This window comes from Castanea sativa, chromosome 3, assembly GCF_040712315.1.
Source record: "Castanea sativa cultivar Marrone di Chiusa Pesio chromosome 3, ASM4071231v1".
In the NCBI taxonomy this organism is placed as follows: Eukaryota; Viridiplantae; Streptophyta; class Magnoliopsida; order Fagales; family Fagaceae; genus Castanea; species Castanea sativa.
In genome coordinates, this window is record NC_134015.1 from 14,935,332 (window position 1) to 15,007,420 (window position 72,089).

At 37.4% G+C, this 72,089-nt stretch overlaps 4 protein-coding genes and 4 pseudogenes across 8 annotated transcripts; 4 read left to right on the plus strand and 4 right to left on the minus strand.

The window, feature by feature from the left end:
* Window positions 1–5,951: 5,951 nt before the first annotated feature.
* Window positions 5,952–6,534, plus strand: LOC142627178 (large ribosomal subunit protein uL14mz-like; annotated as a pseudogene).
* Window positions 6,535–16,402: 9,868 nt separating this feature from the next.
* Window positions 16,403–17,224, plus strand: LOC142628562 (putative mitochondrial protein AtMg00310). The gene has a single exon (XM_075802635.1). The coding sequence runs from the start codon at window positions 16,403–16,405 to the stop codon at window positions 17,222–17,224; it is 822 nt and encodes a 273-aa protein (XP_075658750.1).
* Window positions 17,225–17,596: 372 nt separating this feature from the next.
* Window positions 17,597–18,259, plus strand: LOC142628563 (uncharacterized). The gene has a single exon (XM_075802636.1). The coding sequence runs from the start codon at window positions 17,597–17,599 to the stop codon at window positions 18,257–18,259; it is 663 nt and encodes a 220-aa protein (XP_075658751.1).
* Window positions 18,260–22,214: 3,955 nt separating this feature from the next.
* LOC142627795 (putative aldo-keto reductase 1) lies at window positions 22,215–35,080 on the minus strand. 5 transcript variants are annotated; one of them, XM_075801700.1, is made up of 8 exons: window positions 28,023–28,255; window positions 25,599–25,739; window positions 25,306–25,473; window positions 24,900–25,103; window positions 24,559–24,731; window positions 24,262–24,358; window positions 23,120–23,273; window positions 22,215–22,598 (listed from the first exon to the last, which is right to left on the minus strand). In XM_075801700.1, exons 3-8 carry the CDS (start codon window positions 25,447–25,449, stop codon window positions 22,420–22,422), a joined length of 951 nt encoding a protein of 316 aa, XP_075657815.1. In that variant the 5' UTR covers window positions 25,450–25,473; window positions 25,599–25,739; window positions 28,023–28,255; the 3' UTR covers window positions 22,215–22,419. The 5 variants fall into 5 exon arrangements, 3 of the variants coding, with proteins under 3 accessions (XP_075657815.1, XP_075657817.1, XP_075657814.1); XM_075801702.1 differs by having other exon boundaries at window positions 25,590–25,739; XM_075801699.1 differs by lacking the exon at window positions 25,599–25,739 and having other exon boundaries at window positions 28,023–28,254.
* Window positions 34,643–41,000, minus strand: LOC142627796 (UDP-D-xylose:L-fucose alpha-1,3-D-xylosyltransferase MGP4-like; annotated as a pseudogene).
* Window positions 41,001–54,253: 13,253 nt separating this feature from the next.
* Window positions 54,254–55,424, plus strand: LOC142628564 (uncharacterized; annotated as a pseudogene).
* Window positions 55,425–55,575: 151 nt separating this feature from the next.
* LOC142629466 (putative aldo-keto reductase 1) lies at window positions 55,576–60,112 on the minus strand. Its single transcript, XM_075803460.1, has 7 exons — window positions 60,022–60,112; window positions 58,462–58,629; window positions 58,049–58,252; window positions 57,750–57,922; window positions 57,310–57,406; window positions 56,617–56,770; window positions 55,576–55,927 (listed from the first exon to the last, which is right to left on the minus strand). Exons 2-5 carry the CDS (start codon window positions 58,603–58,605, stop codon window positions 57,355–57,357), a joined length of 573 nt encoding a protein of 190 aa, XP_075659575.1. The 5' UTR covers window positions 58,606–58,629; window positions 60,022–60,112; the 3' UTR covers window positions 55,576–55,927; window positions 56,617–56,770; window positions 57,310–57,354.
* Window positions 60,113–67,095: 6,983 nt separating this feature from the next.
* The window catches only part of LOC142628566 (TMV resistance protein N-like), a 12,344-nt pseudogene continuing 7,350 nt past the window's right edge, over window positions 67,096–72,089 (minus strand).

The following is a 72,089-nucleotide window of genomic DNA, read 5'->3' on the forward strand; positions in this document are numbered from 1 at the left end:
TTTTTTTTATATGAAATCAGTGAAGGCTGCATTAGATATATATTATTGCCATTTTCAGTCAAATATGCTTATAATTAAAAATAAATAAATAAAAAGAAGAAGAAGAAGAAGAAGAAGAAGAAGAAGAAGAAGAAGAAAGTTTATGTTAGTCTGTACCCGAGTTTCTTTAACTCGAGTATGGCTTAGGTTAATTACTTCCACAATGCAGACTCAAACTTACTCCCACTCAGTTTTACTCTCTCATCTATATCAAAAAAATTGTTAAAAGAAGAATACTCTATTATGAAATTTTTATTGCACTCAATATCTCCTTTCAATCCTGTTGTTTCCATGTTTATCCTGTGTTTGGGTTGGCTTCTAGGATGCATATTGTTGTATTTGATTGCTTTTAAGTACAATGGGCCATTAATCACCTTTAATTTATGCCAGATATGGACCCACATGGAGCGGGACCCTCTGTCCAATCTTTGTTGACGAGGCAGGCTGTGCATCGTTCAAGTTTGCTTTGGGATGCTCCTTTGGCAGGTGAGGTATGCACTTGTCCAAAATCGTAGTGTAGTAGAAAGATTTTTCTTACTATGCACTTGTCCCTAGCATTGGCATTTAAGTTTGAAGCATATTTATTGTGTGCTTAGTAAATGCTATTATTAATACAATGCTGTTCCGTTTGTAGGAAGCGCCAGGTGTACTAACTTGTCGTCACTGATTTATAAGTGTGCCACAAGGTGGATTAGATCCACGGATTGCCGCTTATATCGCAAATACGGGGTTAGAGGGGCTACTTCGGGTCCCAAATATAGACATGGACCATGCATTGATCATGGCATTGGTGGAGAGATGGCAGCTGGAGACGCACTCATTCCACTTGCCCCACATTGAGATGACCATCACGCTACAAGATATGGAGGTTATAATGGGGGTACCTGTAGATGGCTTGCTGGTGGTGGGATATACCCATATGCAAGATTGGGGTGACACTGGTCTGTGCCAAATTGCTAGGGCATATGCTGCCGAACAGACCAATCGGTGCTGGTAAGAACACTGGAGTGATGGAAGGGCCGAGGGTAAAAGCCAAATGGCTCGAGGAGCGGTTTAGCAACCCTCTCCCAGCTGACGCCACTGAGGTGCTTGTGCAGTAGTATGCTTGGTTTTACATACTGGGGATGTTGGGTGGTATGTTGTTTATGGACAAGTTTGGCGAACGGCTCTCAATTATGTATCTGCAATTTTGCAATCCAATCAGCAATGGAAAGAATTATAGTTGGGGTAGTGCAGCACTAAGTTGGCTATATAGACACCTTTGTAAGGCATCAAAGAAGACAGCCCAGTAGATTGGCGGTGCACTGCTATTGGTGCAGTTGTGGGCATGGGTAAGGTTTCCACACATATGTCCTATGATGAGGCATCCATACCAGGCACTACCCCCAGGTCCACTTGCTATTAGGTATGTAGGATCTTAGATAGTTACCGTTTTACATTTCTGCATTAACTTTTTCTCATGGGAATTATGTAAGTAACTAATATGAATGTTATGTTTGTGTTGTTTGTTAGATGGAAAAGGGTGAAGATAACAACTGAATTTCCAATGCACGTCCTATGTGCCTATCATGTGTCGCTTGCTTCGCTATGGCCAAATCAGGTATCGTGCCATACAAGTGGGAACTGCTTTGGCATTTAGTTGTTGTACTTACAATTTGCATTGGAATAAATAAACATTTTTTTATTTCAGAGTTAAACATTGTTGCCAAGTATTGTTCACATTCGTTATACATTTTTTCTAATTATATTGTTAATATGGTTGTTTGCATCTATTGGATCATTGCAGATTGTCTGGGAGCCATACATAAATTATTTGAGTTCCTTGCTCGCATATTGTACAGTCGGCCAACACATATGGAGGTCTATCGTGCCGCTTATACATTTTTGGGTGGTTGAAGGCCATCACCCCGAACGTGTTCTTCGACAGTTTGGGATGAAGCAAGGCATACCCGTCGATGTCGATACTTCAATTGAACTTCACAAGGCACTCTAAGGCAAGTAGGAAAAAAACTGGGCTGAAGAACAAGCCACGCATATTGCTAGATGGGCTGCGCACGTCACAATTGCCGAAGCACTACCCTTTCATGGGGAGATAAGCTACAATGACAAGTATATGGTGTGGTTTCCTCCCCGCACTCTTTGCCATATTACAAAAGAGACCTCATACTGGGACATTTTGGTAAGTTTACAAAGACTGTTCTATTATAAATGTACCTTGTTTCGCATAGTTTAGTTCAACCTACTAACACTACTCTTGTATACTTGTGACAGGTTGAATCATAGTTGAGGATTATGGCGAAGTGCGAACCAGGGTCTGAGATCTACACCAACTGTATTAATGCCTTGCAATCTGTTGAAGAGATCGGTCGGTTGACCTTGGACGATGCACGCATTGCGAGCAACACAGATGAACCGGCTGTAGGGCGTGGTTGGCAAGCAAGTGGACGTCAAGGACATGGAGGCCGTCAATCTAGTCAGCGTCATACAATTAGTCGGCGTCACACATGGTATTCGCGACTAAATTGGCGGTGTGACATGCATTGACCTGGTACGCAGTGCGAGAGAATTTTAGCTTCAAAACTAAGCATTCAGACTCAGAGAGGCTTATGGTGAGTTGCGAGGATGATTCCAGCCCATGGTCAGTCTGTGTGATTTATTGCGAGAGAGAAAATGTCTGGAAGATCGCAAAATGCAAGGGCCCCCACACGTGCGACAAAATTCAGAATGCTCATGATGGTCGGATGATTGATTCTGCGTTCTTAGCATACATACTTGAGCGCTATATATGAGAAGACCCTGCGTATAAGATAAAGAACTTACACCACGTTGCTTTGGCAGACATAAGACACGAAGTATCTCACTACAAGGTATTCTTTAACTTGCATTCTTTTTTCAATACAATGTAGAGACATCAGTCTTCATGGAAGTATAAACATGATATTTTTTCCCAAAACCCACGAATACCTGATGTTATGAAAAATGAAATTGAAAAAAAAAGACAAGAAAAAGGAATAAAGAGAAAGAAATATTATCTTCATCTTATAGCCTTACAAGTCTTGATTTCTTTTCTTTAACTATAATTATTTAACTTGTATTCATTTCTAACGTAATCATTATGGTTCACATACAAGGTATGAGATGCTAAACAAAAGGCCGTTGCAGCTATATACGAGGATTTTAAGGAGTCTTATGCAGAGTTGCCGCGTTTTTTGGCAGGACTTAAGGATGCAAGTTCGGGTACAAAGTATAAGTTAATAGTGGACAATAATTATGAATTGGGAACCTATACATTCAAGTCCGTATTTTAGGCATTTCGTCCATGTATTGTTGGGTTCAAGCATTGTAGGCCCGTGATTAGCATTGATACAACCCACCTCTATGGAAAATATAAAGGGAAATTGATGATTGCAATGGCGACAGATGCTAATAATAAGATTTATTCACTAGCCTTCGCCGTTGTCGAGAGCGAGAGCACAAAGACTTGGGGTTGGTTCTTGGCTTGTATAAGAAGGTATGTTACCGACCAGAGCAAGCCGTGTGTCATATTTGACAGACACCCTGGGATACAAGTTGTCTTCAGAAACACTAATCGAGACTTTTTACAGCATCCCATGACAAAACATCGTTACTGCCTTCGTCATATATGCAGGAACGTCAACACTAGATGGAACAATGAAACTTTAAAGAATCTAGTATGGAGGATAGCAAGTGCTACCCAAGAGCAAAAGTTCAATGCCACCTTCAATTTAATTGAGAATGTCAACCGGGATGCGCACCAATATCTGAAGGATGTACCCAAAGAGAAATGGGCTCTAACTTTTGACGAGGGTTATCATTATGGGGCGATAACTACAAACGTCTTCGAGTGCTTCAATGGTGTTCTAAAGGGTGCTCGTAGCCTGCCCATTACGGCAATGGTGAAATACATATGGTTCAAACTGAATGCTTACTTCGATGATCGTTGCAATAAGAGCATAGCGTAGTTGAATTCGGGGAAAAAATGGTGTAAATACGCCTTGGATATCTTCTTGAGAAATAAGGCGAAGGTGGAGCATCACAGGGTGACGAGATTGAGCGCGCAACAACAATCGTATCAAGTAGATACATCGCATAATCCAGGGACTGCTGGACATGGGGATCACACTCATGAAGTTAATCTGCTGCAAAGAACTTGCACATGTCAAAAATGGAAATTGTACAAGTTACCATGTTCACATGTCATTGCAGTTTGTATTAGGTATCGACATGATGTGTACATTGACCCATGCTATAGCATGAATGCACTGTTTTGGAGCTATGCTCTCGTTTTCCTTGCGTTGAAAGATAGATTATCATGGCCGGATCCTAAAGAAACTCGAAGGGTCGTTCCTAACCCCCGATTGATTTGAAAGAAAGGTCACCCTGTCTCAACATGAATCAGGAATGAGATGGACGAGGGCGGGAAACGGCTGAGAACCACACCATGGAAGGAGGGGGGGGGGAGGAAGGTGCAATGCGGGTTGTGTGACCAAGAGGGGCATAATTGAAGAACATGCCCTAAGCGGAATGAGGTACCGATGAGTGGTGGTCTTGTAGACTAGGTACGCTAAGTTTGAATCATGGCATCATTCTAAATGCAACTTGAAACAAAGTGCATGATATATGCCATTAGATCAAAATGCATGCTATATGCCATTCAATTATGTATTTTTAAAACTTAAGAAAAATTGGATAAAATTTGAAGGACCAAATATGACATTTATACTATAAGCTACTTTCCCTATAGGATGCATACAAAAAGTCATTAACATTGCCATTTGGTTTGTCGCAAAAATTGCATACTAATTGGTTAATGTAATGTAATGTGTAATTGCCCTATGTGTTATGTAGTGTTTTTCATTTTTTTTCTTTCTTTGAAGGGTGTTAGGTCATTTGTGGGTTGGCCATGATTTCACTTTTCCACTTTTAACTTATTGGATCTTAGAAGTTTTCTCTGATTGCATATTTTACAATTGTGAAGGCACTCTCCTTAGCATGATCATCTTTAAGTACCCTGGCATTGCGGCGGTGTCAACTTTGACTTGGCCTATGTTAACATGATCATCTTCAAGTACCCTACCATTCAAGTACATTGCTAATTAATGGTGTCAAATTTTTATGCTCACAACCAATTAGTCAGTTTACTACTTCTATTATAATGATTTCTTTGCTTGTGAAGGTTTGATGCCTGGCTGATTCAGTAATGATGATATTAAAAACTAGTTGCCTAGAATTTGATACTGTGGTTGATGTTCTTGCTGTTTAAACATTAATGTGTATTACTGAAATAGGTTGAAGATATATTATTTTTTCAATATATGCACACATCTGTTGTCTACAATTTGATGTCATGGTTGATGTTTTTGCTGTTTAATGTGTATTACTGAAATAGGTTGAAGATTTATTTTTTCAATACAAGCTACCTAAAATAACTTGTGGGCTACATGAATACATGTGCACGGATTTACACATTTTAGATTATCCATCTTTTTAACTAATATTTTTGGACTGCTGATCCAACAGTAGTTTAGTAGTGAGTGTTCTTTTCTCCAATTTAAGATTAGATTGTTTTATGTTCTGTTTCATTTTTGTGTGCGTGTGTGTGTGGATAAGGTGAACTTTTATAAATATAAAAGCCTATGCTAGACTTTTGTTCGTTTTAGGGCTACTTCTAGTAGTAGCTAGGTAATGTTGGGCCATATCTAAATGTCTGCTCTGTGTGTGTTTTTGTGTGTGCATGTTTCTTTTTTATTATACCTAATCTATTTACCATGTACAACTTAGTTTTAAGAGAATATAGAATATAGGTTGGTTATCAAGTTGACTTGTTTAGAGACCAATTAGCACCATTCTATGCGTTGAAAGGAAGAATTGCTTTAACTATCTCCCTTAAAATGCTGGAAGGAAGCTATTATACGTTCTATTTGAAAGAACAAAGGCTCATAACACCTTTTTGTGGAGCAGTTCATATGATTTTGGCAAAGGGTTAAGAAGTCCATTTTGCTAAGATCTATTGTTGGAGGTCCATTGTTCTTACCTTAATCAACTTAATCTTTCTCTTTGCAATTTTATAGCAATGAAGGACTTTCATTCAGATGAGGACTGTTCTCAAAGTTGTGGACAACTCAGGGGCAAAAAAGGTGATGTGCATACAAGCTTTGAAGGAGCTTTGAAGGGGAAGAAATGTGCAAGATTTGGAGATACAATAGTTGCATCAGTCAAGGAAGCCCATCCAAATGGAAAAGTCAAGAAAGAAAAGGTTGTGTATGGTGTGGTTGTGCGTGCTGCTATGTAACGTGGTCGTTGCGATGGCAGGGAGGTGAAGTTTGATGATAATGCTGTGGCACCAGAGTTTTTGGGCCTGTCCCTCATGAGCTGAGGAAGAAAAAGCATGTCAAGATTCTTACTTTGGCTGAGCATATTGCATGAAGAATGGAGTACACTAGACTCCCAAGTGCAGGATTGTTAACATAGGCATAATTTTGGATAAATCTAGCATATTCTTTTGGTTGGACTCTTGAAATTTGCCTAAACTTATCTGCAATTATTAATGAGGAGAAAGGCTGATTTTGCATCCCATCAACTTTGGAGTAGTGAGTAAATATCCAAGAGACATATTCTTGTGTAGTGTATCATAAACAATCAATAATGGCTGATTCTGCATCCCATCAAAATGTGATTTCCAACTACATTAGGCTATGACTCTCTCAACTGATGACTAATTGTCAATATTTCGGTTCATCAATGGGTACAAATACAATGCTGGAACACCATGAAAATCACTATTTTTTTCTCATTTTTTGTTTTGTTTTGTTTTATTTCCCTACCTCCTTTAAATACAAGGACAACTTGAAATTAAACAGCTGTGTTGCAGTAGAAACATTTGTTTTTGCCAAACTTGAAGATGTATAATCTTCCATTCCTCAATCTGGTTAATCTTCCATTTCTTGAAACTTTGGTATTACAGGCAACCGATGTCAATGAAGCCTTCAAAGACGTTTCAAACTCTACTCTAAGAGCCTACCTATTATTAATTGGATCAAGAAGTCCCATTGTTGCAAGGAACTGCTTAGATACCAATTTGTGTACATTTGTACTTTGAGGTGCCAAAATGTTATCCAAAGTACAAAACATAATCTCCATATGTTATACTATACTAGCTGATTGCTGCCATTAGCCAGTCCCCAGTAGAGAAATAGTGAGAGAGCAATAGAATAAAACAACTAGGTAAAACAAAATGAAGAAGGCTTGAATGGGGCCTCCCATACAGATTGATACTCGAGTTTCATGGACTCGAGTATCAATTGACATGATTTTTCCACTCAAGAAATCGGGTCCTCACATATAGATTGATACTTGAGTTTAATGGACTCGGGTACTGTTAACACAGTACTCGAGTTTCATGGACTCGAGTATCAATCGACATGATTTTTGCACTTAAGAAATTGGGGTCTCACATACAGATTGATACTCGGGTTTAATGGACCCGGGTACCACATTAATACATTACTCGAGTCCAATAAACTCGAGTACCAAGTGGCATTTTTTAATGCCCAAATGCCATGTCAGATGGTGCCACAGTGGCAGGACTCGGGTTTGTAGAGCTCGAGTACCAGAAAAGTGGTAGATCACTAATAAGTTCCAAAACAGTGTTTTTTTGCTACAAATTTTGCAAAATGGTGGTATTTGGCCATTTTCACCTAACCCCAATAGCAAGCAAACTTTATAAGGCCAATCTTTTGCAAGCCATGTTCAAAATGTATATGCCAAAGGCCAATCCTCAAACTTATGCTTTATATCTAATTTTTAATTTTCAGCTTGCATTACTTTTGTAAATTACAGGGTTTAAGGGTTTATATGATTAAAATTTTATTGAATTATCTCTGATTCTAGAGATTATGCATATTGTAACTATTTAGTCAAAACCCTTTCTAACCATTGAGATTATAATAAGATTTGCTTCAATCTAGCACTTTGTTTTGTGGGTTAGTCTTGCTGAGTGATAAAAGCTCACACTATTGAGAAAGAGAAGCCACCATCGATGTTATGACTTAATTCCAGAGATAGTAGCTGAAACACTGCTTATCTGGATGAGGCAATCTTTTTTGTTGGGGTTATAATTGCTTTTGAGAGATTGTTCAAAAATTGGGTGTGAAGTGGATCTCTACTCTAGGTGGACTTTGTTCTCTTTAAGCATTTATTTGTTTTTTAGGAATGTTTCTTTTTCCCCTGGGATTTGTTATTTTTGAAAGGATATTTATGTTGTATTTGTCTGGTTTTGTTACTTTCCTCGAAAACTAGCCTATTTTCCACTGAATTAAACAAAATTTGTACTAGTCTATTAATGAATTCATTTTGGATTGGTAGAGGAATTATAATTATGGGTTTTGGTGATAAAAAAAGATATTTGGATGACCAGTTTAAACAACTTCAGAAACTACTACAAAATGAGAACAATCCAGATTTTGTGGTTGATTTTCTATTTTCTTTGATGATTTTGAGAAGCTCTCAAACAATATTTCTAGAGCTCTGTGAGTATTTGTTATCTATGTGGTTGATTTTGGAAAAAAATTTGCTTAATGATTTATTTTTTGTTTATGGGTAAAATGAAATACTTCACTAATAAGTAATATGTTTAAGAAGATAAGTATATGTCTTATGCTACGTAATTGTTCATAAGTCATTGTCAAGAAAATTTTAGCTTCACAGTTATGACATTGATTTAAGGGCATCTTTGTAAGTATGTGTTTCCACGTTCTTACCATGACAAATATTTTACAAGGTTTTTCATTCTCTGCTCACTTGCATCATGATTTCCAGCACTACAATTATTGATTCGAAAACAGAATGTAGCATTGCTTTTTAGTTATGAGAGATAAAATTTTTGTTTATTATGTTGTATATATAGGTATACACATGGATTGGTTGTAATAATGATGTTTGAGTTTGGAGAATATTGTTTCATAAAGTTAAACTTCAAGTTCTGGAATTTTCTAAGTGAAAATTCGAAATACAGCATTTTCGATCAATCGAAGCTTTGGCTTGATCGATCGAAATAGTAAAGAAAAAATCTTGGAGTCTATGGATGTCTTGATCGCTGCTCGATACTTGTTCAACCGATTGAAAAGAGCACTCGATCGATTGAAAGTAACTTTTGATCGATTGAAAATCGTGAAACAGGATTTTTCTGCAGATTTTTCTGGTGACTGTTCAGAGAGTTTGAAGGGGTTTCAAGCCTTGTGAATGGTTTTATGAAACATTTTAACTCTCCATATATGCCTTTTGATGAAATATAACCCTATGAGTATAAATAGAGGCTTATGTTCACTTGAAAAATAGTAAGTTAGAGAGAAACACAAGAAATCCTGTGGTCATTCTCTAGAATTGCTATCTATAGAACCCAACATCTTGGTTGTATCCTGGGGAAAAATTTGCGATAACCCTTTAACAATAATAGTGTGGGGGGGGGGGGGGGGGCAAATATTGTCTAAGGAAAATGATATTATGTCTCCAAGTTATCTATTTTCTATTTTTCTTTTGTGTTAACCTGGTTCTTCCATTATTATTTTGTATAATATCCCTAACATATTATAATGTAATGAATTACTTGGTGGGTGGATTTGCTTGTGTGGCCCCCTACCCATGATTGGTTGCCTAAAAAAACAGTATGTATCATGGTAAGTTTCTTATGAACATAGGTGCACTAGAATTTTCTTAACAGTAATTTATGAACATTATGTGTGATGTCAAGTTTATGTTGCACGTTACTTTCTAAAATATGCAAATTGATGATTGTGGTCATGTTAGATATACTTATAATGTAAGATTGTTGAAGTACTGTGTTAAGTGATTTTGAAGCAAACATCATATTCAAAGAAAGTCACTATCCAATAGATAATTGCATCATTGTCTTTTTCAATGAATCTCATGCATCACACGGGTTAACGACTAGTGAAAATAAAACTGCACTAAAAGTTAGAAAAATTGGCAAAATGAAAAGTCAAGAAAGGCAACACGTTTGCATCTTGAACTTCTCTTCACCTAGCCTTAAACTATTGTCCCTATTCCTAATATGCAAACACAACACAACAAATGGAAATATACTTCTCTTCATCTAGACTAACCTATTGTCCCTAGAGGACAATAGAGTACTAAGTCTATTCTCTATAACCTTATGAATCTTTCTTTTCCGTGCTCTCTCCATAGCACCCTTAATTCTTATCCTTTTCCCGAAAACATACACTGACATCTAGCTGATTTGCCTATCAGTAGTTGTCCAATAGCACCCTAGTTTTTTTCCTCTTTCTGTTGCTACCCTTTGCTTACACTTTACTCTGTCTTGCTTCGTCCTAGATTAGCCTACCTACCCTGGGTTTTGCCTCCTCGTGCTACAATAGAGGTCTCAGACCTCATTGCTCGGACTGAGAACATCACATGGATAGACGCCTGCCTAGAGCTCCCTCCAAACCAAGATAACAATAACACATCCTCATGGGCTTTACTAGGAAAGCTCATTACATATAAACCTGTAGGTTTATCCATAGGAATTTTTTTTCATTTAACATTAAATTGCTAAGAATTTCGTTAGTTGCCCAGTTTCAGAACAAAATGGAAAAGTAGCATCTCGAGTTTTAAAAACTCGAGTTCCGAGTAGAAATTGAGTTTCTAATACTCGAGATCCTAAACTACAAGCATCTGACATGGACTTTTTTCCACGTGGAGCCACGTTGAAATCGAGTTTCTAATACTCAATTTGTGATCATATTAGCCGTCCAGACTCCAGAACATGAGAACTCTCCTTCACACACAAACATACAAACCCCAAACCTAAGACAAGCGCATCTCACTTTACCGGAGACAAGCGCATCTCATCAGCGGTAGAAACCCATCGACAGACGCTTAAGTGTTCTGGAATATGATCACCTTACTCAGCTCTCTCACTGCAGATCGGCTCACCCAGATCGGCCCACCCAGATTTGTTCTTCCTCTATTCGTTCTTCCTCTGTTCTGACCCAGATCGTGCATCTTCCTCTGTTCTGACCCCGATCGTGCATCTTCCTCTATTCTTCAGAGCTCCAAATCGTGGATTGTTCTTCTCCAAAATCGAGTCTTAGAGACTTGGTTTGATGATGTTTTTCTTCTCTGGGTTTGTTGATGAATTCGTTGTTTGATGATGTTTTTTCTTCTCTGGGTTCTGTGATGATGTTTTTTCTCTAAGTTCCTTGTCTGGAATTTGCTTTAAAACCTCATCATCCGAAAGCTGTGTCAAAAATGTTTTTGCCTAAGAAAATCGAGGCTTAGAGACTCGATTTTGATTTGGTAAAACTCGAGTCCTCCTGACTCGAGATCTATGTGGCATTTTCTATCTAAGTCATCAAGTAAAAATCGAGTCTTTGAGACTCGAGTTTTAAATAGAACTCGAGTTTTAGAAACTCAAGATGCTAGTTTGCTGAAACATTTCAAACATGTGTTAACTTACTATATTGCCCCCCTTTACTATGCTAGAAGCCAAATATCCCCTTATCCATAGTATCATATGTGGTAAACAGAGCATGGAGACCAGTTTTTAAGATCCGAGTGAGTTGGCTTGAGAACAATGTTTTTATATTCCATTTCCAACATGAAGTGGACATGGCCAATGCCTTTCGCAGAAGATCCTGGTCTATCGGAGGAGGATATCTAGTTCTAAAGCAGTGGAATCCTTCCCTGACGCGGCAAGAGATCTCATTCTCTTCTTCTATGTTTTGGGTTCAGGTACATGGGTTCCCTGACTTTGGAGATCACCAAACAACCTCCGCTTGCTGGGTAAAAGAGCTGGAAAGGTCATCGAGGTGGACTTAGCCGGAAAAGGAGGTGGTGGCTAGAAAAGGTTCATACGTATCCAAATAGAAATTGACATACGACGACCTCTCGTACCAGGTATTTTCTTGCCTAGAAACAACCTTCCTCATCTCTGGATTAGTTTAAGATACGAAAAATTAGCAGACGTGTGTTACCGTTATGTGTTGATTGGTCATGAGACTCATTTTTGCCAAGGTAAAATTTTCTTAATTCGTAACCCGTTTGGTCATGGGCTCATTGCCTCAGGGCCATGGCTGAGAGCAGAAAACAATACCACTTCATCGGAGTTATTCCACAAACCTGACCACCTTGCTCAACCAGTAACCCCTACTGAAAATTTTCAAATGCGGTTGAGATCCCCACGGTTCAGCCAACTCATCAAGCCACGTCAACAAACCAGGTTGAGGCACACATTCCCTACCATAACAGTGTACCTCAGGAGCATAGTACCATCAGGATAGAGCTATACCAAACCACAAACCAAGAGGAAGCTACACCCGAGGGGTTCACATCGCACCAGCTGGCTGTCTCATCCATACATGTAAAAAAATCCTCCCTTATCCCCTCTGATCCATATACGGACCCAAAAGACCAATTTTTACCACCTGTCACTACCCACAGAGATGATCCAAGCCCAACTTTCCCCCCTAGTTTCGGCCCACAAGTGAGCAACCCAGAACCTACCTTACCACCCAACAGTGAAACACATCCTGATAACGAAGCCAATCTAATCCAGCTCTCATTCCAATCAACCTTATCCCAACCCCCATCGCCACAATCTCAAAGAAAGAACCCTAACACCTCTCTAACATCCCAAGCCATACTACCACAAAACACCCAGGAAGAAACCTCTAACCCGATTCCCACCCACAAAAGAAAAGTCTTAAAGCAAGAGCTTGATAAATTCGCCAAAAGAATCAAATTCATTGTTCACGCTCCTGAAGCGGATTGCTACGATCCTAAGATAGTCACCTTCACCCCCAATGCTAGAGTGGATCAATTAAGTCTAGAGGAAAGGCTTAATTCATTAATTCTAAGCAACTCTGTACCCCGAGGTGAGCTCATTTCATCAATTCAGTGCAACTCAGCACGCCAAGGTGAACCTTTTGAATTTGATATATCCCCACCTGATACTAACACCATTGCTAAATTATGCTCTGTTACTATTGTTATGGCTGAGGAGGTGGGCCTTATCAAGCCTAGACATGGCAAAGGAATGGGTCGGGTCGGGCCAAATGGGTTGCAGGTAAAAAATGGGTCAATTTAAGCGGGTTAAAAACGAGTTCGGGTCAATCAGATTACGGGTCAGGTTGACCCGTATTTTTCACATGAATTTTTTTTTTTATAAAGAAAACAACATGTATTTGCCATTTGGAAAGTTATGCAACAAATTACTTGATGTAAATTGCATTACTTTGAATTAACCACTTATATCAAGAATGAACTCAGTTAAACTTATTAATACTTATTCAATAATTTTAAAATTATACAAATCCTAACATTGCTATCTAAAACAAAATAATACAAGGATAAGTAAAACAAATACACAAGTTTTATTTCTACACAATATTAACATTCCAAAATATAAAATAAAATTACAAATGACTTATTGGATAACTCATTTGATAAAGAATAAAAACATATAAGAAATTTACAATCTTGAAAATTAATTTTATAATCTATTATCAATTGTAGTTGGCACTCTATTTCAATTTGAGATATACATTAAAGTTTGATTGTTTACTTATTTATACATGGTTTCTTTTATGAATATCATATCATTGTTAAGCAATACACACTCTAGGAAATATCATAATTTATTTTGAAAAGTCGTTTATTTTGGACATAAATTGTTAAAAAATAGGTCTAAGCATTCAGTATTTATACTAATTTGACACTTTGGCTTCACTATTTTCATACTTGTGAATGTTTCTCATATATGTCTATAATTTTAAATTTATGTTTTTAACTCTATTGTAACCAGATTATCTTGGCATTTACTTTACTATTTCATATCTAAAAATCTTTACTCACTCCAGAATGCTCAATCATTCATCTTTTAATTAATTTGCATGCAGCTATGTAAATGTACCAATTGTTTCCTTCAAGCTCACAACAAACAATTAAACCAATATTGTCTTAATTTTACTATTTTTTTACCACAAAAAAAAGTTAAAAAAAAAGTTCGGGTTTAGGTTGGATTGACTCGCAAAAAACATGGGTTGGGTCACGGGTCAACCCATTTTTACTTCGGGTCAAAAAATCAGGCTCGAGTCAGGTTGGGTCAGAAAATTCTGACCCATTTTTCCATGTCTAATCAAGCCTCCAACCTCCCCATGAAAATCCTAGGCTGGAACTATTGTGGCATTTGTAACGTTGCGACAGTAAAAGCCCTTAAGGCTCAAATAAAAGGGAATAGCCCAGATATTATTTTTCTTAGTGAAACCAAAGCCTCTGTTTCTAGGATGAAGGATGTGTTGAAATCAATAAAGTTTTCTGATATGTGTGTTGTTGAGGCTAAAGGTTCTGCAAGGTGGTATTTGTGTCATGTGGAAATCTGGTTTATCGATCCACCAAGTGGAATAAAATAAAAATCTTATTGCAATCAAAGTGTCTGATGCCTTTTGTGATTGGATTATGGTGGGTTTCTACGACCCTCCCTACCCAGTCAAGAAACAAAAAGCTTGGGAGAATCTTATGGCGCTCCTCAATTCCTGTCAATGTCCTTGGGTCTGCATTGGTGACTTCAAATTCACCAAGAATGATAAAGAGACACTTGGAGGTAAAAGATGCGGAGGCTCCTCGGCCACCAATTATCTCAAAGAGCTAATCTTCGAGTTTAGAGCTATTGACCTGGGTTTTTCTAGTAATTCTTTTACATGGGCTAGAGGTAGATGGGGAAGCTCCACTATCAAAAGAAGGTTGGATAGAGGCATTGCTAGCATATCATGGCGCCTAGCATTCCCTAAAGCTGATGTGACTCACTTGGGAGCCTTAAAATCAGACCACACCCCAATACTGTTAAATACCAATCCAAAAGATAGCTTTGCCCACAGACCGTTCAGGTTTGAAGCTGCTTGGATCAGGGACAATGGATGCAACTCAATAGTGGAAAAGGCATGGAATGAGGAAGCTAGAGGTCTAGCTTTTACAAAGCTATATAAAAGCAGGCCAACACTAGAAAAGCACTTTAGAAGTGGAATAAAGAGGTGTTTGGGCACTGCCAAGTTAGGATAAACCTTCTTATGGAAAAGATCACCGAAGTTCAAAATAGGCCGCCCTTGGAGAACAATGGTAGAATTGAGGAAGAACTCCAAATAGAGTTGTCAGAATGGCTATTTAGAAGCGAAATCATGTGGAAGCAAAAATCACATGAGCTCTGGCTGAAAGAAGGAGATAGAAACACAAAATTCTTCCATCTTTCTACCATTATAAGGAGAAGGAGGAACAATATCGATGCCATCAAGTCAGAGGAAGGCCACTAGATTATGAGCTCAAATCAAATTAGGCATCTCTTTGTCTCATCCTTCAAAAGCCTGTTCTCTGAGGAGAATGTGTCCTTTCCAGAAAAACTCGACAACCTTATGACCAGCTGTATCTCCGAGGAGGAAAACTCATTGCTGAAGAAAATCCCATCTTGAGAAGAGATTAAAGAAACTCTTTTCCTGATGCAGGACTTAAAAGCTCTCGGTCCCAACGGGTTCCCTGCCTTGTTCTATAAGGAATTTTGGCCCACGGTCGTGGATGCAATCACGAACGCGGTCTTGTCATTCTTCACAGATGGTTGTTTGCATAGAGAAGCTAATAGCTCTCTCATTGTTCTCATCCCAAAAACGACCAACCCAACATCAATGAATAGCTTTCGGCATATAAGCCTCTACAATGTAGTTTACAAAGTCATCTCCAAACTTCTTGTTGCAAAGCTAAGACCTCTCCTCCACAAGACCATCTCTCCTTGTCAATCGGCCTTTATACCGGGCAGATGGATTGCTGAAAACCAGGTTATTGTGCATGAGCTTTTGCATAGTTTTAAAACTAGGAAGGTCAAATCTAGATTCATGGCCATCAAGCTTGGTCTCCTGAAAGCATACGACCGATTTAATTGGAAGTTCATCCATGCTATTCTTAAAAACTTGGGGTTCAACTTTGTCCTCTTTAGTTGGATTTTGACCCACTCTCACCGTGCCTGTTTATTCTAGGACAAGAAGTTTTATCAAGGATGTTGGATATAGAGCTAAGCACTAGCAATATTAGCGGAGCTAAACCTTGTGCTAGAGGACCTACCCTCAAGCACGTCATGTATGCGGATGATATAGTCCTTTTCTCTAAAGCAACAAGAAATGATGCTTAAAGGATTTCTGACTGCCTGGAAAAATATTGTAGTTGGTCTGGATAGAGTATAAATAGAGGAAAATCTGGAATTTTCTTTTCAAAGCACACTGGACCGTGCAGTATAAGAGCCATAAAGCAAATCTTCCATATGAAGAGTCTTAAAAAAGATGCAATGTACCTTGGAGCACCAATGTTCTTGTCCAGATCACCATCCGAAGATTTCAAGTTTTTGTTAGACAAAGTGGAAGCAAAACTCTCAGGATGGAGAAGTAGATGCCTCTCCTGGGCAGGTAGATGCACTTTTATAAACTCTTTAACTCAGACCATTCCCAACTACCCTTTGTCCTCCTTTAGCATCCTTGCCAAACTTTGTGACAAACTTGATGCTTTCTCTAGAAGGTTCTGGTGGAAACCTAAATCGAAAGAAGGAAGATTTTCTTCCTGGAAAAAGTGGGACAAGTTGTGTAAACCCAAATGTGCAGGAGGTCTCGGCTTCAAAAAAACTAGAGAAGTTAATGCTACACTTCTAGCTAAGTTATCATGGATGGTTGCCTCTGGTAATCAAAGCATCTATATGGAGGTTTTGAGAGCGAAGTATAAAGTCAAAGAAGATTGGCTTAGAGCAAATTCGAGAAAATCATCCTCCCCCACCTGGAAAGCAATTGAAAGAGCTAAGATTTTGATTGAAAAGGGAGCATGTTTCCTTTTGGAAGATGGCAAATTTATCGATGTATGGGCTAATCCTTGGGTGCCTTGGATCGAAGACTTTAAACCAACGCCGAGAATTGAAGACTACTATCAGCTCCCCATCAAAGCTCATCATCTATTAGATCATACCTCAAATGCATGGAATGAAGATATGGTAAAAGAAGTCTTTGAATCAGTGGCTGCTCAAGCCATCCTTACCATACCTATCCCACACTCCCCTAGGCAAGACAAGCTCATTTGGTTGCCTGATTCTAAAGGAGCCTTCTTTGTTAGATCAGTTCATTGAGTGGCGTTCACCCATTCAAGTAGCAGCAATCAAGACATTTCCCACTGGAAAAATTGGTGGAAAGCTAGGCTCCTAGAGCGTCTTAAAGTGCTGTTATGGAGGATTAGAGCCAATGCCATTCCCACAAGAGAGAACATTCAGCGAAGAATCCAACATATTGATCCATCTTGCATTCTTTGTAATGTGGAAGTTGAGAGAAGCAGTATCCTATTCTTTGAGTGTCACTTCACCAGAGCCATATGGGCAACTTTTGGTTGGGGTCTAAGGATCAATTCTGACTTGCTAAATTCAAGAGAGGACATTCTGAAGATGATCTTAAATCCTCCAAATGCCCCTGTTCCAACAAATGAGCGATGGACCATATCCCTAAATATGGCCCTTATTATTGAGGAGATCTGGAAGGCAAGAAACCTTAAGCTTGTTCAACATTATCAACCCATTTTGTCCAAGGCCAAGATGAATGTTAATGCGAAGTTTCACGAGTTATCAAAGGTATACTCCCTTCTCATCCATCCCAATCTAGCAACAACAGACCCTCCCACTTGGATTCCTCCCCCTACAGATCACATCAAAAGTAATGTGGTTGCTGCTCTTGACTCTTCCAAATCTGCCTTAGCTGTGGTAGCTTGGAATTACAAGGGAGATGTGTTATTCATTTGGGGCAAAGTCCACCATCTCTGTCCCCCATTGCAAGCAGAGGCATCAGCCTTACTGTGGGCAGTCCAACTCGTAACCCAACAACATTGGAGATCAGTCATTTTTGAGAGAGACGCAAAAACGCACTTCGATGCGTTGAACCATCCTGAGCGGGCCTCTAATTGGATTCTAGACACTCTCAACAGCAATATTCGTAACTTGTCTTCTTTTTTTCGTCTTGTACCTTTTGCTGGGTTAAGAAACAGCAATTCTGCAGCCCATGAAGCTGCAAGATTCGCTTTGAAATCATCCCACCCATTTTGTTTTTCTAATGGTAATCTCCCACCTTCCATTGAGTCAATTTGTAAGGGAGATGTCGCCTCTTGTTTTTCTCTTTAGTTTCTTTGAATGAATATGTCGTTTATCAAAAAAAAAAAAACCTATTGTCCCTAATATGCAAACACATAACACATGAAAAATATTTCACCGTCCAAACTAAAGTTGGTGATGATGAATTTGAAGAAATTTTCAATAACAAGACTGATTTAACAAATCAAGAAAACATTACTAGCAATGAAGGCAAGATTGTATTTGTTAGGTTCTATGTACTTAGGAACTAATGTATTAGAACTCTAATGTGTATTGTTGGCAAACCATGATCAAAACAGGTGTTTAGTCTTGTTTTAGACTTGTTCAAAGTATGTCATTCATGTAAAGTTGGAATCGAGTTAACTGCAGAAGTTACTGTGCATTTCTGCTTGGCTCGATCGATCGAGAATTAGACTCGACCGATCAAAAGTCGTGCATATTGTTTTTTCTACAGAATTTCCAACTCAGCCCTAAGCCTATATGATGTGTAGGGTTTTATGTTTTGCCCTAGATATAAAAGGCAAACTCTAGCCACGTTTTTGAGGTTGCTAATATTGCTGTTTATGTGAATCTCTTGTGAGATCTGAGAGGTGCTTGCCTTCACACAAGCTTAGGATTATCAAGAAGGAGATTTCTTCAAGAACTTGATGATCATTCAGTTTCTGCCATAAGAGCTTAACGATACACAAGCGGGAGTACTTATACTTGCTGGAGAATCCAAGAAAGAAGGAATCCGTAGTCTCGGAGCTTGCACGTGGTCGTGTCAGTAAGTTTTCTACTGGTGGGTAGCAATAGGATGTTAGTGGTCTAAGTCGCTATTGTACAAACTTTGATTCTTTCATAGTGGATTCGGTTTTACCTTGAGGATAGCTAGGTTAAATCCTCCCCAGGTTTTTACCGGTTTGGTTTTCCTGGGTCATCATATCTTTGTGTTTTTATATTCCGCACTTTACATTGATATGATTATATGATTGTGTTAACCTAGATCTGCATAATTTGAACTGGTAATAACTTGGCTTGTTAACTAGGTTAATCTAATTGTGTGTTTAAGGGGTCTAAATAACTCTACAGTATCTAAGAAACTTAAAGATAGAAAGTGTGAGAAAGTGATAGAAAGTAAGAGAAAAGAAAGGAAAGGAGAGAAACGAAGAGAGAAAGATTGAGAGAAAAAACTTGTACTAACTATCTGAAATTCTTCTCAAAATAACAATTGAGCTTGATGCTCTGTATTTATAGTATACAATAATCATAACTACTTAATTAATCTTCCACATTATACGGATCTAAGCCCATAAATCTAGGGAATTCTATTCAGTGGCTTTAACTGAATTTCGCGCCAACCACTTGCTCTTTGAATTGAGTAAAACGACCCGTTTCACTACTAACGCTCCTTTTAATGAAACGATGCGTTTATAGCAATACCTTTCCTTTTAATGAAACGATGTGTTTAGTGCAATACTAAACACTGTCGTTTTGATCCTCAGAAATCTTCAACCTCTATCGTGGCCTCTATACAAGTTTGTCTTCAACATCCCCCCTCAAACTGATGGGAGAGGAATCAACCAAAAGTTTGGCACGATGAAATTGAAAAAAAGAGGAGCAGGAAGAGACTTGGTGAAAATATTAGCAAAATTATCCTTGCAGAGATAAACCCAATTTTCAATTGCTTGAGTAGGACCTTCTCACAAGTGAAATGGTAATCAACCTTAAGATGTTTGGTGCGAGAGTGGAAAACAGGATTTGCAGACAAAGCATCTTGAGATTGATTACCATTTCACTCGTGAGAAGGTCCTGCGCAAGCAATTGAAAATTGTGTTTATCTCTAGCGAAGATAATTTTGTTGATATTTTCACCAAGTCTCTTCCTGCTCCTTTTTTTTTTTTTTTTTTCCAGTTTCATCATGCCAAACTTCTGGTTGATTCCTCTCCAATCAGTTTGAGGGGGAATGTTGAAGAAAGGCCTGTACAGAGGCCACGACAGAGGTTGAAGATGAAGCAAAGGTTGAAGATTGAAGCTGCCATTGTTGAAGTTTGAGCAACAGCAGTGGATGGCTCTAATACCATGAAGAAATTTTCAATAACAAGACCGATTTAACAAATCAAGAAAACGTTACTAGCAGAGAAGGCAGGATTGTATCTGAGAAACTTAAAGATAGAAAGTGAGAGAAAGTAAGAGAAAATAAAGGAAAGGAGAGAAACAAAGAGAGAAAGATTGAGAGAGAAAACTTGTACTAACTATTTGAAATTCTTCTCATAATAACAACTGAGCTTGATGCTCTGTATTTATAGTACACAATAATCATAACTACTTAATTAATCTTCCACATTATACAGATCTAAACCCATAAATCTAGGGAATTCTGTTCAGTGGCTTTAACTAAATTTCGCGCCAACCAACTGCTCTTTGAACTGAGTAAAATGACCTGTTTCACTACTAATGCTCCTTTTAATGAAACTGCGTTTAGCGCAATACCTTTCCTTTTAATGAGACGATGCATTAAGCACAATACTAAACACTTTCGTTTTGATTCTCAGAAATCTTCAACCTTTGCTTCATCTTCAACCTCTGTCATGGCCTCTTGATAGGTCTGTCTTCAACAGAATCCTACACTAAATTCATTAAAGTTTGTTCCTTGTCATTATTTTGTGATCACAAACTTGTCAGGTCTCACACATGGGATCTAATTGTTTTGTTTTATTTGGAAGCCTACTGTAAGATACAAGTAGGTGCATCACATCAAGATTCTCTTTGACGAATTTGTTATAGGGCCCAGCTTGTTACTAAACAGTTCTCAAGAGTATAACATTGACTATGAGGAGACCATTATTCTTGTTGCACACCTCTATTATGTGGCACACTCATCTCAATCATGCTTGGTAGCTAAGGTTTTGTTAGCTCTAGTCAATTCTAAATCATTTGATTGTATTTTATGTCAACAAGGAGAACAATTAAACGATTGATGAACAATGGCTTAGAGGCGCACATTGACGTTGTCCTTAAATAATATTTGCTCCTGCACAAATATTGCTACAAGGTTACTTTTCTCAAGATACAACTTGTAAGGGTCATATTTTTATGTAATTCGTATGTCCTATGACAAAACACACTATGCTTGCAGTGGGGTAATTTCTAACTGGTTTCAAGAAAAACATAACAAGTAGTATTGTTGAGGACATGAAGATTACTCAAGCTACAGTGCAAAAAAGAGAAAACAGAAAGACTCAATACCTATCTCGACACTTTTGACCTATGGAGATTTAATGAACCTTGACACCTTTGATCTATCAAGATTTAATAAACCTCGATACCTATCTCGATCTATTGTGTTGAGAGATTTCTAATATGGCATGCAACGTATTCTAATTGGCTATTTGTTTATGGGTTTGTGTAAACCTAATAGGAATAAGAGAGCCCATTTAAAATGTCAATTATGCACATATTTAAACAAGGCAGTAGAGAAAGAGAACACTAACCAAAATGCTTCATAAGGTTTTTTTTGTTGAAACCCTAGCCTCCACCTTTTGAACCTGTGAGTTCAGAAAACAGAAGAAAGAGATCTTGCTGCGACCATTGTGTGCCTTTACCACTCACTTTTACTTTTTTATCTCCTCACTACTCTATATCTTGACGTTACAATTCCATCAACCCCCTTCATCTTCCTTTTATTCTGAATCTTCTTCTCCCACACAAAATGGTCACAACTACCTTCCTAGTTCAATGATAAAAAAATGCCTCTAAGAAGTCCATGAAATTTTTTTGTAATGCTACTCCTTTTGAATTGCTAGCAGCACTCTTTGGGTTACTTACTACATGTTAAAATACACATCAATATCAATAATTGATATATATATATATATATATATATATATATATATATATATATATATATATATATATATAAGTAGAGATCTTACGTAGGAGAGGCATTAGGTTATGTAGCGCACTCATTGAAATTATATTTAAAATCTAAATAAATAAATAAAAGTGAGAAACAAACTGCCAACATATTTATTAGAGCACGACATAGAGCAACCACATCGGTGCCATTCTAAGAAAGATTACATAATACTGTTGTCTGAGTTTGCAGTGTGAATGAAATAGCAGGTTATTAGTATATATCTGGCCATTCATTTCACAAAACACTGAGCATTATTCAATTGACGTGGACATCATCCATGTGTAAAGGATAATTAATTTTTTGGAGGAGTGTTGCCATACTGCCATCGAAGATGATCCATGTTTTGAATGCTTATACCACCAGCTACCTCTTCTATTGGTACAGCATCAGATATCTCTTTGAGGTCTTCTTCTGTAAGTTTCACCTTCAAAGAGCCAATATTGTTATCCAGGTTCCTGATCTTAGTTGTCCCTATAAAAGTTCAACGCAAATGAATGAACGATATAAGAGATTTGACCCATTGGAAAATAAAATCTTGCAAAACAGTTCCAAAGTTATCTGAAATCAGACCCAACTGTATATGAGCATATTAGTGAACACTGATTCATGATTTTATTATTCCACGAAACCAAAATACCACTCTTTTAAGCATTTAGCAACTAGACAGATCTACAGCCAATGATGCCATAAGACGCAATCACAAACCTTAACCCATAAGAAAATCTTATTTAGTTATGACAGCAAGCTAACACATTGTTTATGAATATGTTGACATTAACTAAAATCTGAGTCAACTTAATTTCAATTTGCAGCACATAAGAGAAAATAGTATTAGTAGCATTAAATAGAACTTCAGCCACTTTTCTGACTCTCTTTTGTGAGGAAAACTTAAAAATATTTTTGAAAGATGAGGAAAAATGAATTATGTAGCACATTTACACTAATGCAATTAATCAGGACCAAAAAAAGAAAAGAAAAAGAAAGCCAATTACCAGGTATGGGTACAATATCATCTCCTTGTTGGAGAACCCATGCAAGTGAAAGTTGAGCAGGAGTGCATTGGTGCTTTCTAGCAAGTCCTTCTATTCGATTAAAAATGGCCTTGTTCTTGACCAAATTTTCTCCTTGAAACCGAGGGTGCATGTTCTTATAGAAGAAAGAGCAGGCAGTCAGTTTAGTTAAAGCATTTTCAACGTTATTATTACTAATATTAATAATATTAAAGAGAAAGGCCAAAATTCTTGAAATTCTTATATAAGATGGTTCTAAAGTATTTTTTTTAGAGCCTTATTCCCCAAAACTCTGGGGTCAGGTATGGACCCTCAACAAACTAATTAGGAATTTGGGATTGGCCAGGTGTATTTATCTTTGATATTCTTTCATATCCAAAATCATATTCTTTGTTGCGTTTTTAATTAATATGCCTTTTTTCTATTACTTCTACTAATGTTATTTTAGACCTCCTCCTTTTTTTTTTTTTCCCCTTGACCATAATCAAATTGCTCGTCCTCATCAATGCAATAATCACTCTCTTTTGCAATTGACTAAACCATCTCAAGCAACTCTCCCTTATCTTATTATCAGTAAGATCATTATATTTAAATGGGTTTCTTCACTTTGTACCCTATTTTTCCTTGTATAATAACTTAAAAAATGAGATAAATAATGCATCTGCATGAAAAATTGTTTAGGGAAGATTCTTTTAAGAAAACATTTTCAATAGTAGATGTTACAATGTAAAATTCTTTCAAATCTCCAACAAAATAAACATCAGCGAAGATCCAACCCTTTAAGAAATAAAGTGTGGAGTATTAACATAGTTCATCCAAGTCATGACATGTTAACTATTTCACATGAAATGTCATCTATGGTGTTAGTGAGGTTGATGAAAAAGTTTCATTACATATTTTCAAAATTTCAGGGACTTGGTTGCAAATTTTCAAATATTAGAGATGAAATTGAAACTTGAAAACTTGAAGGACTAATATAGTGTTTGCCCTTGTAGGAATTTTTCATTCAATGAACCTGAAGAATGCATTGTTCAAAGAAAAATATCATTTTTTGCCTGAAAAATCATTCAGGCGATTTAAGAGTCGAACAAATAAATGACACAAAGTATTGGTGAAATTGGTACCAAAAAGCTATTTGCAGCCAAACTTTCCACAACTCCTTTGCCAGCGAAAAAACCACGACCAAGAGGACTGTATGGAACTAGTCCAATGCCAAGCTCCCTACAGGCACAAATTATTAAGACTCAAGAGAGCATTCTCATGCTTCAGGATAAGATAAAAATTTCATTATTGTAGCAGTCATTCAAAAGAGATAATAGTATTGGAAACACAAGAAAGAATAGGAAAAAAAAGGAGAGATTTTTAGGATAGATGCAATCTGATCAGTTAATTAGAAAACATCATCCGTGAACAGAACAAACCTGCAAAGTGGAATTATTTCATCTTCAATATCACGAGTCCAGAGAGACCACTCCATTTGCAAAGCTGTGATGGGATGCACAGCATGTGCCCTCCTTATTGTATCTGGGCTGGGTTCAGATAGACCAATATACTTGATTTTTCCCTCTTCTACCAGTTTCTTAAGTTCACCGACCTACATTCAAATAAGATGTATCTAAAATTTGCCACCAAAATCCCACCATCACTACAATGAAATAATAAATTTGCAGAGAAATTGACAATTTTAAATTACAAACAAGAAATAATTCAAAAAGACCAACCATTACAGGCTTGCGATTGAAAGGGCATGAGAATCACTTACAGTTTCTTCAATGGGCACTTTTGTGTCTACCCGATGCTGATAATACAGATCAATGTATTCCACATCAAGACGCTTCAAGCTAGCCTCACAGCTTGAGCGAACATACTCAGGGCTACCATTTACTTTTACATTAGGATATTCCCGTGTTTGGATGCCAAATTTGGTGGCTATTTGAATTTTTTCTCTTGGCAACTGCTTCAAGGCCTAAAAGATATAAACTTCTTTCAGATAATTACACAGAATTTTAACCTGGTCCTCAATTATTAATCAATGCTCTAGCAGATGATATAGAAAATAGTATCACAAAGATATTTCTACATCAGTGACCATTTTTAGATTTACTACCAGATAGGAACTAAAACATTTAACTTCTTGAGCTAGTAGAATTAAAATTGGTGTTAATTACCTTCCCAAACAGAATTTCATTAATATGGGGTCCATAAATATCAGCTGAATCAAAGAAAGTGATCCCCTTACTGAAAGCATGCTTTATAACTGCAATTCCATCTTCCTCGGAGAGAGGAGAGGTGTAGGCTCCAGTCAGGCTCATACATCCAAACCCCAACTTTGAGACCTGAGAAAAAAGAGTCAAGATTTCAAAGAAATGAACAACAAAAATTGACAAATATGTTGTAGAATGAAAGTAAAGCACAATGAAATATTTTAGTAGAGAAAACTATTCCTTAAAACCTTTAGAACCTGTGCATCTTGAACAGTGGGAAAGATCAACTGCTAGTTTGAAAACAATTTGAAGACTTTATAGCTTTATTGCCCGTTTGGATCCAGCGTTTTGCTGGCAGTGTTTTCTTTTTTTTTTTCTTTTTTCGTTTCTGCTGCGGCCTGCAGAGACAAAATGCTCAGTGTGTGCACTGTGCGCGCACTGTTCACGCACTTTTTTAGCAATTTTTTATTTAAAATGGGTCTCACAATACTATTCACACATTTAAAAATTATTTTGTTACAGTGTTTTTAGTTTTCAATTTTCAGCAATAAGTTCTATCCAAACAGACCCTTAGTTAAATGCATTACTAAATTTTCATGGTTATAGGTTATCAATGCAGGTTCAACCTTATGTCGTGAGTCTTTGTAGAAGAAAGGAACAAGACTACATATGGTCTGAAGTCTCCATCATTTCTATCATTTTTAATTCCTCTGAAGCCTCCCACATGACAAGATATGAAGCACACAAGATTAAGGAGGATTTTGTTGATGATGAAGGAGGATTTTGTTGATTCCTTAATCTTGTTGTAGTCTCTATTATATAGTGTAGATGATTACCCAATATAAAAATATAAAAATGACATTAAAACTCAACTTCCCCCTATCTACAAAATCAAATTGGTGTATTTGTATCAATTATATGAAAATTTCTTAGTATACTAGGCAAGAGAATTCTAACTATTCTTTAAGTTTAACAGACAGCATCTGTCAGACTGTCACACTGCTGTCTTCAGAAAATTAAACAAATCTCTTTGGATTTAAACTTTACCTTAACAGTTTGCTAATCACCTTAATCTGTTCAGTTCATCATGTTGAGCTTGGTTTTTCGGTATACAGATGGGTGCATTGGTGTCATAAAACAGAGTTTCAAGGGCATCATAACATCAAAACACATTTCAATTATAAGAATCCAAAAACTCTTGTTTCAGCATTCCCATTTAAACTTGCTGCCAAGAATTGTTTCTCACTATGCCAATGCTTATAGATTGCCCATTATTAAATCATTCCTCTTTTTAGAGGTTGAACCAATTAAAACAATAACCTACAGAACCGCTGCCATTAACTGCTTATGCTTTGATTTAAGAATTGTGTTTCTTAGCAGTGACACAATTCCTGCTGCAGTAGGAAGTTCTTGTTGAAGAGTGCGAAATGAATATAGAAGATATAATAATTGCAGCCACATCTTAAGATTGGTAAAGTTAAGCACTTCTCTACAAACTCATTCTCAATCTAGCATGTGACTAACTAAATAGCTTCATACAAATTGTTTCAAATTTATGATGCACCGTTCCTGTTCCTTGTCTCTAACTAACATACTGAACTTGTCCCCATGATATTCTTACAAAATATACTGTACATACACGCTACCATGTGCAATAGGATTATTTTCATATAATTGCAGCTTAAAGCTTCTGATCCCACAAAAGGTTACTTGGCGACTCCCGAAATTGGTCTTAATTTTCTTCTAATCTTTCCTTTATTAAAACAAGTCTGTAACTTGCATTGCGGGTACATTCTTTTTATATATATATTTTTTAACAGTCTTTTAGTGGTTTGGTTTTTCTTAGAGTTAAACTCATCCAACAATCTTATAGGGGAGTAGTGGTAGCACTTGGACCTTTTTTTTATTAAATAGTTGGGAAGTAAATCTTTTAAGAACTCTTTTATTTATTGGCTGAAAAAAAAGTTAATATATCTTGGGTTCAAATAAAAAAGGTTAATTTATCCTAGAATTTATCATATCTCCTCAACCTATCTAGTGCATTGCAACTTAAATTGATGCGATAGTCTTGATTCTAGGAGTTCTAATTTCCTTTTGGATTGATGTCATGCAGTTGATTAACTACAGGGGAATTTTTTATTTTTTTAATGATATGAAACAAACTTTTATTATTATTTTTAATCATTGTCCGAATTACATGTTGGACCAATTTTCTGTTTCCAACCCCTTAAAATTACTGGTTCCAAAAGAATAATAGTATCCAACGTGTCATTAGTTATGTTAATATAACATATAAGACTCTTTAATAGTATTAATATAACATATAAGATGCCACTTATCTTAAAAGCTTAACATATGGGTTTAAGCCTAGTTATGTTATATTAATTGCTTATTTTTGTCATTAGTATCCAAAGTGTGACTTCACTACTCCAACTTTATACATTTCTTACACATGAATATTCCAACAATAATAGATAATAAATATGCAATATTGGAGACTCAAACTAGTAATTAATGAGCATTGAGTTACTGTAGATGGATTATTGCAACTTTAAAAATTCGAAATAGATTAAATTATGCAGTGGGTTTTCAAAGAAATGTGACTTGAACATATACAAAGTGGAAGTTCCTTTCAAAGAAGAAATTTGAAAAGGTATTCTAGGAATGGCATTGGATTTTACCTCAAGTCCTTGATTGCCCAGTTTCACCCTTGGAATTTGGAATTCGTTCCCTTCAGCCATCTTTCAAATTGTTTGTTTTTCTTAGCAAGATTTTCGATGTCTGAATCTGTTTCTGGGATGATTTCCCTTTCCATTTCTCATTAAAGGCTCAGAGATATATATAGTAACAGATCGAGTAGAGGTAAAGACCACTGGGAACTAGCTGCTTTAAGTGTGAGATGGCTATGCCTATAATAATAAGTAATGTTGGACTATTTCAAACAGAGCTCAAAAGTCTTCAAAAAAAAAAAAAAAAAAAAACAGAGCTGAAAACGTCATTAGTGATGGCAACTAGAGAATTCTAACGAATAAGCATTGCTCTTTTCTAAATATGATCAAATAATAACATGATTAACATTTTTTGTTTAAAATATTTTGTAAGACATTGATTGTAATAGTAACAAATAATTTTTATTTATTTTTATAAATTCCATTTCATAGAAACATCAATATAACACACTTTATTATAATTACTCAAATTTATATTTAAAATTTAAATCTATATTGAATAAAAAATTACTTTCATTTATATAGACTAAATAGGTTCAATTTCAAATGGGTTATCCCATCACGACACAAAAAATAAACCGAATCATTTTGGATTGATTGTAGATAAAAGTAGGTCATCACAAATTAATTAATTATCCATTATGTTATGATAGGAACCTCATCTACGTACTAAGACTAACTTAAAAAAAAATTAGTGTTGTGCAGTGTCAAAGTGGCATCTTCTAAACATTAAAAAAAAAAAAAAAAAAAAAAATCAGACTACTTATACCAAACATTTTGGTCAAAGTTATCCTTTGTTTCATCATTGATTATGTCATTATGAGTTATATTCATTAACCCTTTGTTTGAACATTGATTATGTCATGACACTTTTCTTCTACCAGACCACTGGACGCTGGTGCTTTGTCGGTATACAATTTGATTATTATATTCTAATATAACATACCGTGAATATTTAATACCTTGTTGTACAAGAAAGACCAGATTTCTGATCTACTTATTATGAACAGGTTTCCTAGCTCGATTAATGACTTATTTGGTTAGCATTACACAAAAAGAATAGAAACATTGAGGCAAACTTGTCAACAAAATTGAACTTCAACAGAAAAAATAAACTTCGTTGAAAAAGAGAATGATGGGAAATAAGGCATTATCCCAACTGTTACCACTGGTTGACATCTCCTTTATGCTAACTGGACCTCACCAAAGTATTGGAAATATCTGCCCCGTAAAATGCCTGATATTCTTTTTTAATTCTTGAAGAATCCATCAGTGCACAATAATGTTTAGCTGCAATGACACATGTTCTTCACATATTTTTTTTTTTGATAAGTAAGAATGATATATATACGAAAGGCTACTCTATGCCTGAAAAACACAGAGCAACCCAGAAATTACAAGAAGAAGAAAACAAAGAGAATCAAAAGAGAAAACCAAACAACAAAGAAATTACAATAGGAAAAGGGAGCAAAGAAAAGAAGGGAGGGAATCACTAGACGTGAGTCTCCACGCTCGAGACCAATCAAAAAGAGTTCCACTAAAAGAAGCAAGCAACTGATCACTAGAGCTATCCAAATCCTCAAAAGTCCTCTGATTCCGTTCCTTCCAAATACACCATAGGATGCACAACGGGACTAAATTCCAGATCTGAGACGAATGCTTCCCCAGACAATTCCACCATCCAAAAAGCAAGTCTGGAATCAATCTAGGCATAACCCAAGCCAAGCCAAAAGTTATAAAAACAAAGCTCCATAATCGACAGGCCACCTCACAATGAAGAAGTAAGTGATCTACTGTCTCTCCACAATGACAGCACATAATACACCAATCCACAAAATCCAATCTCCTCAATCTCAGATTGTCTCCCGTTAGGATCTTATTCCAAGCTACACACCAAACAAAAAAAGAAACTCGCCTAGGGGTCTTTACTCTCCAAATAGCTTTCCAAGGAAAGGTAGTTGAAGGAGAATTTCTTAATTTGTAATAGTACGACCGGATGTCAAAAGCCCCATTAGGCTTCAATTTACATCTCATCCGGTCTCCAACATCCATAAGAGGGGTTATAGCACCCAATATACAAAGAAACTGCAGCCATTCATCCATCTCCCAATCATTAAAAAATCTGCTAAAACGAACATTTCAAAATCTTCTATCCTTCGCCCCCTGCCTATGCAAAGAAGTTTCAACAGAAGCCTCCTTATCAATGGCAATGCCATACAGTCTTGGAAAAGCCAATTGAAAAGGATGATCCCCATACCACCCATCTTGCCAAAACCTCACCCTATTCCCCAACCCAACCACAAACTGACAATTTTTGCTGAAATCCTCCCAACTCATGCGGATACTTCTCCACAAACCACACCCATGAGCTCCCCTACCCAGCTTAGAGGTCCATCCCCCCAATTTTCCCAATATTTTGAAGCTACTACCCGCCTCCATAACCAACCCTCTTCCTTTCCAAACCGCCACAACCATTTTCCCAATAAAGCCTTATTAAAGGTAGTGAGTTTCCTTATCCCTAAGCCACCATTGGCTATAGGCGCACAAACTTTGTCCATCCTACCAAATGAATCTTGCTATCTCCCCATAGGAAATCCCTTTGCAACTTTTCAATTTTATTAGCCACATGAGTAGGAATTGTGAATAACGATAGAAAGTAAGTCGGAAGACTAGAAAGCATACTCTTGAGTAACATCAATCGACCCCCCTTAGACAGGTACAACTTCTTCCACCCAGATAATTTCCGCTTAATATTTTCCAAAATTGTATTCCAAATTGAAGGGGAATTGTGAGAAGCCCCCAGCGGCATGCCAAGATACAACATAGGTAAAGATCCAACTTTGCAGCCCAAGATATCAGCCAGAGCATGCACATCACCAACCTCCCTTATAGGAACCATTTCGCTCTTATGCACATTGACCTTCAAACCTGTTACCGCCTGAAAACTAAGGAGCAACAACCGAATATGAAGAATTTGCTCCACATCTGCATCACAAAAGAGGATAGTATCATTTGCAAATAATAGATGTGAAACACGTTCCCCACCATCCCTTCTACCCTCAAGATTAAAACCACGAATCAAGCTAGCTCCCTCCAGTCTTCTCAACATCCTACTAAACACCTCTATCAAGATCAAAAACAGCATAGGAGATAGCGGATCTCCTTGTTTTAAACCCCTTGAGCTACCAAAGAAATCAACTGGAGACCCATTAATCAAAACAAAAAACTGAATTGTGGATATACAAGAACGAATCCACTTGCACCACTTCACTCCAAAACCCATCCTATTCAGCAGATACAACAAAGCCTCCCAATTCACATGATCGTAGGCTTTCTCCATATCGAGCTTACAAATGACTCCAGGAACCCTACTCTTCCCACAACTATCCACACACTCATTCGCAATGAGAACCAAGTCAAGGATTTGTCTCCCCACCCACAAAGCTATTCTGATTCTCAGAAATCAATTGATCTAAAACCACTCTCAAGCGATTTGCCAAGACCTTAGCCAAGATTTTATACACACTCCCCACCAAACCAATAGGTCGAAAATCTCTAATATTGGAGGCATAATTCTTTTTAGGAATTAAAGCAATGAAGGTCGCATTAAGGGATTTTTCAAACTTGCAATGATGGAAAAACTCTTCAAAGACCACTAGGACATCTTTCTCCACTACCTTCCAACAATGATGATAGAACGCCATTGTAAACCCATCCGGACCTGGAGCTTTGTCCCCTTCCAAATCCCTAACAACTGGAAGAATCTCCTTTCTCTCAAACTTCCTTTCAAGCCAAACCCTCTCCATATTCTCAATACGATCAAATTCCAAACCCTCCACAAAAGGCCTCCACTCCTCAGTCTCCTTGTACAAATTTTTATAAAATTGCACAACTTGATAAGTTACCTCGGAGGCCTCCTCAAAAACCACCCCATCCACCTCCAAGGTCCTTAGATGATTAGACCTTCTATGAGAGTTAGCCATTTTGTGAAAAAACTTGGTGTTATTATCCCCTTCTTTGATACATAACATCCTAGATTTTTGTCTCCAGAAAATTTCTTCTAAAGAAAGAAGATGCTCCACCTGGGACCTCAAACCAGCCCTATGAACTTTCTACCCATCGAAGAGACCAAAATCCCCCTCCTTAGCGTCTAATGTTATCAACTCCTTCCGTAATTGCTTCTTTTGACACGCTACATTACCAAACTCTCGGTGATTCCATTGCACAATGTCCTGTTTCAGAGCCTTTAATTTTTTCGCAAGCACAAAACTAGGTGTACCAACAAAGGAATGTCGATTCCACCAGGTTTGAACTCTATTCACAAATCCCTCCGACTTCAACCACATATTTTCAAATCTGAATGGGCTTTTCCCCCTTGCCATTCCCCCTGCTTCCAAGAGAATTGGACTGTGGTCTGAGACAGTTCGGGGTAAAATCCTTTGAGTAACATCTGGGAAATGATCCTCCCAATCTGGAGTGACCAAAGCTCTATCAATCCTAGACATCATTGGTTGATCAGAACCGCTGGACCAAGTAAAGCTACCTCCTTCCAAAGGCAAATCAACCAAGTTAAGATCCTCAACAAATTCAGAAAATTTTTCCATAGCCGTGGACAAACGGGTCTCCCCCCTATGCTCGCTAGGAAAGCGAACTACATTAAAGTCCCCAAAGTAGCACCACGAAATCCTCCAGCACTGTTGAACTCCCACTAACTCATCCCACATGAGACCCCTCTCAACACTCTCATTTGGGCCATAAACGCCTGAGCAAGTCCAAATAAACCCATCCCCCACCCCTTTCCACTTTACCGACACTGAGAATATACCAACCATAATCTCCACCTTATCCAAAACCCTTTTGTCCCACATAAGCAAAATACCACCAGCAGTCTGATCAGCCTCCAAGACAGCCCAGTCCACATATGGACAGCCCCACAAACTACAAACCAGCTGTCTATTCATGCTAGCAATTTTTGTCTCTTGTAAACAAACAACATCACACTTCCACTCCCGCAACAAGTTCTTCACCATAAGACGTTTCCGAGGATCATTTAAACCTCTAACATTCCACGAAACCATTTTTATCTTCATAAACACTAAAATATCCCCAACTACAGACACCATCACAAGACCACCCTCTATCTTCTGTCATAATTCACCGAAGACATCAAGTTTTGCAGCTCTCTGCATCCCTTATTTTTGGACTTAGCCACCTTTTTGCTGCCCATTACTATCCTGTGTAACACATTGGCTGCCTCCATCTCTGATTCAAGCCTCTGTAAGAGAGCAATGCACAATTTCTCATGTCGAGTCATAGATAACCCAACCAATTTACTAAAACCAGGAATTCTGTGTTTCACCCACCTAGAAATATCTATATTAGTCTCAATACTTAAAACCTCATCAACCTCCTCCAACTCTGCCAAGGTTGTCGACGCACTCGGATCAAAGATTTGCAGAGGAAAGGCAACTGACAAATTTGTTTCACCAACCCCCGCAGAAAAAACAGCTGCTTCCTCCACAAGCATAACCTCCCCAGGAAGGCAGAGTTCCTTACTATAAGAAGAATTAACCTCCTGACCCACTACCCCCAAGCCCCTTGGTCCAGCTCGCACCAACTCCAGAAAGAGGTCAGTGAGAAAAGGTCCTAACGACCGTGGCACTAAGTTGAGACCCTTCTCGTTATGGAACCGAAATGGAACCTCCTGTCCTTTTACCTTCAGAAAACAACCCACCCGATAGCGAAATGGAACCGAAAATGTTGTTCTGGTCAGAGCTCAGCCTGAAAACCATCACCGGAGGGGACTCGGTACACCCCGCCACTCCTACTGGTGACGCGCAACGCCGATGAGGCGAACCCACCAAATCCCCGGTGCGACGCGTCACCTGTAACGGCAAAACAGGGCTCGTTGGAGGCACCGGAGACACCGAAAGGCACGAGCCACCCTTATCGGCTTGAACCCGTACCTTCGGTGACCACACAAGACCTCCGGCCACCTGCGACGGCATCACAAAGCTCGTCGGACTCGCCCATGGACACTCCCTAGACTTCTCGTGATTATCAGCTGAGGGTAAGGGCTCAACACACTTAACGGAACATTCCCCAGGCTCAAAGGATATTGGGCTTGTGAGCTGTGGGCCTAAACAAGACTCACTAACTGTCATTTGGGCTACCAACTTGTTAGGGCCCAAACCCAGACCCAACTTACCCTGATGCATTTCCTTACTAGCCCGTGAAACCCATCTATGCTTTTGATCTCTCCCTTTCTTCCTATCCCAGGAAACCTGCCTCCTCCCCATCACGTCAACCTCCACAATAAGACCTCTCCCTGTCCAGCATGGTCTCCTTACATCACTCCTTTTCCTATTGTCATAGGCTTTTGCATTCAAACTGAAACTTGCAAAACGTATCCTACTTTCTGCCACTGACTCCTCATTAATGCACTTCTCCCTCCTATCTCCTCCTCCCACCACCATCTTATCAGGCTTGCCTACCAGAAAAACTCCCACCTTAGCACCTGTGAGACTCCGATTCATCTCCATCTTCTCCCCTCCTATATGAGTCTTCTTCCCCTTGACAATGGAACCTACCTGCTTTAGCTGCTTTCTATCCTCCACTCTTCCATGAATGCCTTGCACAGCTTTAGCAAAAGTTCTAGAGTGTTGAGTCTCCAAATATTGCTTATGCACCTGAGGAATAAAAGTTGGAAGACCATTTCCACCCACTGCATATTGGGAGGGATACAACATCTTTCTTAGTTCAAGGCCAAAAGCCCTCCAACCATATTTCTCTTTGCCTTCAGGGATAATGATCGACCTCCTACACTCACCAGCTTTTAGTTCAGTCAGAAGTAAAAACTGACCAAAAGAATTGGTGCTACGTTGGAGAGTATAAGCAGTGTCACCGTCCCTGAATGTAAAGAACTGTTTGGAGCTTGCCCCAACAACAGTGTGTTCAATATTTTTCATCAGCCATTGTGCTGCATTCTTACCCATGAAGACTGATCTCATAAAATATTTGCCCCTCTCATAAATCCGTAACAAGAAATAACGTCCCCCTTCCTCTACAACTACTTCTTAAGAGTAGTCATTTTGCAAGAAGTCCACGTAGGCTGGAAGCATTTCCAACAGTCTCCAACAAGTCTGCTTGGTCCTACAGGGAGCTATATGGTCTTTTGGTTTATCATAATCTGCCTAGAGGGGACTCAAGGGCGTGATCATCGACCAACCAAAGGCCAAAGTCATGGAAGCGCTTTATCTCTTTCTCAAAACCTGTGATATAATTATTATGGATTATAACATGCATTCCCTTGGTCTCTTGCATCCATGTCTTGTTCTTGAAGTATAATCCTCCTGTTGGGAATGCAGCTTGGGGAAGCAAGTAGAGATCCACCTGCACAAAAAACTTCGACATCTAAATATCTCAAGATTCCAACCAATACGAATTGTGAAGACAATGTTAGAAATTTCAGAAGCTCAAAAATCCACTAGTTATCACTGTAGGCTGCATACATTTGTTCTCATACTATTGAAGTATATCTTACAGAAGAGTTGAAGGAAGACCTTCATAAGGAATAGCTCTGAAACACATAAAAATCCACCTAGAACATATTCAGTACAACTCAGGCTGTGTTTGGGATCTCTAGAGAGGATACATTTCACAGCTCTCTAAGCAAAAAAGAAAAAGAAAAAAAAAAAAAAGAAGCCTCTTTTGGTATGCAATTTTGGGTTCCAAGGAATGCACTTTATTGAGAATGCATTTTCCGTTTCTCATTTTATGAAGCAAAAGAAGAATCCTCAAATTCTCATTTGCATTTCATCCTCAAACCATTCCCTCCCTGGGCTTTCCTAGTATCTACTCATTGTCATTAAACTTTCTCAATATTAAAGGATTTATAACAATAACAACAACAAAGCCTTAGTCACAAATTTTTTGGGGTCGGCTTAAAGGATTCATAACAAGGCAAGAAAAAATTATATTTGTGTTACAAGCCAATATCAATACAATAAGTGTGTCTCAGGGAGGATTGATTGTGACAGTGCCCTGTGATTGTCTTCTATGAAGAGTACCAGTAGAGAGAGAGGCTGATAAGTCGTCCTTGTTACAAGATTGAAGTATCTAGTGTTAAAAATCAACACTAACTCTCTTGTCTCTAGAAATTTCTAGAGTTCCACTCAATTTGCTTCTCTCTGGAATTCTCTAGAAATTTCTAGAACTTCTCACACAATCTCTTTCTCTAGAAATATCTAGAGTTTATCTCAACCTCTCTCTCATTCTCTAGAACATTCTCTTGCATTCCGGATTTCTTTATGAGATGTCCTAGAAACTTCTATGTAGAAGTGAAATTCAGCCACATGTTTATAGAATAGTCTAGAAGGTTGGAGAATGACATTAATTTAATGCCAATAAAAAGGAAGATCTAGAAGCTTCAAGTTGGTTCCCCAACCAACATACACCTAGTATAAATAGATGTGGTGATGTGTGAAGTAAGGTGAAGCAGAGTGTAAGGTGAAGTAGAGTGTGTGAGACTCCTAGCGGTGTGAAGTGAGTGAGGGTCATAAAGCACCAAGTGAGAGGTGTGAAGTTGTATGTAAGGTCAAGTGTGAGGTGAAGTAAATAGGTGTCTAGAGAGTTGGTGTGTGTCTTGTAAAAGCATTAGTGCTTGTAAAGTGTTGTAATTCAAAGAGTTAAGTTTTAATAAAAGCTCTCTTGTTCAGTCTTTTGTTCAACAATCTAGTGTCAGAGCTTCCGCTAACTCAACATCTAGCATGACAAATTTAAGGGAAAAAAGGAATTACTGAAATTTTGACATGTGTCTTGGAATTAGGTTTTTTTGTTTGTATTTTGTTTTTACTCCATGACTCAATTGTTGTTTTTGTCCTGCATTCTTTTCTCCTTAATTGGTGTCCAGCCTTCTTATTTTGGGCTAATTATCACATTCTTTTGTTATTTTGAAGATCTTGTTGACATACCATCCATTGATTATTTGACAGTGCTTGAGATTGATCTAAATTCAAAAGGATTGTGATTCTTTGGGTTCTTGATTTGACAGGTACAGCATGTTAACACAACATTATTTGTTAATTCTTTCTGGTATTGTTTTATCAATTTAAAGATAATGCATATAGCATGATATGTTTTTAAAACAACTATCATGAATAGTTCATAATTTATATGTGCAGGTCATGATACGTTTTTAAAACAACTACCAGTCATTTTGGGACATGTATAGCAACTTTGGACACATGCACACATGATGCAAGTACATCATATTTAGAAACCTGTAAGGGACAGCAAGGGTGGACTATATGTTGTTGTTGTGCCATTAGAATTTCACTGGCATTATGTTGTTATTATTATTTCTATTACTTATGGTGATTGTATTTAAGTAGATATTTCCAATTTTATGCACTGAATTTTACATGTTTAATGTTGGAATTTTATGTAATGGATGTCAATAAAAATGCATGAAATCTTTTATGTGTAAAATTTATAATTGTTAAAAAGATGTTACTATTGCCATCCTATTAAAATTTGGTTTAAATGGGAAAAAAAAATGCATTCTGCACTTCTTAAAACCAAACGCAATTTCATTTAGTATAATTACTTTTAGAGTTTCAGCATAATACCAAACACAATTTTTCAGGAAATAAAGAAAAAAAAAAAATTGTCAGAATACTGAAGAAGAATCCATTTTGCTCCTAAAGTAGAGTTACCAGATGCAACCTAAATCAACCAGATTATGCAGACAACTCCAATATATCAAGATTTCCAGATTATTTATTTCCTACACCAAATTACCAAATTGCAATACTTTCAGCAGAAGCATAAAATCCCCACAGGCCTTTTGAGACTTTGCTTTAAAGGGAATATTAAGATAACTAAGCTTTCCTAAACATGAAAATTTACTAGGGAATTCTGGGCTATGAAATAAACTAGGAAGGCAAATAGAAAAAAAACCTCTCCAGCAGTTTTATTCAATGCCCAGTTAAAACCAGGTTGGTCATTTGCTTTCTTTGCTTTGGACCATGGTTGTGATTGAAGTTCCGCAATCCACTTCTTCATAACCAGTTTTGCTCCACTAGTAGGGCGAAGGAAAATCATGCAGCTACATATGTAAGTGATGATAGTTACAACGAAATATGTGAGTGATTCAGTGGTTTAACCTAGTCAGTCAAAAAGAAGAAATTATTGATGATAGTTACAATGAAACAAAATTACATTTACATCTAGTTTAAGATAATGATGCAAGTTCAAGATAAATTTACATTCAAGAAGCCTCAAAGCCAGAACATTCAGATCTACTTTACTTGTTAGATCCATGGCAATGCCAGAGGCATTGAATGACTGAGTTCTGAGAACATCATCATATTGACTCAGCTTAAATCCACAAATAACTTTCACTAGCACTCCTCCACTCAACGCCTCCCACCCCCACCCCCGCCCCCCTCCTCTTTGGGGCAGTGATCTAGATTGCTTTTAAAATTCAAGGCTGACATGTCATTTGTTTTTCAGTTTTTCTTTCTCCTCTTTTATGAGCCAAAATAGAAAATTTTGACAAAGGGACACAAAAGCAGCAGTTCAGTTAGAATTGGAAGGCATCCAAAACATCTCAAGAAATCAACATTCTGAGGCAGGCTCAAGTAGAACAGAACTTGGGTGTGTTCACTGATGTGATGTTCTTATGTTGCAAGACAAACAGAATAAAAAAAATTGAAAAAAAATTGAAAAAAAATTTCAACTAGTAACTGAGAAGATCATGATTTGTCCCTCTATTTCCCAATTTATGGCCATCAAATGATAGACAAATATAAATGGTTATGAGGAAACAAACAGCCAGCATATTTAGATTTTGTTACAAATTGAGTTTGTATAGAATATAATGTTTTTGGTAGCTTATATGCAACACTTGGCACTATTTTCCATAAATGGCACACAGCAAAGGCAAGAAGCAAAGTAGGTGTACGTACTGCTGCCATATCATCTGTGAAATACACATCATGACTCCCTTGCAAATAAGGAAATGGATCAGCCAACCAGACCATATCAACATCATTGTACATTACATTATATCCAAGTTCCACAATATGGAGTAGGTGACGTGGCCTCCGGGATGTAAAATTGAAGAATCCCTGTACATATGAAACCAACTAGGATTGCTTCCAAATTGCAATGAAGTCAACAAAAAAATGGAGATAAACATTTCCAAGCATTGTATACTAACTGGCAGGAAAACAAGGAAATATTCAAGCAAAATGACACTGTAGTTTATACTACCAAGGAACATCAGAAGGACAACAAATTAGTAAAGCAAACATCTAAATTCCAAACTCCTTGTTGCACTGATGCAAACAAAAAATACAACATGATTGATGTGATAAAAAGGATTTATATGTGTTTTTTTTTTTTTTTTTTTTCATGATATAGGCAATGACATTGGCATAACAACTTGGTCGTAGCAAGAAAGTAGTTTTCAATTCAACAAACCAATTCAATTTTCACAAAAAGCGGTTAGGATCAATACACGTTACATAACTGCAAATGTAGCACAAAAGCCTAAGTTCTAGAAGAACTAACAAAAAAGATATGTATAAACAGTTAAGCACAACAAATGCTGCTTACAATCACAAAGACTTCAGATTGACAAATTTTAACATAAAAATACCACCTTTAAACTCTCACATAAAAAAAGAAAATTTAAAGCCAAAATACATTGTTAGTCCCTAAACTTTTAACTGATGAGCGATATAATCCCTGAAGTTCAAGTTGTGATCATTGTTAATCCCTAACAAACTTAAAGTGATTGCATTTAGTCCCTAAAAAGCTTAAGGTGATCAATTTTAGTCTCTAATAAACTTAAATTAATTGGATTTTGTCCAACATGTCTAACAGAGTGATGACATGGTAATTTTTAAGAAACTAAATAAAGCAATCACATTAAAAGAACTAAATTGCTCATGGGCTTAAGTTGCAAGCTAAACTATAAAATAACTTAGGTTAGGATCAATACACATATTACATAACTATACATGTAGCACAACTTGCAACAATATATAAGCAGTTTAGCACAACTTGCAATTCCAATTTACAATGACTTTAGATTGCCAACCTTTTAACTTAAAAACACAGCATTTGAACTCTCATATAAAATAACAAATGCTTCAATACATTGTTGTTCCTGAAAATTTAGACCGTTAGCGATTTTAGTCTATGATGTTTAAAACTAAAATCAACCAATATAAGTTTGTAAGGTAAGGAACTAAAATGGATCACTTTAAGTTTGTTAAAGTTTAGGAACGTACGTACAGTTTGGGCAAAAATAAAATATAAATGAAGCCCAGATGTTAAAAAATACAATACATACCTTAGAACCAAACTTATGGGCAGTTTGAGAATCAGGGGCAGGCGGGACGAGCACGGCGTGGCCAGGCCAACGCTGATTAACCTTAAAAACTTATGGGCAGTTTAGGAACGTACTTACAGCGCAGACGATCACTGTACCGTTCTTGGCCACAAATGATGCCGCTTGGGCCAGCGTGTAATCACGCCATTTGGAGTGGGCCAGGGAAGAAGCGTTAGAGTGACTGGAGAAGAGGAAGTCGGGCATGCCATTGCCAGCCCAGGGCAAGAAGACACCGAGAATGATGAGAAGAGATAATAAGAGAAGAAGAAGAAGAAGAGCAGTTGGGGTGATGATGAAGGGTCTTGAGGAGGAGGAGGAGGAGGAGCGTCGGAATAATAATGGGTTTGGACCTGAAAACGAAAACGGGTTGTCAATTGGTCTTTGGTGTAAAAAAAATGCCGACATTTTTATTTTATTTTATAGATTTCTAGGACTAGGAGAGGAATTTCTTGAAGAGTTTGGAAAGGGATTTACTGAGAGATCTTTGAAGATCGGATCTGGCTGCTTGCCAGCCCAGGTGGCAGATCATGAGATGACTATGAGAGTATGTTTGGATTTTAATCATTTATGCAGTATTGCAATTTTCATCTTAACAACATGCCTTAAAAAAAAAAAAAAAAAAAAAGAAAAAAAGAAAAAAAGAAAAGAATACTGTTATAATGATTAACTATAATAACTAAAATGGTTATAAATTTTTAATACTTATTATTTTTTCTAGTAGGTGTAATAATTTTTAAATAAACAAACTTTATATATATATATATAAATAAATAACAATTATAAAAATAAAAAATTATAAAAAATACTATAACTCATCTCTCTCTCAAAGATAAAAAGCAAGATTTTGGTGGAGGGGAATCATTTTTATCCTTAGAATAATAGACATAATTCTATATCTTTCTCTCTCGACATTTTCACACAAAAAGAAGCGATGATCAGCACTTCTGTTCACATCACTTTTACACAAAAACAAAAGTGCCAATTGCACCATTGGCACTTAAGTGCCACTAAACAACATAACAAAATCAATTCTCTCCATTTCTTTACTTTTCAAAGTAAATTTACTCACACATATTACAAGTATATACTAATATATACAACAACCCCCCACTAGGTTGTGATATTTGTTGAGTTAAACATGTGAACAAGCACTTTTATATTCAAAATTGGACTATTTAAGCTACAAAACTTAACAAACACTAATACTTGACTCACATACACTAACACTAGTGCATTGCACACACGACACTTAAAACACCTACTAACACTTTAATTTGCTTCACTCGTACTTAAGACACCTACTAACACTTTAATTTACTTCACTCTACTCATCACTCTACACACTTGCTGCCTATGACACACACTACACCTTACTTCACATCGCTTCACATCACTTCACATTAGTTGGTGCTTTATTACACACTTCACTTCACACCACTTTACTTCATACACTTGACACTTGCTTCCTATTTATACATAGGATAAAGTTGGTTAACTCACCAACTGACCTTGAATTCTTCAGCACAGTCCATTATTATCTTTTCGTAACAGTAAAAACATATTTCTTTCACTGATCTTCTAGACAAGTTAAGAATATGTGACTGATATTAAATAATATAGGGAAACTCTCACTACAAGAAAATAGTCTTATTGCAATGAAAATTTTTTGTTGCAATAAACTTTATTTAGTCGCAATAAACCTCTATTGCAACAAAAATTTTTCGTTGCCCACTATTGCAATAAAGTTTGCGGCAATAAACTATCGCAACAAAAATTTCGTTGCAATAAAATATTTTTATTATTATTAAAAATACTTTACTATAACAAAAAATATTGTTGCTATAATTTATTGCAACAAAATTTTTGTCGTGATAGGTTACTACAACAGTAATTTTTGTTGCAATAAAGTACCTTTGGAAATTTATTGCAACAAATCTTTTTGTTGAGATAAGTCAGTAAAGTATTTGTGAAACTTATTGCAACAAATCTTTTTGTTGCGATAGGTTAGTAAAGTACTTGTGAAACTTATTGCAACAAAATTTTTGTTGCAATAAGTTACCACAACAATAATTTTTGTTGCAATAAATTTTATACATATTTTTAAATCTATTTTTTTCCACTAAAAAAATCATATTGTAAGGACACAATTCGAGCTCCAGACCCATAGTCAGAAGGGAAAGGGTTTCAAAGGCTTTTTTACAATAAATTTGTAGAGAGTGGACTTGCAATCTAGATTTCAAAGGTGGTTTAGACAACAAAGAAAAAATGGGCTCTGGGCCCAATGGCACAAATAGGGAGTTGTCTATAAGAATATCAATGAAAATTCCTCCTCAGACACAATTCGAGGATAGTTTATAATACTGCTTCTCAAGATAGATTACAATTGTGGACAGTCAGATTTATCATATACTATTCTTTCTTTTTTCTCCAAAGAAAAGCCCTCCTTCTTCTGAAGGTCACTTCTCTTATTTATACTTCCTCTTCCTCCCCTTCTCATCTTCCACCTCATGGTTATAACGCTGGTTTAGATACTTGTCCCATCCAATTTCCCTGAAGTCTTCTAAAGTCAGGGGCCAAGTTCCAAACCTCATGCTCAGGTCCCATTTCTCCATTAATGCAGCCAGCATATCAATTGCAGAGTCTTTAATGCGGGGGCGGTGGTAGCAGTTTTATCTTAGATACTCCACCGTCCTTTCTATTATCCTCCACGTGTACCGTGTCTTCCCGGAACCACAGAAATTTTTATAACATAGCCTAGGGATATTAAACCTTCCCTTCTATTACCTCAGCTTCATTATCCGAGGACACAGTCTTCCTCGGACATATTTATTCATACACTATCACTTCTTTACCTAGTATTTTCTTTATGAGGTACATTCACACATCCTTAGATCACTTAATGTCCTCGGATTGGTCTTTTAGCCCAAAAGATATTCTTGGGCCATCCTTCATAAATTACTGGGCCCAATGTCCCTACAATAGCTCCTCGAGATTCTTATTTCTCCAATTCGAGATGAAAGGAGGATCTCGACATCTGTCTCCTTTTGTCCTGCGGATATTTGGCAATATTGCTGACAGGGATGATGATTTTTGAACTGCCCATCGCATGTTCCCGATGTTTCGGCATGCTAAGCGTCCTTAAATTAAATTCTGGCGTCTTTATGTTCCCCACGTTCAACGATGTGACACACATTCAACGGTTGAGAATGGCCCTTGGGCAGGGGCGAGAATTCTCCCGCTTCATAATTCCTAATGATATATAAATACTAATTTCTTTCAAATCCTCTCACACATCACAATGCTCCTATAACGTACCTGCCACATTTGCCATCTACACGTGCTTTCTCTTTTCATCAAATACCCTGTCCGAGGTGATTGTGCCTTCTTTTTTTTATTGAAGTAAGTTCTCTCATACTCTCTCCATTTCTTATCAGCTCTTTTTCTTTTTGTTTTTCTTCCTTCCCCTTTCTTTTTCTTTGTACTCCTTTATCCTCGGCTAGTCTAATTTCTTAGTTTCCCTAACATACCTACACCCTTTTTTTTTCTTTTTCTTTTTTTTCTTTTTCAAAAAATGGGTAGATTTGCATCCCTAGTGGATTCAAATGAAAAAATAGAGCAATTTAAGGCCAAATACCAAATTCCCTCGAGGATATCTATTAGGTACTGTACAGAAGAGGAGTATTTCGTAAAAAGAAAAATGGGAGAGGTAGTAATCCCGATGATTGCATTCATCGAAGGAGGGATGAGAATTCCCATGGGGACTGTAACTAGGGATTATCTTAGGGCTTTTAGACTAGCTCCTACCCAGTGCCCCAAATGTTTTTAGGATCCTGGGTTCCATAAATGCCCTAAATGAGAAAATGAACCTAGGGCTCACTCATCACGACGTGAATTGGGTTTATAACCTCCACTACCTAACGAAAAAAGATAAATATTACTTAAAATCTAGGCATCCAGAAGTTAGGTTAATTCAGTGTCTGCCCGAATCCAATAAGGGTCTAAAAAATGACTTCCCGATCATATCAGGAGATTGGCACGACGGCTTACCCTGTCCGACAAGGGAGGGGACCCCAGGTGAAGTTTTGGATCTATCTAAAACCCTTAAAAACCATTTCTTTTATCTTTTTATCTATTCTTACCTTGTTTTTCTTTCTTTTGGACAATTCTGCAGACCCACACGCCGCGGATCGTCACCCTCTCCTCGTTGATTTTGGGAGATTGGACAGAATTTTACAAGCCGAAGTTTTTATGCATACAGACGGCCAACTCCGAGCGGCTTATTTAATCCTCGGCTACGATCCCATTTCCAAAGCTTTTCAGGTGCCAAAGTGTGTGATCAAAGCCAAGGACCCACGTCTTCCCCGGATCAGCGTTGCCGTTAAAGGTTTTCTGCTACCCGAGGGGGCTCCTATTCCTCAAGGTACCTTAGTTACCCAACCCGTACAACCCCCACAACCCATTCCGGTAGGGATTCCCCTAATCCCTCTTTCAACACAACATATACTTGGTGAAGCAACCTCTTCCCAACCCAGCATAAAGGGAGAAGAAGAGATTGTTGAAGTATCCGATTCCGAGGACGAGTTCGAGGTTTTTAATCAACCTCACTCCCCCGAAGACCAAGTTTCTATCCTCGGCACATCCTCTCAAATCTTACAAGACATCATCCAACAACCTGATCCCATGGGTATCCAGCGCAAGCCAAAGCCGAGTCTCAAAGATGTACTGGAAGCTCAAGCAGGAACTCAAGAGCTTCCTAAGGAACCTCGCACTAGGGTCCAAGATAAAGGCGCTGAAAAAGGCGCTGAATCCAGGCTCCCTCCTCCTCCCCCTCCTTCCCAATCTCAGCGTATCAACCAGGCTGACCATAAAAGAAAACGGGACCAGCAAAAAGGGAAAGAAGTGATGGAGGTAGGAAAGGGCTCTCTTCCTAAGGAGCCTAAGATCGAAAAAGGAGGAAAACAGGCCCGCACCGTGTAGACGAGGTCAGATAGACGGACTGAATCTCACGTGGCTGTACATGCTCCAATCTGGCTCCCTGATATGACTATGGATGACCACGCAGTCACTGTTGACGCATCCATTAGGAACTCCGATGAGGGAACAGCTGCTTGCGTAGCAGACGCATTGGAGCAAGCTTTGCTGTTACCCGAGGATATGGGTGAGCTCAGAAAAAAGAGAGACCAAAATGTCTTCATGATTCTGAAGAAGGAGCTTGCCATGGTAAGCATCTATTCTAAACCTTGTCCATTTCTATTCCTGTTATTTTTATAAAACTTATAACTTTGTCTTTATTGTATTGTTGTCTTCCATTCATAGGCTGTTCAGTCTGCTCATAGGGCAGAAGAGATCGCCATTAGCTCGTATAAGTCTTTGAAGGCCGAAGAATCAAGGCGCGAAAACGCCAAAAGGATCTCGGACCTAAAAAAGAAAAAACTACAAGAGGTCTCAGATAATCTGGTTAAGGTAGAGAGTGAGAAGTCTAGCTTGGATGTTGCTCTTAAAACAACTGCAAAACAAACCGAGGACCAATGACTGCTGCTTAGGCAAACTGATGAGAACCTTGCTGCAGCGAGAAAACTAATTGAGGACCTTAAAAAAGATTTGAAGGAGTCTGAGAGGGTAAAAGAGGAGGCCATCAAGAGTAAAGAGAAGGCCCTTCAAGAAAAAGAAGAGGCTGAAAAGGCAAGAGAAGAGGCTGAGAATGTAAAAGACCGAGCTGAACAGGAAGGTTATGAGGTCGGCGTGAAGGAGATCATAGAAACCTTCAAGGCTCAGGTCCCCGAGGTATACATGCATTACTGCCTCCAAGTGTGGAATGAGGTACTTTCCCGAGCTGGGGTTGAGGCTTCTTCTACTCTTTGGAAAGCAGAGAGTGTCTACTACCCTCCAGCCATTCGAGCCTCTGACCTTCCTTAAGTTGATGATGATGCTGACCTACCACTATCTGAGGATAAGGAAGGTGAGCTGGCTGAAGACTCTGCCTCTGCTGAAGGTCAACTCCCAAAGCAAGCTGATCCAATAGAAGGAAAGGCACTAGAGGACACACAGCCCTCAAGTGACCCCAAAGACTCTTCCAAGGACAAGCAGGGTGATCAAGCAAATCTGACAACCTTGAAGGATGATCCAAAAGGCAAAGGAATAGCTATTGAGTCTTCGGCACAGCCTCAACTTCCTCAAGACCCTAAAGGCCCTTTGAAGATAAAGTTGAAGCAGTGACTGTTCTCCTCTCGCCTTTAGCCTTTCCTTTATTTCTTCATAGTGTAATTTTGATAATTTCGCAAGCACTTTGTAATTCCAAAGAATTTTGAATTTAATGAAAACATAAGTTCTACCTCCTTTGTTTGATGTTTTTGCTTTTGTTTTGCCTTGATCATACTACTTCATACTTGTTTTGCTATATTTAGAACAGTAATCCTTTTACCCTTATTAGTTTACTAAAGCTAAAGCAGCAACCTGGATTGAATTTAGGCAATAAACATGTTCAACATGTCTGTAAATGCATTAAGTGATGCTCATGGATTTCTATCCATTTATCACTATCTCAGGGAGACTTTAAGATATACGATTTGAACGTAGTTGAATTTCATTTAGATAGGGCACGTCTAAGGACCAAAACATTATTAGGTTCTGTTCAACACTTAGTGAGATATCCATTTAGATAGGGAATATGGTTTAATGATCTAGGCATACCAAGCTTCAACTTGATACTTAGTGCAAAGAATTGAGATGTTAATTTCCCCAAAGTAGATGATCCAAGGACCAGACATAACTAAGGTTCTGTGTAACATTTGATAAAAAATATCAATTTAGACGAGGTACGTGGTCTGAGGATCCAGACATACCAACTTCAGTTTGATACTTAGTGAAAAGAATTGAAATGTTAATTTCCTCAAAGTAGATGATCCGAGGACTAGACATAACTAAGGTTCTGTCTAACACTTGATAAAAAATATCAATTTAGACGAGGTACGTGGTCCGAGGATCCAGACATACCAAGCTTCAATTTGATACTTAGTGAAAAGAATTGAAATGTTAATTTCTCCAAAGTAGATGATCCGAGGACCAGACATAACTAAGGTTCTGTCTAACACTTGATAAAAAATATCAATTTAGATGAGGTACGTGTTCCGAGGATCTAGGCATACCAAGCTTCAGTTTGATACTTAGTGAAAAGAATTGAAATGTTAATTTTTCCAAAGTAGATGATTCGAGGACCAGACATAACTAAGGTTCTGTCTAACACTTGATAGAAAATATCAATTTAGACAAGGTACGTGGTCCGAGGATCCAGGTATACCAAGTTTCAGTTTGATACTTAGTGAAAAGAATTGAAATGTTAATTTTTCTAAAGTAGATGATCCGAGGACCAGACATAACTAAGGTTCTGTCTAACACTTGATAAAAATATCAATTTAGATGAGGTACGTGGTCCGAGGATCCAGGCATACCAAGCTTCAGTTTGATACTTAAATAAAGATAATGAACGCAATATAGTGTTAGTAAAAATGGCCGAAATGCCTTACATTTAATAATAGTACCTTCGTAGGTTATTTACATTCTAGGAGCGTTGTACAACATATTCATCTAGATCTTCAAGATTATAAGCCCCTATGCCTGCAACCAAAGTAATACGATAAGGTCCTTCCCAGTTAGGCCCTAGTTTTCCCCATGCTGGGTTCTTTGTTGTACCCAAAACTTTCCTCAGTACCAAGTCCCTAGGTGCAAGAGGCCGTAGCTTTACATGAGAATCGTACCCTTGCTTGAGTTTGTGTTGATAATAAGCTAGTTGAACCATGACATTCTCTCGTCGTTCTTCAACTAAGTCTAGACTTCTCTCTAATAGATTATCATTGCTGTCTGGAGTGAATGAGTTTTTCCTTAGTGTTGGGAACCCAGTTTCTAGAGGCATTACTGCCTCGGCTCCATAAGTCATGAAGAAGGGTGTTTCTTCTATGGACCTTCGTGGTGTAGTTCGATATGTCCACAAGACGTGTGGCAGTTCTTCCACCCATCTTTCCTTAGCATCACCCAACCTTTTCTTAAGCTCATTAACTATCACTTTATTGAAGGCCTCGGCTTGCCCATTCCCTTGAGGGTATGCTGAAGTGGAATATCTATTCGTGATGCCTAGATCACAACAGTATTTCTTAAAGGCCTTACTATCAAATTGTAGACCGTTATCTGAAATGAAAGTATGAGGGATTTCAAACCTGGTGACAATGTTCTTCCACACAAACTTTTTTGCTTCCATGTCTCTGATATTTGATAATGGCTCAACTTCAACCTATTTGGTGAAATAATCCGTTCCGACGAGGAGCCACCGCCTGTTCCCTGCTGCTTTTGGGAAAAGTCCAACAATGTCCAAGCCCCATTGAGCAAAAGGCCAAGGACTAGATAGAGGATTAAGAACAACTCTTGGTTGATGTATGTTAAGAGCGAATCTTTGACATTGGTCACATTTCTTCGCATAATCCTGTGCTTCTCTCTGCATATTGGGCCACCAATAACCCTGAGTAAGAGCTCTATGAGCTAAAGACCTCCCTCCAGTGTGGCTTCCGCAAATCGCTTCATGCAACTCTTCCAAAAGTAACTCCGTTGCTTCTAGGTGCAAACATAACAAATATGGTCTTGAAAAAGAGCGCTTGTATAATTTCTGATCCTCGGACAGCCAGAACCGAGGTGATTTCCTACGAACCTTATCTATTTCAGACTTCTCTTTAGGCAAGATATCATCTTTGAGAAATATCACAATTGGATCCATCCAACTAGGTCCTGTCCTAATTTGAAGAATTCGAGTGGCGTTATTACTCGTCCCAGTGGGTTTCCACAGATCTTCAACAAGGATGACCCGTGGTAGGCTTTGCGCCGAGGATGTTGCGAGTGTGGCCAAGGAGATAGCATGAGTATTCCCACACCTGGACACATGTAATAAAGAAAAGGACTCAAATTTGGATTGTATATAACTGACCTAGGTTAGGTATCCTTGCATTCTTGAATCTCTTGCCTCTAACTTCCCTTCCACTTGGCCTACCACCAATAGTGAATCCGAGAATATTTGTACTATCTTCCCACCCATCTTATAAACCATGTTCATTCTGCTTCATATTCTGCTTCATTGTTGGTGGCTGAGAACTCCAATCTCAAAGATTTCTCAAAAGTAATTCCCTCAGGGGATACTAAAACTAGCCCCACACCAGATCCTCTTTGATTTGCTGCTCCATCAACATATACTTTCCACAACAGAGGCTCTTTGTATGAAATCATGCCAACTGATTTTTTATCCATGCCTGATCCTTTAATATACTCTTCTAATGAGGGCTCAGCAAACTCTGCCACAAGATCCGCAATAACTTGCCCCTTTATAGAGGTGCGAGGCATATACTTGATATCGAAAGCCCCTAGGATAGTTTTCCATTTTGCAATTCTTCCCGTATAATCCGCACTCCGAAGTATAGACTTAAGAGGGAGTTGTGTTAGGACAACAACTGTATGAGACTAGAAGTAATGGGGAAGCCTTCGCGTAGCATGCACCACAGCCAGGATTGCTTTCTCCAGCGGTAAATAATTCACCTCGGCTTCATGCAGAGACTTGCTCATGTAATAAACTGGCCTTTGTACATTATCATCATATCGTATAAGAACCAGACTAACTGCATGATTAGCTACCGCAATATATGCGAACAGAACTTCATCAATTTCTGGTCAAGACATAACGGGTGGTTGTGAGAGATATTATTTAAGCTGTTGAAAAGCCACCACACATTCCCAGCTGTGGCTTAAACATCCTAGTCATCGTCCTTTGATAGGTAGCTCCTGCGCTCTTCAAACCAAAGGGCATTACCTTATAATGATAATTTCTTGTAGGAGTGACAAATGCGTCTTTTCTTGGTCCTCCACAGCTAAAGGTATTTGGTGATAACCTTGGAAAGCATCAAGAAAACTCATCCGAGGATGCCCAACAGTAGCATTCACTAGCTGATCAATCCGAGGCATTGGGAAAGAATCCTTGGGACAAGCTTTGTTTAAATTTGTGAAATCCACACAAACTCACCACTTCCCATTCTTCTTCTTTACCACCACTGTATGAGCTAACCATTTAGGATAAAAAAACTTCTTTGATAGTACCCGCCTTTTTGAGTTTGAGCACCTCCTCCTTAACAGCCTCAGAATGTTCTTTGGAGGATCGCCGAGGTGGTTGCCTCCTCGGTACCACAGCTGGATTGACATTTAAATGATGACAAATAAAACTCGAATCAACCCCAGGGGCCTCGTAAGCATTCCACGCAAATACATCCATATTTTTCTTTAAGAACAAGATTAGCTTTGTCTTCTCCTCCTGTGGCAATTGAACCCCCACCTGAAAGAATTTTTCAGGGTCATCGTCTATAAGAACCTTTTCCAGTTCTTCACATGCAGGTTCTTCTACCGAGGGTACCTCGGTTATGGCCAGAGTCTTTGATTGCTACGACTTTCCGCTAGCTGAGGCTGAGGACTCCAGTTCAGGCTGACGTAGAATTGCAGTCGTGACACATTGTCGAGCCACAGACTGACTCCTAAGCAACTCCACCACCTAATCTCTAGAAGGAAATTTAACATTGACATGGAAGGTTGAGGAAACGGCACCCAAAGCATGCAACCAAGGTCTTGCCACAATAGCTGTATAGGGAGAATAGGAGTCTACCACAATGAAATCTACATTTACCACTTCTGGGCTCGATTGTATAGGCAACCTAATTTGTCCCTTTGGTATGACAGCCTTTCCCTTAAAGCTTATCAAGGGTGAGTCATAAGCTGTAAGATCTTCGAGCTTTAAATTTAATCCTTTAAACAGGTCAGGGTACATGATGTCTACGCCACTGCCTTGATCGACCATCATCCTCCTCACATCGTAATTCCCTATCCTTGGATAGTCTCGATTTTGTCCTCTTCCGAGAAACCTAAAACTGGTAGGACATTCGCCTTAATCCTCTTCGGCTGATCCCTTGATTTCTCGGCCAAGGTCTGAGCTACAGACATCACCCTGAAAGGAGTTGAGCCAGTCCTTCCAGGTGCAACGAAGATAACATTGATTGTACCTAGAGGAGGCCTTGACGAAGGGCCACCGTGGTTTGCCGCCCCTGGGTGGTTTCCTTGCCCATTAGGCTGATACAAGAATTGCTTTAACTTTCCTTCTTTAACCAATTGCTCCAAATGGTTCCACAGAGTTTGACAATCCTCAGTGGTATGACTTCTCTCCTGGTGATAATGGCAATGGAGATTTTGGTTGCGTCTTAAAAGGTCTCCTGCCATCTTATTGGGCCATTTGAAATATGAATCATGCCTGATTTTCTCCAATAGATGTTGCACTGGTTCCTTGAAAACGGTGTTGACCACCTGTGGGGTGGTAGGACCAGCTTGTCTAGAAAAATCCCTTCCAGGCCTGTTGTTGTTGTATCTGTTCGGCTTGAAATCCCTCCTCTCCTGAGGGATAACCTTCGCCTTACCCTTTCCTTGCTGCTGATCTTCCTCAACCCTTTTGTACTCATCGATGCGATCCATAAGCCGACGCACGTTCCTGACAGGCTTTTTCGTCAAAGATTTCCTCAAGTCATGCTCCGTAGGTAGGCCGACCTTGAAGGTCCTTATCGCCACATCATCGAAGTCTCCGTCAATTTCATTGAACATCTCCCAATACCTGTCCAAATACGTTCTCAGGGTTTCCCCTTCCCTCATGGCCATGGATAATAATGAATCTAAAGGCCGAGGAACTCTACTGCATGTGATGAAACGAGAGCCAAATGCCCTAGTAAGTTCTTTGAAAGAATTGATAGATCCTGCCCTTAAGCCATTAAACCATCTCATGGCCACGAGTCCCAAGCTAGAGGGAAAAATCTTGCATATCAAAGTCTCATTCTTGGAATGTATTGCCATCCTTTGGCTGAAATGGCTCACATGCTCCACATGATCCATTCGGCCATTATAAATAGTGAAGGCTGGTTATGTGAAGCGCTGAGGAAGTCTCCCTTCTTCCAACTTGCGTGTGAAAGGTGACTTGGAGATTTGATGCAACGCCCTACCTATAGCATCATTTCCTAAGCCCCTAGAGGAATAGTCTCGTAAGAGAAAGATTCATCTAGGGGAGTCTTGGATCTCTGCCTGTAATTGTCATCCCTGGAACCCTCCGAAAAGGGATCGGAGACAGAAGGAGTTCGCCTTCGCCTTTCGTGACGCAATTTCCTTTTTAGGCTGTCAATTTCTTTCTGCATGGCTTTGGTATTTTCCTCGTGAGGAACTCTGCTTCCCCCTTGTGAATGACTCCTACTTCTGGTAGTGTGCGTAGTATGCACACTACCCTCCCGGTTCTTTTCGTGCTCAAGATGCAAGGAGTGATCCTCATGCTGGGACCCCACAGACTCCGTACAGTGTTGTGGTCCTGTGCCCACCATGATGTTAAACCTCTTAAAAGACTAGAATTTCCACAAACGACACCAATTGTAAGAACACAATTTGAGCTCCAGACCCACAGTCAGAAGGGAAAGGGCTTGAAAGGCTTTTTTACAATAAATTTGTAGAGAGTGGGCTTGCAATCTAGATTTCAAAGGTGGTTTAGACAACAAAGAAAAAATGGGCTTTGGGTCCAATGGCACAAATAGGGAGTTGTCTATAAGAATATCAATGAAAATTCCTCCTCGAACACAATTCGAGGATAGTTTATAATACTGCTTCTCAAGATAGATTACAATTGTGGACAGTCAAATTTATCATATACTATTCTTTCTTTTTTCTCCAAAGAAAAGCCCTCCTTCTTCCGAAGGTCACTTCGCTTATTTATACTTCCTCTTCCTCCCCTTCTCATCTTCCACCTCATGGTTATAACGCTAGTTTAGATACTTGTCCCATCCAATTTCCCTGAAATCTTCTGAAATCAGGGGCCAAGTTTCAAACCTCATGCTCAGGTCCCATTTCTCCATTAATGCAGCCAGCATATCAATCGCAGAGTCTTTAATGTGGGCGCAGTGGTAGCAGCTTTATCTTAGATACTCCACTGCCCTTTCTATTATCCTCCACACGTACCATGTCTTCTCGAAACCATAGGAATTTCTATAACATAGCATAGGGATATTAAACCTTCCTTTCTATTACCTCGACTTCATTTTTTGAGGACACAATTTTCCTTGAACATATTTATTCATACACTATCGCTTCTTTACCTAGTATTTTCTTTATGAGGTACATTCACACACCCTTAGATCACTTGATGTCCTTGGATTGAGCTTTTAGCCCAAAAGATATTATTGGGCCATCCTTCATAAATTACTGGGCCCAATGTCCCTACACATATTTAACTTGTTAACAATATAAAAATTTCTTCACAAAAAAAAAAAAAATCTATAAAGATGCAAACCATCAATACTTGTTAAAAAATTGCGGTAATGAAAATTTGGGGATTTTTATAAGGCATTGATTTTTCTATTGCAACAAAATTATTACAAGTTATTGCAATAAAAAAGCTTTACAAAGTAAATTAGTTCTTATTGCCACTAAAATTCCTTTTTGTTGCAATATAGGTTTTTTCTTGTAATGTCTAGAGAATTCCGGAAAGAAAGAGATTAAGAGAATCTCTAGAAATTTCTACAGACAAGAGAATTAATGTTGATTTTTAACAATATTCATATCCAATTTAGTTGACTCTTTATCATGCATAAAGAAACTTGTCTTTCAACTTAAACAACCCTTTAAAGTAATAAACTTAAAATATATAAATTTTTTGGCACCATTATGCACAAAGTGATACAAATCCATGGGTAGAATTCACCATTGTAAGTCGGTTTTCATTTGTTATTAGAGCCAACCACCATGTCTAGTAAACGAACATAGCTCATTGACTATATGATCAAATGAGTTGCATTTTTGTGGTCGGATCTTGGAGGGAGCTACCTAGAGGCTAGATTAAAATGTCTTACTAAGTCATTGAATAACTGATAGATAAGTGGAGTCGCCAAAAAAGAGAAAATGAGACCATCAGGTCAGTGTCGATAGAACGAGCCATTGTGGCTGTTGGCTGCGAAGCGTGGAAGTATGTTTTAATCCTGTGTCCCATGTGACTGAAGTGTAAGCTTAAACATATATATATAAGCTCTTCGATACTCTCCCCTTGCAAGCTAGTTTTCAAAGGCGAGTTTTACCCATGACTTTACGGAGTTAATTTCTCATGTTGTTGCTTTGGTGCTTCTTTCGAATGACAGACTCTCTTAGTCAAAATGGCCACAACCACAATCAAATTTTCCAATTCAGTGATCAAACAATGCCTCTTAAGCATCCAGGAAAATTGTCCTTATGCATGCCACTCCTTTTGAATTGCTAGCAGCACTCTTTTGGTCACGTATCACACCTTTGAAAGGTCCTAAAAGCTACACAACACATTTCCTCTCAGTTTGTATAGACTCTTGGAGGCTATTGCTAGCTCCACTCCCAATTGGGTATTTTGGCAATGCATGGCATATTTCACAACTATCATTAAAGGGAGAAGAGATAGGCCACTGTGAGTTAGGACATGTGGGGTTGGTGAACAGCCATGTGTTTGGTACAAAGGAGGAAGAGTTTTGGTCAGTTATAAATTGGTTTGAAACACAAAATGGAGAGGGAGGGAAGTTTGCACCACCCTTTAGAATGTATGGCCCTGAACTAACATGTATAAGCTTGGAACACATGCTTGTACCAACAAGGTGGCCGGGAGCCCCAATATGTCATCGCTGAAGTATGCGGCAACATTTGACAAAGATGTAAAGCCAGTTCATGTGTTGTATCAGGTAGGGAATGTGGAGGGAAAAGGGTTGATTGTGGTAATGCTTTCAATTGGAGAAGGGCTTGCAACGTCAGCGCTGGTGACTTTGCCTGAGAAGGAACGGGCTGAGCTATGCGAGGACCAAGCTATATTGCGCCTAGAATCAATAATGCTCCTTATATGTTAATTCTCCCATGTTTTGGCCAAAAATTATAATAATAAAAACAAAGAAGGCCTTATTTCACAAGATTAATAAAAAAAAAAAGTGAAGAACAAACTCCCAAAAATTAAAAAAAGAAGTGAGGAACAAACTGCCAATATATCTAATAGAGTGTGACATAGGGCAACCACATTGGTGCCATTCTAACAAAGTTTACATAATAATGTTGCTGATTTTGCAGTGTGAATGACTTAGCTAGTTAATTAGCATAAATCTGGCCATTCATTTCACCAGAAGCAGAACATGGCATTATTTAAGTAAAATGGACGTCATCCATTTGTAAAAAGAGAATTAATTTTTTGGAGGAGTGTTGCCAAACTTCCAGAGAAAATGATCTGTGTTTTGAAAGCTTCTACCGCCAGCTACCTCTTCCGTTGGTACTGCTTCAGATATCTCTTTGAGGTCTTCTTCTGTAAGTTTCACCTTCAATGAGCCAATATTGTTCTCCAGGTTCTTGATCTTGGTTGTCCCTGTAAACGTTCCAAGGAAAATGAACGAAAAAAATAAGATATTTGTCACATTGGAAAATAAAATCTTGCAAAACTGTGATAGAACATGAACATATTAGTGAACATTCATTCATGATTTTATTATTCCACAAAACCAAACTATCACTCTCTTAAAAATTTAGCCACTCGCCAGCTGTACGGCCAATGATGCCATGAAGACATTGTGATCAAAAACCTGAACCATGATAAAATCTTATCTACTTATGACAGCGACCTAACACTTTGTTTATGAGTATGTTGACACTAACTAAATATGAGTTCTTCTAAGGCTCTTATGACATTATAGTAGGCATTATTGATGTAATTTCCGGCCATGAAATGGATTGTTGTTTATTTATATGCCAAACTTTGAAATTTGAGGCATTAAATCCTTATGGAAATTGGATTCGGATACTTTAGACGTTTTTGCTTGATGTTTGTCTCTATAAGATGCAGGTGATCTTGATTCTACATGTTGCAGCTTATAGGGGAAGAGCATTATACACTTGGAATTAAATTTATTTCAACTTGTAGCACACATAAGAAAATAGTATTAATAACAGTGAATAGAAGTTCAGCCAATTATTTTTGTGAGGAAAATTTAAAGATGTAGCACGTTAACACTAATGCAATTAATCAGGGAATAAAGAAGGAAAAAGAAAGCCAATTACCAGGTATGGCTACAATGTCATCTCCTTGTCGGAGAACCCATGCAAGTGCAAGCTGAGCAGGAGTGCATTGGTGCTTTCTAGCAAGTCTTTCTATTCGACTAAAAATGGTCTTGTTCTTGTCCAAATTTTCTCCTTGGTAGCGAGGGTGAGAGTCCTTATAGAATAAAGAGCAGGCTGTGAGTTTAGTTAAAGCATAGAGTTCCTTGTTTCCCTTAGACTAGCCTTTTGATCTTTGTCCTATTGTGTTCATCTTCATGAACTCAATGTTTTTAATATTTTTTATCATGAATTCTATTAAGTAAAAATTTCAATAGTAGATGTTACAATGCATAATTCTTTTAAAGCCCCAACCAAATAAACACCATTGAAGATCAAACTCTTTAAGAAATAAAGCATGTAAAATAGTTCATCTCAATTATTTCATGTAAGCTAATTAACATGAAATGATGGAAAAGCTTAATTGCTATATTTTAAAATTTCAGGGATGGTTGTAATTTTTCAAATATTAGAAATGAATTGGAACTTCTTGTAAACTGCAAGGACTAAAATAGTGTTTGCCCTTGTAGGTATTTTTTATTCAATGAACTTGGAGAATCATTGCTCAAAAAGAAAAATATCATTGTAGCCCGAAAAATTATGCAAGCAATGAAAGTCTAACAAATAAATGACACAATAGATTGGTGAAATTTGTACCAATATGCTATTTGCAGCCAAATTTTCCACTACTCCTTTTCCAGCCTAAAAACCACGACCAAGAGGACTGTATGGAACTATTCCAATTCCAAGCTCCCTACAGGCACAATAGCGTCAAGATTCAAGAGAGCATACTCATGCTTCTGAATAAGATAATTTCAATATATCAAAATCAAAGCTACACAAAATGGACAATTTTCCTTATTGTAGCAGTCATTCAAAAACGATAGTAGTATTGGGATCCCAAGAAAGAATAGAAGGAAAAAATGGAGAGATTTAATTTTAGGATACATGCAATCTATCTCTCAATTAAAATGTTCACATTGTCACATCAAGAACTGATGAACATGTCAGTGGTGTATTCTTCGAAGGTTTCTTAAACATGGAAACAATCAAGAGACCAAAATTTATAAAAAACATCATCCCTGAACTGAACATACCTGCAAAGTGGAATTTTCTCTTCTTCAATATCATGAGTCCATAGAGACCACTCCATTTGTAAAGCTGTAATGGGATGCACAGCATGAGCCCTCCTTATTGTGTCTGGGCTAGCTTCTGATAGACCAATATACTTGACCTTTCCCTCTTCTACCAGTTTCTTAAGTTCACCAACCTACATTCCAATGAGATGTATCTAATGAAATTTGCAGAGAATTTGACAATTTCAAATTACAAACAAGAAAAAATTCAAAATGGTCAACCATTGCAGTCTTGTGATTGAAGGGGCATGATCACTTACAGTTACTTCTATGGGTACTTTTGTGTCTACCCGATGCTGATAATACAGATCAATGTATTCCACATCAAGACGCTTCAAGCTAGCCTCACAGCATGAGCGAACGTACTCAGGCCTACTGTTCACTTCCATCTGAGGATATCCTATTCTTTGGATACCAAATTTGGTGGCTATTTGAATTTTCTCTCTTGGCAACTGCTTCAAGGCCTGAAAGATATAAACTTCTTTCAGTTAATATTACATAGTTTTAACATGGTACCTGATTATAAATCAATTCGCTAACAACAGAACTTATAGAAAATGGTATCACGGAGATATTTCCACATCAGTGACCATCTTTAGTATCACAAAGATAAAAATCAATTCACTAACAACAAAAATATTTGATTTTTTGAGCTAGTAAAATTGTCATTTACCTTTCCAAGCAGAATTTCATTAGTATGGGGTCCATAAATGTCAGATGAATCAAAGAAAGTGATTCCCTTACTGAAAGCATACTTTATTACTGCAATTCCATCCTCCTCAGGGAGAGGAGAATTGTAGACTCCTGTCAGGCTCATACATCCAAACCCCAACTTTGAGACCTGAGAAAGCAAAATCAACAATTACAAAGAACAGAACAACAAAAAGACAATGCAATTATAAGTATCTGAATTTCTCTGAACTCTTGTTTTTTCATTTCCACTTAAACTTGCTTCCAATAGCAGTTTCTCACTATGCCAATGCTCATAGATTGCCTCCTATTAAATTATACCTCTTTTTTTGAGGTTGATTCAATTAAAAAGTACCTACAGAACCGCAGCCATGAGCTGCTTGTGCTTTGATTATAGAATTGCGTTCCTTAGGGATGAGACAATTCCTGCTGCACTGGGAAGGTGTTGTTGAAGGGTGATAAATGAATATAGAAGACATCAAAATTGCAACGAAATCTCAAGACAGGTAAAGTTTAGCACTCTCTACAGACTCATTCTCAATGTAGCATGTGACTAAACTAAATAGCTTCATACAAATTGTTTCAAATTTATAATTGCATCTTAATTCTTCTGATCACAAAATGGTTACTTTGCAACTCCCAAAATTGGTTTAATTTTCTTCTAATCTTCCCATAATTCAAACCAGCCTGCAACCGACACTGCGGGGTACATTATTTTTACTATTTATAAAAAAGAAAAAAAAGTCTTTTAGTGGTTTGATATTTTTTAGAATAAAAACTCATCCAACAACCTTATAAGGGACTTGTGGTAGCACTTGGACCTTTTTTCTAAAAAACAATTGTTGAGAAGTAAACTTTTAAGCAATCTTTTATTTATTGGGCTTGGCTTAAAAAAATAGAAAAGTTAATTCAATATAGAATGAATACAGCTTTTTAAAAGTTGTGGTAGCATTTGTTAAAAGTTTTCTCTCTGTTTTTTATTGACCTATGGTCCAAACGAATGTTACATGTTAGACCATTATTTTTTGTTTCCAACCGCTTAAGATTCCTAGTTCCAATAGGATAATGGATTTCTAAATGGCTGAATCTTAAAAAAGTTTACATGGGGGATTGAACACTTGCCGAATGTGTAGTTAATATAACATATAGAGATATTACTTAACTTAAAAGCTTAAATCTATGGGTATGAGCCTAGTTATGTTTTGTTTAACACTCATTTTTATTAGCATCCAATGTGTGACTTCACTACTCAAACATTTTTTTGAGGGGTTTCACTACTCAACAGAACTACATTGCTTACCCATGAATATTCTTACAATAATAGATAATAAATATGCATGATTTGAGACTCAAAGTAATGGTTAATGAATATTGAGTTAGTGTAGATGGATACTTGTAACTTTAAAAATCTCGAAATAGATCAAATTATGCAGATGGGTTTTCAAAGAAATTGTGAATTGAACATATACAAAGTGGAAGTTTCTTGAATATATATATATATATATATTGAAATGGGCATTCAAGGAATGCCATTGGGTTTTACCTCAAGGCCTTGATTGCCCAGTTTCACCCTTGGAATTTGGAGTTTCTTCCCTTCTGCCGTCTTTCGAATTTTGTGTTTTTCTGAATCTTTTTCTGGGATGATTTCCTTTTCCATTTATCATTAAAGTCTCAGATATATATGGTAATATAGTAGAGGTAAAGATCACTGGGAGCAAGCTACTGTGAGGTCACTAGGCAAAGAAAAGTATATGGACGTTTTGAAACAAAGCTCAAAACGTCATCACTGATGGCATTGGCAAGTTTGAAGGATTATAGTGACATGTATTGATTCAATTTTTCATGTGGACTAAATAAATTTATTTCAAAATAAGTTATTCTGTAATGGCACAAATAATAAACCGAGTCATTTTGAGCAGATTGCAGATTAAGCGGATCATCACAAAATTAATTAATTCTTAATTTTGCTTGGATGGGAACTAGTTTACACTAAATACTAACTTTAGCAAAATAGTGTTATTTGTAGATTCATGTTATCCCAACTAATAAAATTTCTTATTGTTAAATGAGAAATCTAGGATTCAAACCTCGTTTATACCAGAAATCAATTGGTTTATTGGCCTGATGATAAAGACAAAACATCATGAAGCAAACACCGTAAATTGAAATTCTATTTTATCTAAAAAAAGAAAAAAGCTTTCATTGATTATGTCATTATGCATCATTTTCATTAACCCTTATTTTTAGGATTCAGATCCTCTAGAGTTTCTAGGGTACTCTACCAAGTAGAATTAATTAAATTCTAACCACTCTTTAATGATTTAATGGTCTAGATTCTGCCATGTCAGCATTTCATTAACAATCATCTTAATTGTTTTGTTTACAATATTATTTTATTATTTTAAGAATATTATTAATGAAATGCTGACATGGCAGAATTTAATGAACTCTACTTGGTAGAGTTCCTAGGAACTCTAGAGGATCTGAATCCTTATTTTTAGGCATGCATTTTCATGTTCTAATGTTCTTCGGATGTATTGAAAAAGTTTAGGGACTTGGTTTTTACTTGCCAGTCTCTCTTCGTCATTGCTTATGTCATGGCACTAATCTGCTACTAGAACACTGGTGTCTCGTGCTTTGATGGTCTACAATTTTGATTAATTAACGTTATCTTGCGACTCAAATATTTACTGAAACTGACGTTTCATTTGTTTATGAATATCAGAATATGTTAATTTGCCCACGTTTTGACCAAAAATTATTATAATAACAACAAAGAAGGCCTTGTTTCAAAAAATTAATTAATTAATTATATATATATAATTATATATATATATATATATATATATATATAAAAAGCCAAAACATCATTTTGGTTCCTACATTTTGAAGCTACAATCAATTTAGTTCTTAAAATTTGGTAACAGTCAATTTGATCCCTACTAAATTGTTACCAGTCATTAATGACTGTTTAAATTAACTTTTTCCATATTTAGACCAAATTTTCCATTGAACAAGTTATGCATATCTTTCCATGCTTGTTTCTTGTATTTATTACGGATCTTATTGCATTTTTTAAGTTGGTCCAGAAAAAGCCTGGCAAAATATTGGTCCATGGCTGGTGTCCATTCTGTTTTGAACACTCTTTACATGTTGGTACAAGGCTTTTGTTGCAACACCTAATCAGCAAAAGTATTTTTATTCATTTAAAATAGATTATACTTCTTGAAATACATATTAAATATATAATTTCAATCAATCTTACTGCATCTAGTTCCTAGCTACTAAATGAAGATATAAAATAAATTACAATCACTTCCTGAAAACTAAACATCAGGACCAGTCCAATCAAGTGTTCACAAAGCCAAGTGAACGATGTGCTCATTTTTTTGTGTGGATGGGAGTAAAGGTGCTTATTTCTCCTATAATCTGGACAAGTTTGCAAAGCAGCAGCATGTCTTATCATTAGGTTCAGAATCAGCTGTAAGCACATTACTCATTCTTGTGGAAACAGACAATAATTGACTGCCCAGAGATTGGCTATAAGCAAGATTAAGTATTCAAATTTTGAAGATAGTAAAAGGCCATTTTCACTTAAAAAATTATTGCATTCTATGGGGTATAGAGTCCATCTATCTCTGGATATACTCGTAAGAAAAAGGGGGGTGGGGGGATTGTTGCTTATGGCTCTTTCTTGTTTTATGCATACTCTCTGGAATAAAAATAGTAGTAATAAAATAATTAAAGAACTAGATAGCAAAACGAAATCATTCACTATGCAAAACAGGTTTAATTTAAGGAAAAAAACCAATAGCATACATTCCAATGACAATGACAAATGCATCATTTCGGCTGATCCATGACAGGATATAAAAACACACCCATATTCACTCCTTGAATGTCATCATCAAAGTCTATATCATGACTTGATAGGCTGTATCTTCCATCTGCTGTTGTATGTGCATAGATGAAGCACAAATCATTGAAGTTCATCAATGCTTTTTTTCCCTAGAATTGTTCCTCGGGATGAGCCTGCATGTATATTATGTCAAGTCACTACTCCCTGTAACACAGTGGTGGCTCCAAGCATATTTTTCAAGGTGGTCATTAAGAAACTTAAATTATACAAAATTTAATAAAAAATAGAACTTCATATATTGACCATAAAAAATAAAAAATAAACACATATACACACAAAGAAAGAAGTCTTACAATTTCTTTTTTGAATTTTCTTATTTTGAAATCTTTGCATGATAGTCTCATTATCAATGTTACAAATTATATCTTCTTCAAAATTTTTGTTTCATAAAAATTTTCTTGGGCTTTTGTTACAACTCTCACTAAAAAAATTAACATGGTTACATATTTTGAAAATTTAAATGTTAAATTGCATGTTCTTTATATTCTTAAAACATATATCAAATTTGATGCCAATCAGAAGTTATTTACTATTTAGTTTATAAACTTATTTTTTATGTATAATTTTAGACAACAAAAATTTGAAATTTAAAAATTTGAGTGATGACATAGCTATTGATATTTGATCTTTTTCAAATTTTGCAAGTATGGAGGATTTAAGAAAAAATGCAATCCAATAGTGGATTATTTGACAAAATTCACATTCAATAAAACAAATTTGAGTGGAGTTGTAGTCTTAATCTACAACTAAGTTTGTTGCTAAATTTTGTCTAAAATATAATTATGTTGAGCTTAAAAAAATTTAGGGTGGTCCCAAATATTTTTTAAGGATTAAAAATTATAAAATTTTTAAAATTTACATATAATAATAATTTTTTTTTTTCCAAGTTAGGGTGGTCTTGTGACCACCCTGCACTTTACGTGGAGCTGCCAGTGCTGTAACACCGAAGGTAGAGATCAAATCAAAACATTAGCAAAAACTAATGCACCTTGATGTAGACATCCCAAACATGATGACTGGCAACCACCATTGGTATAGTATTGTAAATTTGTGATTTACAACTATTTTGTGTTGACTTTAATTCCGTGTCAAATTTGATTGTAATTTCTTCAATCATTTTTCCTTGTATATATGTGGTTTTTAATGTAAGGGATGAGTGTGAGAGATTGTAAAGACTCAAGCTTAAAAGGATGAACAAGGTGTCTCGCGAGAAGCTTACACACGAAAGAGCCACGTGTAGAATACATGACTGGAAGATGAAGAGTCATACTAGGCTGGAGGTTTTCATGAGTGTCTCGTAGGTAAGGCCAACCTGCGAAGAACTTGCAAAACTCTCTTTTTGGCAAAAAGTTATGTATTGCTTTACCAATTCTTTACCCACACTATATGTACCCTCATTACCCACAAATTGTAAGAAATACTTTTCAGAGAGAAAACCCTAGAAAATATACTTAAGAGTTAGAGATTGTTATACCTACAATCATCTACACATTTCCTTATGGTTTTCCTCAACTCCTGCCTCTCCATCTCTATATCCTTGAGAGGTTGATAGCCCAAACACTTACTACACCCATTCTGAGTGTAAAGTGAGATTTTGGTGTTGTTGGGAAGTATTGGAAGGAGCCATTCATTGGTAGATGCAATCAGGTTGAATTGCGGGATTTGAAAAGTTAGGAAAGACAAGGTTCTGAAAAGTTAGTTAGTAGCAAGAGCTTGGAGGACTCAAGTACATGGGGTAGACTAGGCTTGGAGGGTCTTTTGTTATTCGTGTCGATTTCGACTTGAAGGGTCGTGAAGAGGTTTTTCGTCAAGTTCTTCGGTTTTCTCTTTAATAACACGTCTTGGTGTTATCTTGTATTTGCATCTCTTTTCCCTACTCTTAAGCTTTCTTTTTATTGTTGATAATGGATGAATATAGCTTAGGGTAGTGATAACAGTTGTATGCGCTTCTTTACTCTTGTTCCGCACTTAGTATAAGTTAAAGTAAAAACTATCTAGCCGTAATTTTAATTTGGGGGTCTAAACAAGCTCTTGTGTATTTAAAAAAATTAGAGCAGGTACACTTATCAGATTTCATTATCCTAGTGTGATCCTAGACCCCTTGTCTTGATTTGGATATAGTTATGGCAAAGGCCAACATGAAGTGTAGTTCATGTGTTTGTGATAATGATTTTATGAGCATATTTGGAGATTGTCCTGGCAATGAGCTTCTAGAGTTATTCAAGTCTAAGAAACATGCTAGAATTTTCGTACACATGCTGAAATGTTTAGAGCATAGAAATCATGAGCTACATAATAGCTTGTGTGAGTCTAATTCCTTAATTGCAAAATATAAGAGAAGAAATAAACATTTGGTAATAAAATTGATGGTTTGAAAAGAAAGCTTCACCATCCATGAATAGTGTAAAGGAAGATGAGTCTTGCTTTGATAATCAAGAACGTTTGTCTCATGCTTGTCTTTTTATTCATATCGCATTAAAAGTGTTTAATTCATGTTTGTGGTATCTTGACAATGGGTGTTCAAGGTACATGACCGGAGATAAATCACTCTTTAAAAGTCTTAAGGAGAAGGAGGATGGTTATGTGATGCTTGGAGATGGTAGCCACTCACAAGTCCTAGGAAAGGGAACTATTGATATTCCAAGACTTCCTTTGTTGACTGATGTTCTTTATATCAAAGGACTGAAAGCAAACTTGTTGAGTATCACCCAAATATGTGATGAAGACTTTCTAGTTCAATTTTCAAAGAAAGGGTGTCTAATTCTCAGTGAAAGGTGTGCAAGTCTTGAAGGGACTTAGGACCACTGCCAATTGCTATGGCGTAGTTCCCAAGCCAAATGTATCATGCCGGAGTGCACAAGTAAATCTGTTGGAGTAATGGCACCAATGTTTTGGACATGCAAATTACAAGCAAGTGGCAAAATTTTCAAAGCTTGAAGCCATGATTGGTTTGCCGAAATTTGGAAAGATCGAGAAAAATGTTTGTGGCCCATGTCAATTGGAAAAACAAACAAAATCAACCCATCCCAAAGTAAATGTTGTTGCTACATCTCGTCCGTTGGAGTTGCTTCATGTGGATCTAATTGGTCCAATGAGAACGGAAAACATGGGTGGGAAAAGATACATCATGGTTGTGGTTGATGATTTCTCAAGGTTCTCTTGGGTGGAATTCCTTAGAGAAAAGTCGGAGGCAAGCGACAAAATGGAAAGACTATGCAAAAAGCTCCAAAATGAAAAAGGAGTTCCCATAGTCAAAATTAGAAGTGACCATGGGAAGGAGTTTGAGAATGCCAAGGTGAAATACTTCCGAGTATTTGGAAGTAAATGCTCCATTCTCAATGATAGGGAGAATCTTGAGAAATTTATGGCCAAGAGTGACGAAGGGATTTTCCTAGGATACTCCGTAAATAGCCGGGCATATAGAGTGTACAACAAGTGCACAAAGACGGTGATGGAATCGATAAATGTGGTCATAGATGACACCATTCCGGAAAAGAGTGTCGGTGAGGATGGAGAAGTTCCAAGCCTTAAGAAGAATGATGGTGATGGTAACATGTCTCAAAGTGATGATGGTGAGAGATAATCACCAGAAAAGGAGTCTACTCTTATTGCATTGAGAAGGGAGACTAGATCAACTCAAGGGTCATTAAGTCCACTCACTTCTTTGGAAGTTCAGCTTCCAATCTCTCGTGATGAAGAACCCTCCACTTCTAAGAAACCTTCATCAAGAGTGACTCTCAATCATCCCAAAAGCTATAAAACCTTAAAGTAAACTAAAAACCACCAAAATAAAACCAATGTATATTAAGATATGCTAAACTGTGCTCCCCCTCAAGCTCTACTTCCCCTCAAACTACTCCCCCTTTTTGACAGGAATGGCCAAAGAGACTAGAATGCCTCGGACTCCAACATTGAATTATGCTCTTGGTTCCTCATCATGTCATCAATCTGAGATGAGAGGGCAGTGATTTGGCCTTCAAGGTAGGTGAATTGAGATTTGGAGTGGTCGATATGGGAAGCTAACATTGCATGCAACTCTTCAACCCTTCTGATTATATGATTAAGGTGATCGAGTGCTCTTACACGCGCTTGGGAAGAGGGTTGCGCAGTGTCCTCCGGAACTGAAGTGAAATGCTCAATTTCTTCTTTAGTGTCTCCACCTTCTTCATCCCTTGGAATTTGAGAGACACCAACAGATGGTCCGGGGATATGAGCCTTACTTCGGATCATGGTTTGCGCACTTTTTGGATCTTCTCTTTGCATCACTTGAAGTCCACTTGGAATCTTCACTCTTGCCCTTGTGATAAGAGACATGACAAGGCTTGGGAATGGTAGAGTTAGCCTTGAATTCCTTTTTGTGATGCTTTTGGTGAAGAGGTGGTAGATGTGTCTGCAAATGTCGATCTCCTTATGTGTGAAGAGATCAAATAGGAATATGGACCTTGGTGCTGACAAGTTCGTCAAGTTCCTCACTGGGTAGAGGTTGAAGATCATGATATAGGCCAAGGTTTGCATCTCCAGGGTGAACGTAATGGTGTGCAAGGCCTTCTTGTTGATTTGTCCACCAAAGATTTCCACATAAGGTTCTAGTTTATCCTTTCTCTCATCATATTGAAGAGATGTGTGTGGAGTTGTTGGACGAACCTCCAAGATCTCTTGAATTGACTCCCTTGTGATTAAGAACTCTCTCCCTTTCGGCTAGCAATTGATACGATCCCCTTCCACAATGGCATTGGCATAGAATTCTCGAATGACATCTTCATATGCATTGCCCGTCAGATTTAGCAACTTCGTCCATGTCCTTTCTTTGAACACTTCGGGAATGAAAGTTCCCTTTAAGGACTCTAAGTCCACAGTCCTCTCTAAGATGATCGGGGCCCTTTTGTAGTGATCATTAAAGGCCATATCAGCATCATCGGTTCGGAACGAATCCGAGGAGGTGCGGGGATGCTTTGAAGACTTCTTTGCAGCTGATTTCTTAATAAGAGACATCTACAAAACAAACACAAACACAAAGAAACAAGGACAAATACGAACAAGGAAACAAACTTGATTAGATACAAGTTAATCCATAAAAAAAAGAACAAAATCCCTAAAAAGAACATAAAAACAAACAAACAAAGTCACAAGATCATGTTTTAAGTGCTAAACATGTAACAATACTTATTTAGCATGAGTGAAATACAAAACATGTCAAGTGATCAAGTGTGTGCATCAAGTGTGCATGTGGTGTGCATGTGAGATGCATGAGCAATGCATGACAAAGAACTCATGGGGGAAAAGGGTGTAAAACACACAACCAATGTTTAAAACATGTTAAGAATGTAAAAACATAGTAAGTCCCAAAATTTGGTACTCAACGGAGTCCAAAACAATGAAAAAATGTCATTTGAGCATTTCATCAAACACTTAGAGTGCATGCAAACTACTAACATGTAAAACAATAAATGAACATGGTGAAATCTTGCCTAAATACATGTTAAAATGCCACTTGGGGCCAATACAAACACAAACAAACACAATGGGACACATCCCAATCAAGAGATTTGCAAGAAACACAAGTTTTTCCCAACCCTTTAAAAAATAACCCAACCCAATAAATCTTAGAATCTAAGGCTTAATCTAAGGAAACAAGAGTGAAAACATACCTTAGATGGATATTTACAATGCTTTCATTGAATGCTTTCGTTTAAAGCTTTCAAGTACTTTAGTTTAAAACTTAGTTTTCTTTAATATTGTTTTTGTATCTTGGTTTTTATAGCCATTTTGATGCTTGTTGCTTTCTATTGCTCTTAGCTTTAGTTTCCTTAATGCATCATGCTTGTTGGACATGCAATTGATTTTAGCATTGCTCTTATTTGCATTGCGTGTCTGGATGATCATTTACTTGATAAATGTTCATTGTAGTTATTTCTTAATGACTATTCATGTTTAATCAAATTATGCTACATAGCTTACATTTCATTTTGGTATCTTGATTGCATTTTACTTGTTCCTATACGTACCTTGTATTCTACTTGTCGTGAGCTAAATGAAAGTTTGTTATATGTGCAAGTGTTTTAAGATACATGTGTATATGGTACAAGTGCTTCACAGCTTCTAGAATTAGGTGTGAGTGAGTTTTCCTATATTTTCAAACTCACGTTTAAGTCTAGTCGTGCCAGATTGGAGGTTTTTGCGAGTGTCTCACGGGTAAGGCCAACCCACGAAGGACTCGCGTAATTCTTTGTTTGGCAAAAAGTTATGTTTTGCTTTACCAAGTCTTTACCACACTATATATACTCTCATTACCCACAAATTGTAAGGAGTGCTTTTCAGAGAGAAAACCCTAGAAAATACACTTGAGAGTTAGAGATTGTTATGCACACAATGATCTACATATTTCCTTACGATTTTCCTCAACTCCTACCTCTCCATCTCTATATCTTTGAGAGGTTGATAGCCCAAACACTTACCACACCCATTCTGAGTGTAAAGTGAGATTTTGGTGCTGTTGGGAAGTACTGGAAGGAGCCATTCATTGGCGGATGCAATTGGACTGAATTGCGGGATCCGAAAAGCTAGAAAAGACAAGGCTCCGAGAAGTTAATTGGTAGCAGGAGCTTGGAGGGCTCAAGTACATGGGGTAGACTAGGCTTGGAGGATCTTTTGTTATTCATGTACTCCAACTTTATTCTCTAATGGATCGATTTTGACTTGGAGGGTTGCAGAGAGGTTTTTCGCCGACTTCTTCGGTTTTCTCTTCGATAACATGTCTCAATGTTATCTTGTGTCTACATCTCTCTTCCCTACTCTTAAGCTTTCCTTTTATTGTTGATAATGGATGAATATGGCTTAGGGTAGTGATAACTGTTGTATGCACTTCTTTACTCTTGGCCCGCGCTTAGTATAAGTTAGAGTAAAAGCTATCCAGCCGTAATTTTAATTTGGGGGTCTAAATAAGCTCTTATGTATTTACACAAATCCGAGCTTTCAAGTATCATCCCATGAAAATCCATTCTGATCAAGCAGACTCTTTACATCGTTGATTTGAGTCCACAAATTAGTGTAATGACCTTCCAAGATCTTTTCATTATATGGGGATCCAAAATAGGCATCGAACATGCTCAGCATATCAGTCCAAGCTTCTTGTTGAATATGTTGCCCATCCTATGCTTCCTATGCTCCTTATCTAACAAAAGATCAATACAATAGCACTTCATTGCTGGTGTCCAGTTTGTCCTTGTGCGATCACTACTTGCAGGCATTTAGGTGCCCATTTCTCCCCTACAACATTGGGACTATCATTCTAGTAAGAGTCCTTCACAGGTTATCATAGTGTCATGCTATGCTTCCAAGATATAAACAATAAGTCAACCCAGTCCTTAGTTATAGACGTGGCAAATCCATTCAAATTCAACAAAAATATCTAAACCCACTAAAAAGAATAGCACACCTTTTCCAATTTGTTTAACAATTTAAACTCAAACAGAAGCAAATACAATGCATATACCAATCTGAGATATAGTTCTACGGATTGTTTGAGATTCGCTTAATTTGCTGAAATTGAAAACTTTTTGCTGAAAGTACCGTAGATAAAAGTAAAAGTTAGCTGAAATAATAAAGTGAGATCTATGAATAGTATCAAACAGTGCAGTGGAGCTCATGAATAGTAGCAAAAATAAGCTGAATAGTAAAATAAGTTGGCTTTTTAATTTTTACAAAACACACGCTAAATGTTAGCCTTTGTTTAGTTGCTGAGAAAGTTGAAGAGAAAAGAATTAAAGCTTTTGAGTCCTACATATTATAAAATTTTTTAGGGTCTCTCAGAAAATGAAAACCCAAGAATTCATTAACAAAGCATGTGCACTTTTTTCTTATTTATTTCTAAATTAAATTTTATATAATTTCAAAATAAAAATTCAAATGCAAATCAGTAAATAGAAGTGAAGCTAATAAAGCGGACGTGTACAATGGCGGCTCAAATTCTACATACTAACACCCTGTTTCCCAAGAAAAACGATAGAAAAGAAAGGGGAAAATATTCAATTATACACTGTTTGGGTTTTCATAAAAATCAAAATTTTATGACATCAAAATGAAACGTCCTCTTTTTTAAAGTTCCTTTTCAGTGTCGGCATTTCCTACTATTTCTCAGTAAGCAAATAGAACAACCTATACTCTTTTCCCTAGAAAACCCCGTGGAGGCTGTTTGGATGTTTTGAATGCCATACTTTTCAATGAATAGTGTTAGGACATATGTGGAACATATTATGAACATATGTCATTTAGAATTGGCTAATCCTTTGACAAAACGCACTTTACTTGTAATTGGGTAAATCTAGAATGTGTTTAATACTTCAAGAAACATGTTGTTCAAGCCAAGTATTAAAGCCATAAAGATTGGACCAAGAAACAAGTGAAGAAAAGCTGTTCATTAAAGCTGTACAGAAGCTGGACAGATTCTCGACAGATAGCTCGACAAATAATATCTATCGAGGTTTAATGAAGAAAGCTCAACAAAATCACGACAGAAGCTCGATAGAAGCTTGATAGAAATATCTATCGAGATCTACGAAATCAGAATTTTCAGATCTGATTTTCGGCCTATGCTGACATGTATGTGTAGAGTTTCTTTTCTCACAACCCTAGACATATATAAGGTTTATTTTAAAGGCTGTCACACAAGAGAATACAAGGAGAACACATGCAAAAAGTGACCGCGTACCTTATTCTCTCTGAAAGAAGCTACTGCGTTTTTGTGCCTTATAGTTTTGTAAACAAGTGCTTCTTAATCTACATTGTTGATGTAGTGAAGAACTTTGCAGCCAACAGTCTTCCTCAAGTTGGTGTGTTAGTCACGTATTGGGATTCTTGCATCAAAAGGGTGACGTTCATATATTGAAGAGTTCAGAGGTTTTGAAGCGATAGAAGGTTTCTGTTATAAGTTCATCTAAAGGGATTGTAGAGTTTAGGGACAAAGGTTTTGTACAAAGGTTTTGTACAAAGGTTTTGTACTAGATCTGAAACTTCTCTTTACTATAGTGAATTGCTTTCTAGGAAAGTTTTCCCTCAGGTTTTTTACTGTGAAACTAGTTTGTTTCATTGGTTTTCTTGGGACATCATATCTTGTCTTATTTACTTTTCCGCTATGCATGATATTGATGTTAGTTTGTTTTAACAAGGTTTATTCATAATAAATCTAATTAACAACTTGGGTTTAAAACTTGTTAATTCTATCAACTGGAGTCTAAATTTCCCAACAAATAGGAATAACTTGCACTAGTTCAGGAATTTATCAGCACTTTTTGTTTTGTTTTTTTAATTCAGTTGTTACAACAAGTGGAAGAGAGGTATTCAAATCCTAATTCTACTCATAAAAGAGACCAGCTAATATCACTATAAGGCTCTTAGAAAATATATTAGTTCTTTTAAGTTTGAAATTTGGGAGATCTTGTTCTTTGTGTTGGTCTGCAATTGCTATCATTTTTGTCAATGTGTCCTATGGAGTTGTATATTCCCAGCTACATTCACTCAAGCTAGCTATATCAAACTAATCCCATTTTTCCCATTAAATATGCTCAACTAAAAATCCAATAATTCTAGTTTAGTCAAGTAATCTTTTAAGTATGATCAATGGGATGTTGATCTTGTTGGTCTAAAACATTATATGTAGTGAGGTTTGTAAGTAGGTTTGTGTTTGTGTTTGTGAC

What these genes read in the sequence shown, in the direction of transcription:
- LOC142628563 (XM_075802636.1), top strand. Translation starts at nt 17,597, where the DNA reads ATGGCCCTTATTATTGAGGAGATCTGGAAGGCAAGAAACCTTAAGCTT.
- LOC142628562 (XM_075802635.1), top strand. Translation starts at nt 16,403, where the DNA reads ATGTACCTTGGAGCACCAATGTTCTTGTCCAGATCACCATCCGAAGAT.
- LOC142627795 (XM_075801699.1), bottom strand. Translation starts at nt 28,082, where the DNA reads ATGGCTGAAGGGAACGAATTCCAAATTCCAAGGGTGAAACTGGGCAAT. An exon ending in AAGTGCCCATTGAAGAAACT is followed by an intron (nt 24,732 to 24,899) that starts GTAAGTGATTCT and finishes ATTTGAATGTAG; the next exon opens with GTCGGTGAACTTAAGAAACT. An exon ending in TGATATTGTACCCATACCTG is followed by an intron (nt 22,599 to 23,119) that starts GTAATTGGCTTT and finishes GAACTTTTATAG; the next exon opens with GGACAACTAAGATCAGGAAC.
- LOC142629466 (XM_075803460.1), bottom strand. Translation starts at nt 58,605, where the DNA reads ATGAGCCTGACAGGAGTCTACAATTCTCCTCTCCCTGAGGAGGATGGA. An exon ending in AAGTACCCATAGAAGTAACT is followed by an intron (nt 57,923 to 58,048) that starts GTAAGTGATCAT and finishes ATTGGAATGTAG; the next exon opens with GTTGGTGAACTTAAGAAACT. An exon ending in GAGAAAATTCCACTTTGCAG is followed by an intron (nt 57,407 to 57,749) that starts GTATGTTCAGTT and finishes TTGTGCCTGTAG; the next exon opens with GGAGCTTGGAATTGGAATAG.